The sequence below is a fragment of the Megalops cyprinoides genome, chromosome 22 (genome assembly GCF_013368585.1).
Source record: "Megalops cyprinoides isolate fMegCyp1 chromosome 22, fMegCyp1.pri, whole genome shotgun sequence".
Taxonomy (NCBI): domain Eukaryota; kingdom Metazoa; phylum Chordata; class Actinopteri; order Elopiformes; family Megalopidae; genus Megalops; species Megalops cyprinoides.
The window spans coordinates 12014961-12066410 of record NC_050604.1 but is presented as its reverse complement, the minus strand read 5'-3'; the positions used below and the strand labels follow the sequence as shown (position 1 = coordinate 12066410).

Genomic DNA, 51450 nt, shown 5'->3' with positions numbered 1-51450 from the left:
TGAAATAAAACACTGCCGTTTGTATATAAAAACTGTGTCCCCTGGTTTATTCCAAGCAAAGATCCTGAATCCACTGTGATTTGAGACTGGCAATTCCATATTACACTTGTAAATGTTGAATGACAGAGGAGGAAAAATTAGTATGACCATGTGTATTCTTTGTTTTTCCATCAGCACATTCTTTGTTTTTACAGTGCATTTCAGTAAAGCCACACTCCCATCAGTCATTGGTGGTTACCTGAAATGTCAGTGTAATGTTTACAATGCTTTGTATACGGTCTTTTATAGTAAATTACAGGTATAATGTACAACAATTACAACATTGTGGGTAATGTTGCACAACCAAACTTTTTTTTAATCCCTGAAATGAGCACACATTAAAGCACATAAGAAAAATGAAACATACCTCATAGCTTATGATCTGTAGACACAGAATCAATGATTCATGCACTGCAAATATGTAATTTTACTTTTTCCTATTGTGAACAAAATGTGATGTCAGTTAAAAATGTCTAGATTACTACAGTATTTAGGCAGCTAGTTGGGATGTTCTTAATGGAATACATGCATTAATACGTTCAATATTTAGTTTTCACCACTGACAGGTATTTGACAGATATAGCCTACTGCTGTATTTTAAACAACGTTTGACCTTTTTCATGATGAACACTTAATTTTCTTGGGTCTCCCGTTTCACTGAATACATTTTCCGTGCACACATCAACCCCTTGTCAAACTACAGAATCTATCAAGGTTAAAGATTTTCAAAGCCACAGTGGAAGTAGACTTGTCTCAGCTGTGTTGCAAGAGGATTCAATTAACCGGCTGCATATACCACTAACTTGTAAATGTTGATGTAGAGCCATATATACTTTCGTAGATAAAAAGCTAATCAATTTGAGATCGCGCCGTTGTTTTCAAAATTGTTGAATGCCCCTCCCTCCTATATGTAATCCTGCAATTACTCAGAACTATTCGGTGAACCATATTTCAAGTTTTCATTGGGCCATTTCTTACGTCGTATTTCCCCAGACGCCCAAATCATATGATTCCGGAGGCGGTTTGCGCTTAAGAAAAAAAGCGTGTAAACCCTTTCCCGTTGCTAAAGACGCTACAGGGTGATTATTGGGTACTACTCCTGTCAATCAAAATAAGCCCTCGTTTGAGTGGCTGCTACTGTCGGTTCTTCCCCTCAAGCTGTCAAAGCACTTAACAAGCTACTTCCTTGCGAAGCTCATGGGACGGACGGATGGATCAAAGATGGCTTACAGAATTGGATTTAACATCAGTTACGCTCCATTCATTTAACGAATTTTTTGCGAGAAAAATCAAGGACTCACAAGTGACAGCGGGGCAGGCGCGGGGTCAAAACGCCGTCGCTGGCTTTGTCACGCTCGACGCACTGTGCCCGCATACTTCCTTGTGTTTTCGCTTTTTTAACCCTGCTTGTGGTCTCAACTAGCTAGCTAGCTACCCAGCTAGCTATTTGTAAATATTATTCTTTATAAAATGGCCACCATGGAGAAATTGATGAAGGCCTTCGAGTCTCTCAAGTCATTCCAGCAACAGCAGGGACCACCGTCGGCTGAAGAGCTTGTGCAAAAACAGTAAGTACCCGATTGACAATGTGAGGAGCCAATAATGATGGGATACAGCTAGCTTTGCTCGTTAGGCAGCGCTGGTTAGCTAAGATGCACACAAATGTTAGCGAGCGGGTTGTCTGCTGGGCGATCGTGCAGCTTGAAAGCTTGCTAGCAAGCCATTTGCTCACTGTGGCAAAGCTTGGTACTCTAAACAAGATAGCGCACTAGCGGCAACTTGTCAGATAATTAGCTGATTGCTAGCAGCTAATTATCAGACGTGCGCTGGACTACGATGGTATAGGCTATTATATAGTATAGCTATCAAATTAACGTTAGCTGGTTAGGTAGGCAGCGATACCACAATAAGAGCATTAACAAACAGGAAAACGTGACCGTGATTGACAGTGGGACTTTCGCTAGCTAGCTTTACGGCATTGCAGGTGCAGTTCCCGAGGCTGAGCACACTTGAACTGATTTTGAGTTGCACAGCTGGGGGTGTGACTAACGATGACTTACATGTACCTCGCTGACTAGCTGTTTAGTTAATTAACTTAGTGAAGGACAAAGCGGGTATTTGTTATGCATCATTTTATAGCAGATTGCTAGCAAGAACACTAAATGCGTTTAGACAGCCAACCATCTAAAGTAGTTATCCTGCTAACTAGCTAGTTCTGTCTGTATTTTGACAGCACTTAGCAGCTCCAAGCTCCAAGTGCAGCTGGCTAATTACAAGGCGAATTACATGAATTTATACTAGCTAGATGGATTTGGGTTTGTTCTTGTTGCCCTTTGTAATTATGCCCTCCTCTAATGAGCCCGATAAACTGTCATGAAGTGTCATTGAACCACATGCGACAAGCTGGATGTTTACCTACATGCTAGGGTTCCTCTAAACTGTTTTTTGGCAAGAAGTGCTGCAGTTGTAAGAATCAAGGTCATTTGCAACGGAACATTGGGTCTCTGTCCGCAGTCGGTTTTCTGGGGTACAGTATCCTAGATTCTGTGAGTACTTCTTAAAATTACATTAATCAGGATAACAACGTAACTCGTTGCTCTGTAGCTTGGTTAAGTTTACAGTGTTTCAGGTCTGGAGAGGTCACGTTCGTATCTCCAGATGTGACCATTATAAAATCGCTACCTTTTCGTATGAGTCAACACTGAACTGGGACTGCTGATTAATGGGTATATATTGTGTAATGCCAACACCCCCATACCCCCCATTGGAGCATACCCCAAAAATCTGAAAATCATTGTCCCCAGTTGCCTTACGCACCTCATTATTAGTACAAGGTAATTCCTCAGGTGCAGAAGTCATGTCAGTATCTCAGGTAGTATACTTTGCTAAATACACTTTCTGCACTTTCCACTTTCTCTTCCTTATCAGGGCAGTTGTCTATTTTGTCATCTGTTTTGGAGATGTAATACTTTGAACCCTTGGGGATCAGTTAGGCAGTCTTAGATTGCTTTCTATTGTAACATTTTAGTATAATGTTAGTTAGTGATTAATTATGTTCTTTTTTGTTTTCAAACAAAAGATGTTGGTTGGCCGTTTTTAGTGCACCCTCTCATCTATTGGGATTTGGGGACAGGGCAGTGGGGTTGGTGTTGTGGTAAGAATGAGTAAGTATCTGTATTATCTGTGATTCGCTCCATCACAAGGCCGCGGAAAGCCTCAAATGTCAAAAGTTGAACCGAAGTTCACGGCACGCCAGACGTGACGCTACATTACGGATTCTACCGCCTGCCACAGTGGAGCGGTGGTTGTGTGCCGCACGATAAGCCTACAAGGATTTGCTTTGCGCTAACATGACTGGACTCCGCAATCAGCCAAGCCCCACTTTTTCCTTTCCTTTTCTCTGCTGTTAGTTGCAGTGTCCTGAGGCGGCCTTTCACTTTTTGGAAGACAGAATGCTGCTGTTTTCCACTGAAGCTGCACTTCAATTGTCCTGTCAGCTCCCCTCTGTCTGATCTTGTGAATACTGAAAGTAATATGAAGAGTCATATTTAGCGGGAGGCGATTCCAGGTCTGGAGAGTTAGAGTCTTGCTGTTGTCAAAAGTACCTCTTTGTATTGACTTTTGCACACCTGGAATGACAAGACTTTCTAATGAATGGCATCACTTGGCATTTTATAAAATGTAATTGGTAGACTGTATCCCAACCCTGGGTCTGTCTCTGTTATTGAATTACCATATCAGTGTTGGTTTGGATAGTGCTTGGATGGAACAACCTCAATATAATGCGGGGCAATACTTTAGCATAATGACCAGCCAGTTATTGATTGCATCCCAGAGGCGAAAGAACAGCAAGTATCTGGAATGATGATGGCGCTAAATTTGGCAGACCGGTCTTTTTTTAGGCATGTGATAGTTGGTTTGCCAATATTGCACAATGGTAAGGAATGAGGCCTGTGGGAACGAGACCGTCATGTGGCCTCCTCTGACCCGAAATGGCGGGGGCTCCAGAGATTCCTGTCCAATAGGACACAGCACCGGCAATGCCGTCAGTGCTGGCAGCCATAACTGGCTGGGAAAAGCCTAATTTCAGACACCTGGCACGTGCTGGCTGTAACTTTAAGACGGGCTGACATCAAGGACAATGACATCATCACATTTGCTGATTGCTGGCTGTCCTGATTCATTTCATCCGAAAACTGCACGCTGTGTATCCTCAATGAAACAAATGATTCAGTTTCTCTGTTTGCAAAGATTTCTGCGTGAATGTAGTCCTCTTCACTGTTTGATTTTTCTTTCTCTCGCAGGAAGAAAGATCTCGCCACTACCAAGAAGGACCGTGTGACTCACTGTCTCACTATATGTGAAAACATCGTGGCACAGTCCCTGAGGTAAGCCAGCCTCCCCCAAAACCGATTGTGCGTGTGCTACTAAATCGGTACCACAATACAGTAGGAGGTCCCAGCTTAGTGTTAATCAGATTTGGTGAGGTGAGACACGTCATTTGTAAACGCAGCGATGGCATGATCGATTATGATCCTGTTTTGATTACAAATTGCATCGCTATTCTGTGAGTCACCTTTTTAATTTGTCCTAGTTTTTTTTTGGTCGTTTTTCCCTCAGTAGTGGAAACTGTTGGTAGTTTTGTCCTGGTACCACACTTGGAATTTGTATTGAGAGAGATGAGAGCTATATTTATTGTCCTGGCACTGACCTGAGGTCTGTGTGGAGTGACGGGGGAACCCTTCTCTTGTTCCCTATGGTTCTGGGACAAGGACTTCCCCGGAGTTCCAGAAACTGCTGGGCATCGCCATGGAGATGTTCCTGCTGTGCAGTGATGACAGCGAGTCGGACGTCAGGATGGTGGCCGACGAGTGTCTCAACAAGATCATTAAAGTAAGACCGATGCCCGGTGGCGGGTGGCCTTCCTCTGCCTCACCTTCCTCCTCCTCGCCATTGGGCCTGTGGCCTTCCTGACCAGCTGTGTGCCAGGCCTAACAACGTGTCTGTTGACAGCCGTGCTCTAAACTGTGATAAGGCAGAGCAGTCAAGAGCACCCTATCAGTCAGAGATCTGTTGGCATTTGTCACAATAGGAGTAGAATTTGTAACAAGAAATGGCCCTTCCTGTTGCCCGTGCATATTTACCTCAGATAAGCAGACAGTTGTCACCAGATGTATCTGAAAGGCTGTCTGAACCAGGGAGACAAGTCATAAGATTGCCATAAATGTGCTGAGAGGCCATTGAACCAGTAGATATCAATATTAGCATTTCAGCAGGTGGTAAATGGCTTAAATGGTTCAGGATAGCCCACTGTACAGTTTTGAAGACTCATGTAGTTTAGACAAAATGATTTATTGCCGGCATTTCAAAATCAGGCTGCCATTCCCCGTTCATGCCTGAGAGAGGGGGCATGTCACACGCTGATGCCAAATGTGACATCGCTGTGGAAGGAAATGGAAATTTCTCTCACGGTGGTGTGCTTTTCCTACCTGTTACACCAGGCACTCATGGACTCCAACCTTCCTCGACTGCAGCTGGAGCTCTACAAGGAGATCAAGAAGGTATGCCGCTATGTACTATTAGCTGGTTTGGAATGAAGACCCTCTTTAACGTCTTTGCGAATGCGGGTTGGGGAGCCCTTGCAGGAGACGCAGAAGCCATTAAAAAACATGCACACGTGCTTGTCATAGTAACTGCGTGATGGCATATGATCGATGGATGAGTTTTAATGAACTTGTCTCCCACATAACTTCATCTGGATGTCAGTGGAAGTGACACATCAGCTCCTCTTTTTGCATGCTGATCAAGATACAGGGATTTTTCTTCTTAACATTGGCAGGTGGAATTGAGCCATCATGGAGCAATATGATCTAGAGTTAGGTTTACGATTGCAGCTTGTGTACTGTGAGTGTTCTCTGCAATTAGTTATGTGTCAGTGGTATTTGACAGTTATGAAGATGTGCTTTTTGGAATTTTCTGACAAGCTCTAGAATGCTGCACAGCTGGTTTACTGGGTTACCTTTTTCAGCTAAACAAATTCAGGTCCATGTGTTGTCCATTAATCCTTAAAGAAATGAAATGAGTGCACCTTATTAGATTCAGTATCTTTATAGCCTTTGTGCCTCTCCGTATGGGCTCAGAGCAGCAATGTTGCTGTTTATTGCTGTTCTGGGTCTGTTTATCAAGCGCTGTACAAACACAGCAGTGTCCTCTTACAGCTATAAACAACAGCTACAAACTACACCAGTGAAAAGGTTACAATCATATATTCATGTTCAAATACATCTGTAAGTTGATTTTATATATATATTATTATATACATAAGTATATATAAAAATATATGTGAATGTTTGTGTGTATGTGGCTTCTTCCAGGAGAGTGAATGTTTGCATTAGGTATTGCTCTGTATCAGCACACCTGTACACATGCTGCAGACTAAATGCCCTCATATGTGATTGGCCTCTCAGACTTGTCTCACATGTCAAACACCAATCAGAGGGCACGGTGCGCACAGTGAAAAGCAGCAGGGCTGAGTTTAAAGCAGGCCTTTCTCCCTTACAGAACGGTGCCTCCCGGAGCCTGCGGGCAGCCCTGTGGAGGTTCGCCGAGCTCTGCCACCTGGTGCGGCCCCAGAAATGCAGGTAAGCGTCCCCGGTCTCCTCCCCTTTCCCCGGGGTCTGCTCGGGAGATGGAGCCCGTTGCGATCGAACGCTTCATTATGCTGCAGGGGGTAAGGTATGGGAGTGATCCTTGCCTGCGTGAGGGCGGTCACCTGTTACTCCCTCTCTGTTGTCAGGCCCTACCTGGTGAACCTCCTGCCCTGCCTGACCCGGATCAGCAAGCGGCCGGAGGAGGCTGTGCAGGAGACCCTCGCCGTCGCCGTCCCCAAGATCATGGCGGCGCTTGGGCACTTTGCCAACGACAGCGAGATCAAGGTACCGACCGGAGCTGGCGGTAGACGCCGGCGCTATGCTTATGAGGTTCAATGTAAATGGCACAGCCTTAATGGGGATGGATTGGCGTTGTAAAGACTACACTACGTGCAGAGGGGAAAAAACCTTAGTCAGAGGTGGCTCTGCCCTGCACTGCTTTATGACATCGGTTATTAATCCACACGTGGGCACTGGCAGTCAAAAGGCATGACTCATCTGTAAGATACTGGCTTTATCTTTGAAGTCCAGATCATGATACCATACGTAGAACAAGTCGTTAGTTTAATATCTTGTAGATCCTCCTGTAGCTTAGTGATGGCTTTGCTCCTGTTTGGCTTGCTGTGAAATGAGCTCTGTTGGCAGTCCAGAGCATGTGCAGGTTCCCAGGGTTATGATCCTGGGCAGTGCCTTAGCAGGTAGCCGATGGCCAGTCCGTAACCTCAGCTATCTCCCTCCTAAACCATGCCTTCACAGTGCTGTTACAATGGTGTTATCCTTTAATCTTCTAAAAGTTTCTGCCTACACTAATTGCAGGGAAAGACGTTGGGTAAATTTGGCAGTTTGATTCAAAAGCGTGAGTCAGTATGGGTGTGCATTTCTGTGCATGTGATGAGTGGTTCTTCAACTGCCAATGTTTTTGTTGTTCTGCATTTAGACTTCTGTGGCTTTGCTTGAGTGACAGTTAGCTACAGGAAACTGTCTGTGTCCAGCTATCACAGAACAGTGCTCTCGGCACCTGCTACAAAAGATTTCAAGAAGGATTTTGAGGGAACGCCTCATCCAGCGTCGTTTCTCGTGAATGTGATGTCAGGATGTGTTTTGCGTCTCCTCTGATCGTAAGTGGGAATCCCACAGCGCGGGGGTTTGAAGCGGGCGGCTCATCCTGAAGCAGCCGCTAGGTTATTTCAAGTTAAAAAGCACTCCTCAAAGGCAGCTGATTCCTGTGTATTTGTGTGTGTAGCTGTGCTTTCAGGAAGATAAGGGCATCAATGACAGGAAGCTTTGTTTCCACGGGAACCCGCCGATTCTCACAGGAGGGAAACTGTTGGTGCAGGGAAGATCAGAAGCGTGCTGTCTCTGTTTTCCCCTTCCCCCAGCTGTGACCTGTGACCGTGCTATCGTCCTGGATCTCTCTCCTTCCTCTATGACCCCTGCACTGTGTACTTGGCACCCTGTACTTTGTGCTAAGCAAGGCGTCTGATCCATTCACACCGTCTCAGCATCATGAAAGAAAAGGTTGTTGCGGAGTATAAACAAACCCGTTGAGAGTTTGGTTGTTCCGAGCCTTTCTAAACCAGCTGTCAGAGGGCCATTAACGTGACGTGCGGCGGGTACATCTTCTCCCTCTTGCTCGCTTTTGAACGCTTGTTGACATGGCTCCAAAGGCTGATGGCTGTCAGGCTGCGGCTGGCTCTCCCGTGGGGCAGCGTCGGACGTCAGCCCCAGATGCGCCTTCCCGGGCCTCTGCTCTGCGGGACTTACATCATGCGCTAAATACAGGCTGTGACGCCACCTAATATAATTACCTCCGCCCCTCCTTTTGCCGTCTCCTTCCCTCTCCCTCTCCCTCTCCCTCTCTCCCCCTCTCCCCGTCCCTTCCCCATGCTCACTCACTCTCCCTCTTGGCTCCAGAGAGGTGCGGAGGCTCCTTGCAGGTGGTAGTAGCCCAGCAAGGGTTTTAAACCTGCCTGTCTGCTTACTGCCGAGTCAGCAGCTGTGTGATCGCCACGGCTGCTCCGAAAACGTGCACAAGCACCAGTAACCTAACCGGACAAAGCCGAATGCATCCCCGGGATTCTCATTATCCGGAACGACGCATAAAGATTTCACTTTTCCTCTGATGCATGTATAGGAGCGGCTTTTTACACTCATGAAATATGAATGTGTGACAAGCAGACATGCTGTGCGGTCGGACGCTGAATAATTTAATTAAATTGCAGAGGCTCGGGCTCATCGGACGAGAGTGAGAGCGCTGCATGAATCATATCATGTGTTATAACCTTAAAGTGGAATACTGATCAGAATCAGTCTGATGGTATGTGTGCATGTATGGATGGGTCTGTAGTCTGATGTGAGTACAGGAAAAGCGCTCTGTCAAAGGCCCGGTGAGGCTGTGTGAGAGAGAACACTTTGTTCCCAATTCTCTGTTTGCTTAGATACACAGGGAGTATGATGGACCTGCCTCTTCTGTTTAGACTATGAAAATTGTATATGGTTATGGTTTTAATATTTTGAAATAATGTAGCTTTTAACAATATTTCCATGCCTTTCTTTCTCAATAAAATGTTCCTGTACCCAAGACTCAAACATGCTGTAAGCTTGAGGGAGAAAGGGCCTGTAGGCATTGGTCCAAGATTAGCTTGTCTAGCCTAATTAACTTACCCATTATGGGGGTGATGATCAAACTGATCTTGGGTCAGTGCTAATGTAGTCCATTTAGCCACGTGTACAGTGCAACCATAGGGAACTTACCTCATAAACAGGCATATGATTCTAGTGAGGTATGAGCACATTATAGCTGACAAGTTTTGGGATGTATACTTAAGACTTTTAGTGTCCAACAGTACTCCAAGAATATCTATTTACTTTTCTAATTTTGTACCATGACGACAGCATTAAAGGCATGTGATGCCTCTCAGTCTCTTTATTTGACTTCAAAAGCTGGGAGTTTTTCTGTGGAAGGAATTGTAAAGTTCCCATTCCCATAAGCACCGATCCAAGAACTGTATATATTGGCTGTCACTCACACTGTACGTACTTTTGAACGTGCACTGCCATTTTAATATGCGCTGACACCATTTAATAGTCTTCAGTACAAAGTAAAATATTTAAGTGATTGTTTTACTACACCCTGTACAATACCCTGTGTAAGGCATTTGGTGTTCTGCCAGTTTGACTGTTATTAATTGATAGCCTTTCAGATGCTTGTATTGATTTCTCTCTAAGGGTTTCGTCTGGGTTTCGAATGTAAACGCTGCCTGCGTAGCTGCTGTAAGTCGGTGCTGTCGCACAAAGCCCCTGCACGTGAGTCATAGCCGGAGACTTACTCATTTGATTTGGTTTAAAGAAACTGGGAGGAATGTTCCACCTCCTGCAGCCCTCTGCTTTAATTAATATGCAGTGTGACATTCTTTTCCAGTTGCAATCACTTTCTGTAACACGGAGCACTGCCCACTAAAGACCTGGGATATCAACCTCAGTTTGGATAGGGGCAAACGAACCTCAACGCAGGTTGTGCATGGAGATGGAGAGCGCAATATTTCAGTGATTTTGATGCGCACTGAAGTCTCAGATCACCGCTTAAGGGAGCTGGACTCACGTTTAAGCACGTGGGACGTCTTTAATGCCCTAGCTGTTCTGCATTTCTCATGGTCCGTGGTGCATATTGTCAGCCATTGCCGCACCCTGTACGGTCATCTCAGTCGGCTGTTAGTTTCTGTTTCTGTTACCTGAGCTACCCACTCCTTTACCGCCTCTATAGCCTCTCCTCACGGTTAACTGCTCGCAGGCTCTGCTGTATGGCTGACTGTGCATTGCGTGAGTAATCCTGCATGGATACACATACATACCTCAGCGCATTCTTCCTGTATGCTCTGTTTTCAGGTGCTGCTGAGGGCGTTCGTGGCCAACCTGAAGCTGGCGTCGCCGACGATCCGCCGCACGGCGGCCAGCGCGGCGGTCAGCGTGTGCCAGCACTCGCGGCGGACGCAGTACTTCTACACCTGGCTGCTGAACGTGCTGCTCGGTGGGTCCCGCCAGCGTCCGCCCCCTGCGCTCCTCACAGTTCTCCTCTCTCATTGGCTGTCTGTGTTTGAGTACGCCTCCCAAAGGGTGCGCTTAAAGTCAAGATTTTTGTCTTTTAGGGTGTGTTTGACTCCTGTTTGAGAGCAGCACATCGTTCTATGAAATGCTACCATATTTTCTACCATAGTCCTACCATAGTTTCTACCATTTTCTACCATAATCTACCATAGATTAGTTTTTCAGTACATGTATGTAGGAGTCCTTTGCAAGTAGAATCCCTGATACATATGCGTGTGTCTTTGCTGGTCTCTCTGAATCTCTGTATGTGTGTTTCTGCATCTGTGTATGTATGTGGGGTGGCAGTGTAGCATAGTGGTAAAAAGCAGGATTCATAAAAAAGAGGTTGCTGGTTCCATTCCCCCATTGGGGCACTGCTGCTGTACCCTTGGGCAAGGTACTTAACCCAGAATTGCTTCAGTAAATATCCAGCTGTAAAAGTGGATAACATATAAAAAAAAAAGTCACCTATGTAAGTCACTCTGGATAAGAGTGTCTGCTAAATGATGATAATGTAATGTAATGTGTGTGTGTTTGTGTGTCTCTCAGGGCTCCTGGTGCCGGTGGATGAGGAGCACTCCAGCTCCCTGATCCTCGGGGTGCTGCTGACGCTGCGCTACCTGATGCCCCTGCTGCAGCAGCAGGTCAAAGACACCGGCCTAAAGGGCAGCTTCGGGGTGACGCATAAAGAGGCGGACATCTCCCCCACCTGCGAGCAGCTGATCCAGGTACAGCACCTGCACGTCTGCTTTACACTGCCTGCTCATTCCAAACAACACTGCACCGGGCAGGGGGACACAAGCTCAGGAGCAGTTTAACAACATCCTGCTTTGACTATGTGTTTGTGTATCTACAGTACCAGTCAAAGGGTTGGACACAACCTTTATTTTTATTTTTACTGTTTTCCATATTTTAGAATAATAGTACAGACATCAAAACTGTGAAATAACACAAATGGAAATATTCAGTGAAGTCAAGGTTATTTTATATTTTAGATTTTTCAAAGTAGCCAAAAATGTTTTAAAAGATAAAAATGTTTTTTGGAAAGAAATTCATACATAGACAAATGTAAAGAGTGAAGTTGATGCCTAAGAAACAAATTTCAAGCGTTTAAACGTAAGCATTTAGATCAAAATGTCTTTGAAGGCATGGTTGCCATTATTATAATCGGGCGTGTCCAAACTTTTGACTGGTACTGTGTGTCCTTAGGTGTGTGTGCTCTGAGAAGATGAAGCCTTTGTGTGACGTGTGTGTCCTCAGGTGTAAGAGTGAGGAGTTGTGATGTGTGTGTTCTGGTTTAGGAGCTCTGAGAAGATGAACCTTTTGTGACGTGTGTGTTCAGGTGTATGCGCTCTGAGGAGGTGACCCCTTAGCAATGTGTGTTCAGGTGTATGCGCTCTGAGGAGGTGACCCCTTAGCGATGTGTGTTCAGGTGTATGCGCTCTGAGGAGGTGACCCCTTAGCAATGTGTGTTCAGGTGTATGCGCTCTGAGGAGGTGACCCCTTAGCGATGTGTGTTCAGGTGTATGCGCTCTGAGAAGGTGACCCCTTAGCGATGTGTGTTCAGGTGTATGCGCTCTGAGGAGGTGACCCCTTAGCGATGTGTGTTCAGGTGTATGCACTCTGAGGAGGTGACCCCTTAGCGATGTGTGTTCAGGTGTATGCGCTCTGAGGAGGTGACCCCTTAGCGATGTGTGTTCAGGTGTATGCGCTCTGAGGAGGTGACCCCTTAGCGATGTGTGTTCAGGTGTATGCGCTCTGAGGAGGTGACCCCTTAGCGATGTGTGTTCAGGTGTATGCGCTCTGAGGAGGTGACCCCTTAGCGATGTGTGTTCAGGTGTATGCGCTCTGAGGAGGTTAACCCTTTGCTGTTATGCGTCTCCTCAGGTGTACGAGCTGACCCTGCACTACACGCAGCACTGCGACCACAACGTGGTGACGGCCGCGCTGGAGCTGCTGCAGCAGATCCTCCGGACGCCGCCGCCTGAGCTCCTCCACGCCCTCGTCACGCCCGGCGGCGTCGCCTCCGTCACCGTGTCCCGCGACGAGGCCGAGAGCCGCGCCCGCAGCGGCAGCATCCTGGAGCTCATCGGTAAACCCCTCCCCCCCCCGCCCAACCCACCAATGACACGCCGCGGACCGCTCAGGGTCCCGCCTCTCAGTGTTCACCTCACCAGCAGAGGGACGCCCGTTGGCTACTCAGCGTGTTACTCTGCCGTTCCGTTTGCTTCGGTCGGTCACGTGCTCGTCCCGTGTGCTGCCGTGGCAACCGCCGCCCCCTTCCCTCTTTTCCTTTTCCTCTTCCTTCGGCTCTCCTTCCTCTAACTTTCCTTCCCCTGCGGATGGGGGGCCTCCAGCCGCTTTCTGGTTTCCTTTATCTCCTCTCTCCTCTCGCCTGCAGCTGGAGGAGGGTCTTCATGCAGTCCGCTTCTCCTCAGGAAACAGAAAGGTGATTATGTCCAGCAGTGCCCACTGCAGTAGCCTCCCTCTGTGTCTCGTGTCTGGGTCTCCCCACTGCACTTTTTCTCTGTATTTTTTTGTTGGTCGATATCCAGTTCATGTCTGCTTCTCCAACATCAGTTGGTATGCCACAGGTAATATTGTAGGGCATGTATGGAGCAGGTAATATCACCATATAGGTAGGGAATCGGCAATATCGCCATGCAGGTAGGGAACAGGTAAGTGTTGCAGGGGCTGTTTTCAGAAATTTCTTCAACAGTTTTCCTTAAAGGCGGTGGAGTCTGACATGTTATCTTTGCTGTTTGGACTCAGATCCATTGCCAGCAGCAGAAGGGGTGGATACGCTTGAAATTTCTGGGATTGCCCCAGGGTGCTTACAGACTTGTTTTGGAATGATCAAAAAAACATGACCACTGCATGCTCCTCAGGGACCTTTCCGGAGAATTCTGTTATATTCTGTGAGACGAGCCTCATGTACAATTGGCAGTTCCAAACAGGGTTGTATAAAGAGGAAAGAATGTGTGGAAATTATGGTTTTTGATTACTAATGCAGATAAAGCGTGCCTGTTTCATGTAATCAGTGTCAACTCCTTTTTCCAGGCAAGATGCTCTCAGGAGAGGAGGAGGGGCTAGAGGACGACACAGAGACCAGGTCAGAGGTCAGCACTGGTGCCCTCACAGGTATGTGTGTGTGGGATGGCTGTGGCCTGGGCCCACAAAATAACAAAATGTGACTGTTTTTACGTTGCCCCTGAAAGTCAATGTTTTTCATTTAAAATGCATATATAAATGATAACTGGTGTGATTTTTTTTATGCTGCAACAAGAGCAAGAACAGGCATTGTTCAGGGCTGTGGCTTCTTTAGTGGGTACCCTAATTAAGGTCTTCCTTGCCAGCTTGCAGTAATGCTAAAATGCTCATGCTGATTTGAGAGAGCCCCTTGCTTGGTCACCCAGTTAATCTGTAACTGACAGAAAAACACTGTTATGTAGAGCTGCTCAGCCATAGCCAAAAATGATGGTCCGATAGCCAGCCATCCTTGGGTTTTCTGTTTTCCAAGAGAAACTGACCTGAAATTGCCTCTCTGTGGGGAATCTCTGGCCATCTTTCCCAGCAGCCTCGGTGGCCTCGTCGTCGTCGGGCGTGTCCACGCTGGCCTCGGTGGACATCATCACGGAGCAGCCGCGCTCCTCCCAGCGCGGACTGCAGCCGGCGGAGCCCGCCGACCTCAGCTCCTCCCCCCAGCAGGGCAGCGGCGCCGACACGCCCGAGGACGAGGACGAGGACACGCTGAGCCGCGGCTCCAGCCAGATCAACAGCGGCGGCACGCTCAGCACCAACCACCTGGCGCCCTCGCCGCCCAGCGACAGCTCGCACACCACCACCGAGGGGCCCGACATGGCCGTCACACCCTCCGACTGCGCCGAGCTCGTAAGTGTGGCCGCGGAGAGCAGCGCTGTAGCATAGCGGTCAGGAGCAGGACTTGAAACCAAAAGATTGCCAGTTTGATTCCCCGCCAACATGTAAAAAATTGTAACCTATGTATTTCTCTCTGGATTAGAGCGTCTCCCGAAAAATGCCAATAAAGTACTCGGGCCTAATTCTGCCGAGGGGTCCAACACCTCCAGCTTTGCCGCTTTTTCCTCCTCCTCCTACTCCAATGTCTCTTTCAATAGGAGTAGTGTTGAGGTCAGCTGCATCAGGGGAGGGGGTCATGCAGAACCCCATTCCCTTCCCTCCACCCCCAGCCCCTCGCACTCATTTCACATCCACGGGGGTGAATTCAGTATGCGAAACATCGTTCCACAGAGGGGCTTATGGGTAGTGAAATCCTGAGCATGAAAAAGCGCTCCACGACCTCCCTTTTCACCTTCCCTCAATAACATGGCAAAACACTGCACAGCATTTCCCTCTTGAACCGACTCCTCATATCAGCGATGTTTCATTTCCTACCCCCTTCCAGTCTTGTATTGCCTTATCTCTTCCAGTGCTCCCAGGCTGTGTGCATCTCCCTTTCCAAACTCCAAACACACAGCTGCAGAGATGCTGTCCTCCATAAGGCCACAGAAGGCGGCTGGTTTGCTGCAGACATATTCTTACTCTGCGGTTTTTATAAATCAGAACTCACAGGGAATTGGCATATAACCTCATTGTCTTATGAGATGGTATATTTGTCCTTGTGTGTGTCCTGTTCAGCTGATGTAGTTCTCACTACATCAGCTACACTACACACAGAGAGTCTACACTACACACAGAGAGTATACACTACACACAGAGAGTCCCTCTCTTGGTGCTTCACCTTGAGTGCATGCATTAAATACTGAAGTTGTAATGCACTGTCATGTATCATTTTATGTTTAACTGACAGTATCAAAGTAGTGATTTTCATAAGGATTTTGGCCATTCGGGGCAGAATGGCATTGTTAATCATTTAAAAAACTTTCACGTTCACCATTCACCTGAGACCCAGGCTTCTTGAAAGGATAGTGAACAGGTTTGACTTGCAAATCCAAACCAGACAGTGTGTTAGCTTCTAGGCTTTGTGGCGGAAGTGCAACATGAAAGCTGCGTTTTGTGAGATTCCCTTTGCTAGTTAAGGCACCTATTCAATGGCCATTGAATTTGTCTTCACAGTACAGTGTGTGAGAGGCTGTGGGATTGCACAGTTTCTGCATTTAAATTTCTGCATTTGGGATGACGCACCCTGAATGACTGTCTCTTAGATTTGGTCCATTCAGCACGGAGGGAGTCAGATCATCTCCTACATACTGGAATGAATGTTCCAACGCCCTGACAGTGACGCATGTCAGAGTGGGTGTGCTGTAGCATTGTTCTGCTCCATAGCTGTGCAGGACAGTAGTCATAAGTTGACATCCCAACAGGCTCTGTCTCCCTCCTCTGGATAAATTTAGGCCCTGACTCATTGCAGTAAGAGCATTCTGCACTCGCTGGAGTGTGCAGTGTTTTGGGGTTTGAAGTTCGTAGGTCCATATAGACTTGCAGCCTTTAAAATGTTGGCTAAGGTTATGTGTTACGGAATTTATACATACTCACTCACCTAATTCCTGTTGCGGATACTTTATGGATTTTCAGCTCCCGTGTTCCAAAGCCAACTTTGAAGTTGTGAACCTGCTGAAGTGCTTCAATCCCAGACTTTCTCTGCTGTCCTCACTTCAAAGACTGTAGCCTGAAGCCAGGTGTGGATGGCAGCAGGAGGGGCTGTGTGTTCTGTGTGTTGGGGCAGTTACCCAGCAGGCCTGTGTGTGTGTGTGTGTGTGTGTGTGTGTCAGGTGCTGGATGGCAGTGAGAGTCAGTACTCAGGGATGCAGATCGGGACGCTGCAGGACGAGGAAGAGGAGGAGGCAGGGACGAACACCGCCTCAGAGGAACCAGTGCAGCTCTTCTCCCAGTCCGCCCTGGGTAGGACCCTTATCAGCAACGAGCCATGATCCTTTCCTCAGCGGCGTCGCAGTGCTTATCTTCCCCTGCCTATTCGCTCACCCTGTGCTACACCCCCACTCTCTACACAAATCCAAAATACAACCCACATCATTTTATCAGTGAATTGTGTTCAGTGAGCTGGGAAATTTCCAATAAAAAAGTTCATTGTAATAGAATTTGTAGCTTTGGTGCTGAAGCTGTCAGACTTTAGACTTAAGATGAACTTAGTGTGTTGTGTGTGCCACGTCTTCTGCAGCCCTGAGCAAGCCTCACCTGGTGGAAGGCAAGGGCCACAGCCGGCAGTCCTCCGACAGCAGCGTGGACAGATTCATACCAAAGGAGGAAGTGGTAGAGTCAGCGGAACTGGAGAACAAGGTTACTGTGCATGCTTTCTGTTTGTGTGGGGAGAGAATCTGGGCCATTTCTCTGTCTTCACACAATATTGCATCTAAAATGTATTCTACGTACAATATAACATTCTAAAATATGATTAAGAAGTACATTCTCAGTGTTAATGTGGTAAAACAGAAGTGAGATGAATTTGGTATGGAATTCTGATTCTGAGTCTTATCTTTGTCTGCCATACAGCCGTCCAGAATTAAAGGAGAGATTGGGCACTACACTGACCAGAAAGCCGAGCCACTAGTCCACTGCATGCGGCTTCTCTCTGCCTCCTTTCTCCTAACTGGACAGAAGGATGGTAAGACCTCCTGGCATTTTTACTCTGATCTGTGAGTGAACATGATCACAGTCCTGTGGTGGTTTGTGTCATGTGTATGTGTATGTGTCAACAGCAGTGCTGGGGTTGTGGTTGAATGTGCTGTTGCACACCAGCACAGCTGAGGATGATTAAATCTGCATTGGTTGATAAGCAATGTGGCTGAGCTTATATTGATGGTGGGCTAATGGTTTTTTGTATGAGCTGAGGAGCTATGCGGTTCATGGGTGTTGCCTGTCTTGGGCAGGCCTGGTCCCGGACAAGGAGGTGCGCGTGAGCGTGAAGGCTTTGGCCGTGAGCTGTGTGGGGGCGGCCACTGCCCTGCACCCCGAGGCCTTCTTCAACAGACTGTACAGAGAGCCCCTGGAAGGCCTGCAGCCGGATGGTGAGAGCAGCAGGCATGACGGTCAGCAGTGAGAGATAACGTCAGTGGTTAGGGAATTGGATTGTAGGGCAGATCCAGGGTGCGGCACTGTAGCTTTTCCCTTGAGTGAGGTAGTTAACATGAACTGCTTCATTACAATGACCTTGTTTTTCTGGATAAAATGTGAAATGCAAGCTATGCATAAGGAAATCTGTTAAGCTAATATCCCAATTTCAAGTGATATGAAACAAACAAGGCTTTTGTGCATATATGTTTATGAACATGGTGTTTTGTTACTACTTTTACAGAACAGCAGTACATAAGTGACATATTAAAGTATATAGAGCACGGAGACCCTCAGATCCGTGGAGCAACTGCAGTCCTGTGTGGAACCATCGTTTACTCCATACTCAACAAGTCCCGGTTCAATGTTGAGCCCTGGCTCGCCAACGTCAAAAGCTCGACAGGTGAGTGCTGTGAATTTAAAAGGCTTTGAAAACCTGAAGTTGCCTGGAGCTCCAGGCCAGCGGTGCCCATCCACACTCCTCTCTGCACTCAGGAAACCCCGTCTCTCTGGTGGACTGTGTGCCTTTGCTGCAGAGGAGTCTGAAGGACGAGTCCTCCGTCACTTGCAAGATGGCGTGCCTGGCTGTCAGGGTGAGTGCGCCTACACACCTGTCCGTCTGGGGAGACTCTTACACACACTGCTCTGCAACACGTTGTAACCTATGTAAGTCACTTTGGATAAGACCGTCTGCTGAATGGCAATCGTAATGTAATATAAAACGACTTCTACAGCAATGCAAAAGCGAAAGGGAATTGGTCTTGATCAGGGTGACTGTTTCCATTCCAAGACTGAAGAAATAGTATCTGTATAAACGGCTTACTCAAGTGTCCAAAAAAATTACAGTGCCTACACGCATTGTGAAGTATGAATTAATACACCTGTTCTGTGTCTTTGCAGCACTGTATCATGGCCCTGTGTAACAGTAGCTTCGGTGAGCTGGGCCTTCAGCTGGTCATCGATCTCCTGGCCCTCAGGGACTGCTCCTATTGGCTGGTCCGGACGGAGCTGCTGGAGACGCTGGCTGAGATGGATTTTCGGTAACGGGATCACGGGTTTCAAGACTGAACCGCGCTTTCTCGCCATCACTGAAACTTTCCCTCACTCACACGCTGCCTTGTCCTCTGGCATACAGGTTGGTGAGTTTTCTGGAGAGGAAAACTGAAAGCTTGCACAAAGGAGAGCACCACTACACCAGGGTGAGTAATATAAGCAATGACTTTAATGTCCAATCATGTAGTGATATGAACTCTGCTTTAGTACTACAGCTAGCAGTTGTTGCTGGTCGGTGTGTTGATGGTCTCTGTCGTTGCCGCGCAGCTGCTGAAGCTGCAGGATCGAGTGCTGAATGACGTGGTCATCCACTTCCTGGGGGACGAGGACCCGCGTGTGCGCCACGCGGCAGCGGCGACCGTCAGCAGGTAACGCGTCTCAGGGAACGGGAGCCTCCACGCGCACTTTCGGCCCGTACCGGTTTTCCCGACTGCCTTTCGGACTGGAGCGGGCAGCCGTCCGCTAACTCGCACGCCCTCTTTCTCCTCGTCTCTCAGGCTGATCCCCAGGCTGTTCTACGACTGCGACCAGGGCCAGGCGGACCCCGTCGTGGCCATCGCCCGGGACCAGAGCAGCGTGCACCTGCAGCTGCTGATGCACGAGACCCAGCCCCCGTCCCACTTCACCGTCAGCACCATCACCAGGTGCGAAGCTTCGCGTGCAGCAGCACTGCTGCTTAGTGTCTTATCTGTGTGCTGGAGCTCTACCCACAGATTGTCTGTTATCTGGCTCTGAGCGCAGCTGTAGCCAACTGAGATTTAGGTGTGATTTTGGCAAATCCCATAATGATCTTTGTCAAGCAGTACTTGTTTTGAAATCAGCTGTGTAAGACGTGTCTGAAGTGGTTGCGCCCTCTATTTGACTGCCAAAGCAGTAGAAACATGCAAGCGTTCTGGTTACTGCAGTTTTTACAGTCCCCTGAAGGTGAACAAAATTTTCAGCGCCTCTGCCCAACACTGCAGCAGGTGTGAAGGTTACCGTGGCCTTGAGTGTTGCTGATGTGCGTGTCTCTCCGTCCCTCAGGACTTACAGAGGCTACAACATTCCCCAGAGCGCGTCAGATGTCACGGTGGAGAACAGCCTGTCCCGGGTGATCACGGCCGTGTCCCACGCGCTCGCCTCTTCCACCTCCAGAGCCCTCACGGTGAGCGCCTCCACGGCGGAGCTCTTCACCGTGCCACACTCACCTTGGCAGCACTGATCTGTGACCAGCGCTTACTGATCGAGCAGGTCACTGGCTGCTCCAGATCCTCTAGAGGATAGTTTATATAAAAGTTTACAACGCTTGTATCAAATGATGCTGGTGTATATTGCTATGGCAGTCACAGCCATTAGAAATATGCAGGGTCTTGTTTATCCTCAGGTTTTGTTTTGCAAAAACAAGCAGCCTGGCTTTTTATTTAAAATCAAGCTTAAGCAAGCTTTACATACCTATGAGGCGAAGTTCCTACTGTGTGTTAATTTCCTTAAGAGGTTCTTATTCAGTAGAGCAACTTCATAATCTTGAGTGAAGGAGCGACCTTCATCGCCACATTTTTGATATCTACCCAGCAAAGCACTTGTGGTTTCAGGGAGGGATCTAATAGGCTCATCCCACATTGTGATAATCTCTGAATCGCCCCAACAAGCATAAGCAGTGGTTATGAAATGAACACATTCAGTAGTTACAGTGGCTACGATATTTATAGCACCTTTACACCTGAGTAAACAGGAACAAAAAGCATACGTGCCTGTACATGTACATTCTTTCATAGCATATTTTCTCTTCATATACAGTCAGAGGTATGAATAAATATGGAGGTCACTGTATCTCTGTGAATCTTTTTTCTGCAGGACAGAAAGTGAATCACTTTTTCTAGTTTGATGTCTGTGAAACAGCAGCTGCGGATGGCATGGGAAAGTAGCTGGTGAGGTGGATACGGTGAATGTGTGGCAGATGTGTGTGATGCGTGTGGCCCCTCTCTTCCAGTTTGGCTGCTGCGAAGCCCTGTGCCTCCTGTCCTCCGCATTCCCAGTGTGCACCTGGAGTGTGGGCTGGCACTGCGGGTACGTCGGCTCCCTCGTCAGCCAGGCTCATCGCTCTAGCCTCTACAAGAACAGAGGCCGCTCTCTCAGGTACCCGCCAAGCCCAGATGTCCGGCTAGCTGTGGTGTTTGAAACCTTTCTGTGCATCTTTCAGTCTCTCTGGGCAGTTGAATATTTCTCTAACATGTTGTAGTCATGGTATCTGCAGCCTGCCTCTGCAATTTGAGGTCTTTGTGTTATCTATAGTGTTTATGGTGTATTATCTATGGTGTTTATCTGTCTGAGGGTTGTATCTATGGTGCCTGCAGCCTGTCTCAGCAGTTTGAGGTTTCTGTGTTTTAAGTGTAGTATCTATGGTGTCTGCAGCAGTGCACTCTCTAACACGGTATCTGTGGTGCTTGCAGTGTGCCCCAGTCAGGCTCTGGGGAGGAGGGGAGGAAGAGCTGCACGATGGGCATGGCCAGCATGGTGCTGTCGCTGCTGTCCTCGGCCTGGTTCCCGCTCGACCTGTCTGCACATCAGGACGCTCTGCTGCTCACCGGAAACCTCCTCGCAGGTACAGACCACGCTCATCCACATCGCAGCGCACAGTCCGGTGCTGTTACCACAGACATCCATCACCCTGGCATTACATCGGGGGCAAGAATCTTGGAAACACTTCAAAAGATACCTTTATTCAGTTATTTGTGTTTATATTTGTGCTCTTATGAAACAACTTATTTCATTCCTAAGAATCTGAGAATTAACTTCTTATTTCCTCACTAATAACTTAGTTAAATATTTATCTTAAAAGCTTCTTCAAATTTCTTTTACTGTGTGGTAATTTGGAACAAACAGTGCAATTACTGTCGTACTTGGGCTAAAATAATGCAGATCTTGTTTTGCCAACTTTGTAAGCTCCAAGATGCCTATCATTCACATTAATTTGATCATTCTTGGATTGTAGGTCATAATATTTTGTGCCTTACACCATACAGCCCTCATGCAGAATGCAGTGTTCCCAGCATTGAAACTGACCCCCTTCCTCCTGTCCCGACAGCCGTGGCCCCCAAATGCATGAGGAGCCCGCTGACTGGCGAGGAGGAGTCTGGCACAGGGGCGAAGCAGGAGGAGCCGTGGCCAGCGCTGAGCGACCGCTCCGCGGTCGCCATGGTGGAGCAGCTCTTCTCCCACCTCCTCAAGGTCCTCAATATCTGCGCCCACGTGCTGGACGACGTGTCCCCTGGCCTGGCCGCCAAGGTAACCGCGGAGGAGAGGCCTGTCAGCGTACCGCTTACAGCGCTCCGCTGTGTGGGCCAGTGGCCTCTCCCCAGCGATGTTGGCGGAGTCTGTTCTTCACCAGTGTCTTTTATTTTCTCCTAGGCCACACTGCCCTCCCTGTCCAATACCCCGTCCCTGAGTCCCATCCGCAGGAAGGGCAAAGAGAAGGAGCCCGCTGAGCCCAGCGCCGCCCCCATGAGCCCCAAAAAGAGCAGCGAGGGTAACCCAGGTAGGAAACCCAACACTGTTGGCTGTCAGTGGTGTTACTATAAACCACTTTGTAACTTGCTTTCGGGTACCTGCAGACCTTGAGCTCTGGAGTCCTTTTAGTTACCTTTGAAATAGAAACTGCTGTCCAACTGAGGCACCAGGGCACAGGAGCAAACTTTCAAAATGTTGAAGGTTAATTAAGCCACTGAGGGCTTGGGCCAAATAAAAGCCAATGCCCCATTATGGTCCTGTAGGACTGGTGCTGCTGAGTAGCCATTTAGTATAATTGAGCAGGGAAAAGAAACGCATGAGTTTCCTTATGGCCAGGCTGCAGTCATTTAAACAGGAGGCTCTGAGAGTCTTGTTGTTCTCTGTCTCAGCAGCCAGAGCTGCAGACAGTACAGGGACTACCACTGTCAACAAGTCCACCACACTGGGCAGCTTCTACCACCTACCCCCCTACCTGAAGCTGTATGACGTGCTGAAGGCCACTCACGCCAACTACAAGGTGATCTCTCTCTTTCTCACACACACACACACACACACACACACACACACACACACGCTCATAGAAGCAATGTGTGGGCATTGTCCATGCCTGAACGCATTGTTTTGAAGTGTGTCACACTTGCTGTGATGTTGATTACTCATCACTTTTCAGTAAACATTGCGATGTTGTCATGGTAGGAATATCTTCCTCTGTGTCGTCAAGGTAACACTAGACCTTCACAACGCCAACGAGAAGTTCGGCAGCTTCCTGAGGGCGGCGCTGGACGTCCTGTCCCAGCTGCTGGAGCTCGCCACCCTCCATGACATTGGAAAGGTGAGGCCCTTGCCTTTGATTGGCTCTTGGTCCCTGTGGGGCGTGTTCATGTAAATTAGCATCCTCATCATTATGTTCCTCTGTTTGTTCACAGTGTGTAGAGGAGATCCTGGGGTACCTGAAGTCCTGCTTCTCCAGAGAGCCCACCATGGCCACTGTCTGTGTTCAGCAGGTGAGGCACACCCACTCACCAGACAGTGCTAATGCAATAGGCCTGGTGTAAACTGTAGCAGGTATACGCTCATCTTGGAGTGAATGTCTGGACCCATGTCTTCAGTTTAGAACTGCCAATAATGCTGAAAGCCAGCGTAATAGCAGACATGATGGCGCAGTGTCTGAAGACATAGCAATATCTTTTTCTAATTTTATTTCTGACAGTGAAGCTTGTGTTCTTGGTTCTCAGCTGCTGAAAACCCTGTTTGGGACGAATCTGGTGGCTCAGTACGACGGCGTCTGGTCCAACCCCTGCAAGTCCCAGGGCAAGGCCCTGCGCCTGGGCTCGTCCAGCCTGCGGCCGGGGCTCTACCACTACTGCTTCATGGCCCCCTACACCCACTTCACCCAGGCGCTGGCCGACGCCAGCCTGCGCAACATGGTGCAGGCGGAGCAGGAGCAGGACGCCTCGGGGTGAGGCAGACGCGTGCATACGCACGCACGCAAGCACACACACACGCACGCACACGTGCACACGCGCACGCTCAGGCACACACACACATATACACACACACACACACACACACACACACACACATACATACGCAAACACACATATACACACACACACACACACACACACACACGCACACACATTTATACACACACACGCACTCACACACACTGAGTTAATCAGTTAAAATGACATTTGCTGAACATCTGCTTAACAGACCCACATATCACTGTGAATGCGGTTGAGTTTGATTCTGTGTGGCCTGCAGGTGGTTTGATGTGATGCAGAAGGTGTCCAGCCAGCTCAGGTCAAGCATCACCAACGTCACCCGTCACAAAGGGGACAAGGTAAAACCCTTATACCCAAGCCCTTTTCTGGCCAAGTCTGCTAATGAAATCATTTTTGTAATGGCTCCCAGTTCTCGGCCACGTCAGGGTTCCCACCCGAGCAGAACAGCGGCTTCTGTAGTGGGCTGCAGATGGAAATGCACCTGAAAGCTATCATCTCCAGCAAGGCTGTAATTCAAGCCGCGATTGATTTACGACTGTTGTTCAATTATTAAAGCATTCCACTGTACTCTGAAGCTGGAGCCAGCTATGATTAAACCGTTGCAGTTACGTCTTTTGCATCTTGTGAGTAGAAAAGACATTGTGATTTGTCTTGGAATTGAGAACTAGTGGTAAAATATTTTTTAGCATACAAATACAAGGGACACGTTTACTGTTTGGTCAAATATCAACCTATGGGTCTTCACAGATGATATTTTGCAACCTGGTATAGTGTTGTATATTTTAAAGTGCATGAGTTCCTTCTCATTGAACTGTTAGACTGAAACATGTTGTAGTGTACCACTCCATGCTGGTAAATGACAGTACCCTGTCCTTTGCTGTCTTGTCGCCTTCCCATGATCCTCTCTTCCGTGCACAGAATGCCATCCACACCCACATCCGGCTGTTTGAGCCGCTGGTGATCAAGGCCCTGAAGCAGTACACCACCAGCACCTCCGTCTCACTGCAGAGACAGGTCCTGGACCTGCTGGCCCAGCTGGTGCAGCTGCGGGTCAACTACTGCCTGCTGGACTCAGATCAGGTCAGCAGCTCATGACTATCGGCTTAGGGCATTCTGACTGGGGTCATTCTGCTGTAATGTTATGTGAAGCAGGTGGTTTAGAACATGTAATGACACTTATTATTGGGTTATTGTATAGTGGTTATTGTCTATGTATGCTTATCGGTAATAACTACATATTCTTAGAATAGGTCAAAAACTTTGTTCTTGTTTTATGTCAAATGCTAAAGCTTGGACCCTGTATCAATATTAATACTTTGGTTATTGTCTATATGTGTGTATCCTTAGAATAGACCTAACCTGTTCGTTTTATTTCATTGAGAAATGCTAAAGCTTCTGCTTCATGGAAATAACATATGACTGCTTTGTCTCAGGTCTTTATTGGATTTGTGCTGAAGCAGTTTGAGTACATAGAAGTGGGCCAGTTCAGGTAAGACCTCTCCTACATTCTCATCGATAACAAATGGTGAATTTAAGAGTTTTGATTTTGATTTCTATTTTAAATGAACAAATCTCAGCACATTAAGAACATGACAAGAGTTTACAAGAGTAAAATATATATCGTGTACTGTGAGTCTGACAAAAGTGTGAGTGATGAGGAGATGATTTGCTCTGTAAAAATGATTTATTAGAAAATATAAGGCAGAAAAAGTTTTTAGTTGGTCCTGCCAAGCATTGATAAATTAGCCTTGTAAGTGACTATTGACTCTATGCATTTGGTCCGACAAAACATTTTGCCTGGGTTTTGCTTTAACCCTTTCACGTGCACGGTCACACCGGTGTGATCATTTTTGCGTGTGCAGTCAAACCGGTGTGATTAGCCACTAGATTGGAAAAATTCTAGCTAAAATTAGTTTTGAGGAAACAGTAATTTAACGTTACAAAGTATAGCAAATGCGGTGGTCAAAACTATGAGAAGCTTAATAACGCTAACGAAAACATAATAAACCATGTAACATAACACACGTGCTACACAACATAAATTAAGTCACGTGCGAAAGGGTTAAAAAGCTTATTTACTTTCGTGCTGAAATAAAATTAAAATTAATATCCATTAGTTGGACATGTCAAACAGTAACCGTTCAACTGAATAACTGTGGCATGCTGAGTTTTTAAACTGAGTGAAAAAGCAATACTCACTCTTTCAGCAAGTCAGCCACAGTTCAGAGGATTTTTCAGCATCATCTCCAGTTCATTTCATAAAAAATGCAAACTGTCACCATGCCAAAACTGATAAACCCGCAGTAGGCTTTTACACACGATTATTTATCTGCTAAAGTGGTCAGAGAGCTATCTGTTTGATTGGGCTTTGTGCGCCTCTGTTCTCTGATGAAAAGCTCTGATTGCTAGTGAGGCAGTCTTGCGTCACTGACTGTGAGAGGAGGCTTGGGTTCCAGGCCTACAGGCTGCGCTTTGCGCTGCTCAACTGTAGCTTGATGCGTATCACAAAATGTATCAAACTTATTTATATATATATTTTTTAAAGCAGTGTGAGGGGATGTCAGACCGGTATCATTGTTCAATCTGCAGCTTAGATAAACCTGCTTAAGAGCTTTGTAGTACAGGAGCAAGGCATTTTTGACCCTGAACCGATGGGGGCCGTGTCACTGTGCAGGGACTCGGAAGCCATCGTCCCCAGCATCTTCTTCTTCCTGGTGCTGCTGTCCTACGAGCGCTACCACTCCAAGCAGATCATCAGCATCCCCAAAATCATCCAGCTGTGCGACGGCATCATGGCCAGCGGCAGGAAGGCTGTCACTCACGGTAGGCCCCGCCCCTGCCTCTGAGGCAGAGGTTTCATTATATTACATTACATTACATTCATTTAAGCAGACACTCTTATATCCAGAGCGACTTCCAGCACAGGAGACCAGAAGTGTGTCCATTCGAACTGAATGGGCAACACTGTCAGACCAGGTTTTGTTTGAACTTTGGTCGTGGTTCAGATTTAGTTCATGTTAGTTTAGTCTGAACTGTGTTGATGACTAGCATTACTGTTGTTCAGCTTGGTTGCGGGGTTCATTGAGTGTGAGGTTTGTGCATTTGGCTGCGTTTCCGTAGCGATACCGGCTCTGCAGCCCATAGTCCACGACCTGTTCGTGCTGCGCGGCTGCAACAAGGCGGACGCGGGCCGGGAGCTGGAGACGCAGAAGGAGGTGGTGGTGTCCATGCTGCTGCGCCTCATTCAGCACCACCAGGTACGCTTTCCAAGCAGGCCTTTCCCAGAATACCTCACTCACTTTTTATGGGAGGGTACCTGCACAAGCCCTGCTTGGGCTTCTTACCTTTGCCTTCTGCACTGTCACAAATTGAAATGAGTTTTGACATTCAGATAGCATTTGAGACTGTGGCACTTTGAGACTGTCCGGTTGCTGTGAGGTGTGTGACCTGTGAGTGCTCTCTCTGGTTGCTGTGAGGTGTGTGACCTGTGAGTGCTCTCTCTGGTTGCTGTGAGGTGTGTGACCTGTGAGTGCTCTCTCCGGTTGCTGTGAGGTGTGTGACCTGTGAGTGCTCTCTCTGGTTGCTGTGAGGTGTGTGACCTGTGAGTGCTGTCTCTGGTTGCTGTGAGGTGTGTGACCTGTGAGTGCTCTCTCTGGTTGCTGTGAGGTGTGTGACCTGTGAGTGCTCTCTCTGGTTGCTGTGAGGTGTGTGACCTGTGAGTGCTCTCTCTGGTTGCTGTGAGGTGTGTGACCTGTGCGTGCTCTCTCCGGTTGCTGTGAGGTGTGTGACCTGTGAGTGCTCTCTCCGGTTGCTGTGAGGTGTGTGACCTGTGAGTGCTCTCTCTGGTTGCTGTGAGGTGTGTGACCTGTGAGTGCTCTCTCTGGTTGCTGTGAGGTGTGTGACCTGTGAGTGCTGTCTCTGGTTGCTGTGAGGTGTGTGACCTGTGAGTGCTCTCTCTGGTTGCTGTGAGGTGTGTGACCTGTGAGTGCTCTCTCTGGTTGCTGTGAGGTGTGTGACCTGTGCGTGCTCTCTCCGGTTGCTGTGAGGTGTGTGACCTGTGAGTGCTCTCTCCGGTTGCTGTGAGGTGTGTGACCTGTGAGTGCTCTCTCCGGTTGCTGTGAGGTGTGTGACCTGTGAGTGCTCTCTCCGGTTGCTGTGAGGTGTGTGACCTGTGAGTGCTCTCTCCGGTTGCTGTGAGGTGTGTGACCTGTGCGTGCTCTCTCCGGTTGCTGTGAGGTGTGTGACCTGTGAGTGCTCTCTCTGGTTGCTGTGAGGTGTGTGACCTGTGAGTGCTCTCTCTGGTTGCTGTGAGGTGTGTGACCTGTGAGTCCTCTGGCTGCTCGGCAGGTGCTGCAGATGTTCATCCTGGTGCTGCAGCAGTGTCACAAGGAGAACGAGGACAAGTGGAAGAGGCTGTCGCGGCAGATCGCCGACATCATCCTGCCCATGATCGCCAAGCAGCAGGTGAGCAGGTCCCCCCGGGACAGCTCACACCTGTGCTCCTTTACCTGTACTTCTGCTCCCGCTTCCATGTTTCATTCATAAAAATAGCCACTACACTTACCTTTATATCCTGGGTCCTGATGTGTGTTTTCATTACTTCCGTTTTACTTTCATTTCTGTTTGATTTTTTAAAAATTTTCTGTTATTTTATTTCTTGTGCTTGCATCCTGTGGTCTATGAGAGAAACTTATGCCCTCACTTTGTTCTTAGTATGTAAGCATGAGTAATGTAAAGATACGAGGCAGAAGAGGAGTGGATTAGTTCCTGTCTGTTATAAGGTGCTGAGTGTTTAACATCAGGTTATGCTGCTGTGTGTTGCAGATGCTGCTGGACTCCCATGAGGCCCTGGGTGTGCTGAACACTCTGTTTGAGACGGTGGCGCCCTCCTCCTTGCGTCCTGTGGACATGCTGCTGAAGAGCATGTTCGTGACCCCCGCCACCATGGTGAGCCCCTCTCTCCGTGATGCCCTGTGAGCTTCGGGCCCCGTCCCCTCCGAGCGGGTTGGTTGGGTAACCCTGGTCCCCATGTCCCCCAAATCCCCCCCCCCCCCCCCCCGCAGGCGTCCGTGGGCACCGTGCAGCTGTGGGTCTCCGGCATCCTGGCAGTGCTCCGTGTCCTCATCTCCCAGTCCACCGAGGACATTGTGCTGTCCCGCGTGCAGGAGCTCTCCCTGTCCCCCTTCCTCCTCTCCTGCCACGTCGTCGAGAGGCTGCGGGCGGACGGCCACCAGACCCCGCCCTCCGAGGAGGAGCCCGACGGGGACTCCCCACGCCACCCCCCAGAAGAGGCCTTCTCTAGGTGTGCCCTCCGTCCACTGAGGTCACCAGTGGGGACCGGAATATTCCAGAGCAGATATGCGCAACCTCCTCATGTAATGCAGGAAAACGCACACAAGCCAGGCTAATGAAAAATGGGCCTTCGGGGTTACATTATAAACAGGTGCAAAGAAATGCATTGGTGAAGAAGACTTGTCCAACAAGTAGGTTTACAGTTTGGGGTGACTGAGTTTTAATTCCCCCAAACCCAGTAAATTAAATATCCCATTGCCTCACAGGGGTAAAAAGCCTTTTCATTTCATGTATTTATACATATTATATTATTCCCTCAGTCCTGCTGGTTTCACGGTTACCTATGAATTAGCAGCCAGTGACCTTTTGACATACCATATCCATCGCTTTCTTATCCAAGTAATGACTTTATCCGTTGAGAGCTGAGCTGGAACAAGATCCAGCCCGCCCCCCCGTTACCCTCCAGGCCAGTAGTTGGGTCCCTGTATTGAACGCGGTGCGCCCCCTTGTGGTTGAAGGTTCTCCGGTGATGCCGTGTGCCTGTTGTTCAGGTTCCTGCTGCAGCTGGTGGGGGTTCTGCTGGAGGAGATCTCCTGCAAGCGGGTGAAGCTGGACATGAGCGAGCAGCAGCACACCTTTTACTGCCAGCAGCTGGGCACTCTGCTCATGTGCCTCATCCACATCTTCAAGTCAGGTGAGAGAGGCACTGTGGGAAGTACCCCCACCACCACGGTCAAAATAGTCTTAGTCAAAGTCGTGGTCACCTCTGCAGTATCGGTACTGCTGTTAAGCTCTGGGTCTCACCTTTCGGTAGCATTTCTGTGGTAGTGTGTTGAGTAATCATGTCACTGAATTTTGATGTCACGGCTTTGCTGTGGAGCGCCCCAGACTAAAGAGTTCATGTCCCATTGCGAGCTCATAGGCAAACGGACGCAAGTTGTGGTCAGCCGTACAGGACATGCCAGACATTCCAGCTGAAGGCCACTTACTCAAATTCATATGCGATTCTTCATCTGTAATACGAACAGGCTCGGTCTTAGAACGTCAAGCATGTGGATAGTTATGAAAGGAATGTGACTGGCTTGCACAGTGCAGGCCCTGGTCCCGGGACTCCGTGTCTAAGCTGCTGTTTGCGCAGGCATGTTCCGGCGGATTACGGCGGCGGCCACCAAGCTGCTGAAGGTGGAGGGAGGCGAGGGCAGCTTCTACGCCCTGGGGGGCCTGAACGGCATGGTGCAGTCCCTCATCACCACCCACCCCTCCCTGGTGCTGCTCTGGTGCCAGGTCCTTCTTGTCATCGACTACACCAACTACACCTGGTGGTCCGAGGTGCACCAGACACCCAGGTACGGCTCACCCCCGCAGCTGCACAGAGAGCAGGGTGGACCACTGACCTCTGATCAGCGGGGAGGGAGGGCAGGGGGCATCCACCACTGCTTTTGCCCACTTTGAGCACTGATCAGAGGTCAGCGCAGCTGTAGGCGAGTGCAGATTGGAAGGCCATTGTGGGGTGAAACCAAGGTGAAGTATCCACTGATCCGTGGGTCTCTCTCTCTCAGAAGGCACAGTCTGTCCAGCACCAAGCTGCTGAGCCCCCACTCCTCCGGGGACGGGGAGGACGAGCGGCCGGACTGCAGGCTGGCCATGTGCAGCCGGGAGATCGTCCGCAGGGGCGCCCTCATCCTCTTCTGCGACTACGTGGTGAGCTCCCATGGCCAGCTGCTCAACATCCACGAGCGCACGCTCAAGAATTAATCATATCATCATTTCTAATCTTGTAAGGAGCGTGGCTGTTGGGGTGGTTCTCCGAGAAAACCAAACCTTGTGAAAGTGTTTGGTTGGACATACAGTTTGTTAGTCTGCTTTCAGGGATATTGACTTTATGCGCTTGGTATGTCCAAACGAACATTTTCCTTGGTTTTGTTTGTAGTACTTTTCCCACAGATAGAACGCTTTTGGCTGTTCTGTGATCAGTCATGCGGGTAAAATGAAGGCCCCCCCCCCCCCTTGCGCCTTTCAGTGCCAGAACCTCCATGACTCGGAGCACCTGACCTGGCTGATCGTGAACCACGTGCGGGACCTGATCAACCTGTCCCATGAGCCCCCTGTGCAGGACTTCATCAGCGCCGTCCACCGCAACTCTGCAGCCAGCGGCCTCTTCATCCAGGCCATACAGTCCCGCTGCGAGAACCTCTCCACCGTAAGGGTGATCCTGCTCTCTCTCTCTGTTTTCCTCTGTCTCTGTCTCTATCTCTCTCCCTCTCTCTCTGTTTCTCTCTGTCTCTGTCTCTATCTCTCTCCCTCTCTCTCTGTTTTCCTCTGTCTCTGTCTCTATCTCTCTCCCTCTCTCTCTGTTTCTCTCTGTCTCTGTCTCTATCTCTCTCCCTCTCTCTCTGTTTTCCTCTGTCTCTGTCTCTCTCTCTCTGGAGCAAAAAAAACTAAACTAAAGACTAAATGGAGCTTAAAATTATTCCTTTAAGTTTTTTTGGAGGAGAGTTGATAAGTATTTGAAGATGAGACCCAGAGAGAGTTTTGGATGAGTCTCACACACACAACAAGCAAATGGCCTATAGAGACACTCTCATTTAGACTTGGTTTGTCCAGCCAGCTCCATCTCCCTGGCTACATGTCCCCTCAGAAGGCAGTGTAGCATAGTGGTTAAGGAGCAGGACTCGCAACCGGTTCAATCCCTGCTGGGCCACTGCTGCTGTACCCTTGGGCAAGGTACTTAACCCACAATTGAAAAATACAGCAGTAAATATCCAGCTGTATAAATAGATAACATTGTAAAGAACTGTAACCTATGTGAGTCGCTTTGGGTAAAAGCGTCTGCCAAATGAATAAATGTAAATGTAAATGTCCCCCTGGAGCACCTGGGTGCTGTTTAACCGAGTTCCCCTGTGTGTGAGTGAGTCAGCCGTGTGTGAAGTAAGGCCAGCGTTGCGTGCTGAGGGGTCCCTGTGTGACTGTCCCCCCAGCCCACCATGCTGAAGAAGACCCTGCAGTGCCTGGAGGGCATCCACCTCAGCCAGTCGGGGGCGCTGCTCATGCTGTACGTGGACAAGCTGATGAGCACGCCGTTCCGCGTGCTGGCGCGCATGGTGGACACGCTGGCCTGCCGCCGTGTGGAGATGCTGCTGGCCGAGACGCTGCAGGTACGGAGCGCCGCGCCCGGGAACGCCTGTCTGCCCCTTTTAGGAAACGCCCTGCACCGCTGGGGGGATAGCCCTGTTCGTGGGAGGTCCTTAAATCAAGGCAGCGTAAACACCGCTTGAGGGAAAGCATCTGGTTTTTGAGGGGGGCTCTGTGTGCTACTGAAATCCAGTCACAGAGGGCTGCGTTCCTGCAGGTTTTCCGGGTTTTCTAGCTCTCTCTAAACCACTGAGTGAGAACTTTGAAGGGGAACCTACATTGATTTGTTTTTTTGTTTTTTTTAAAGTGCGTGGTGGGAGCAAAAGCCTGTAAACGCATGGCCTTCAAGTATCAGGGTTAACCAAGAATGAGTGACCTACTCTGTCTCTTCCAATAAGCCACTTAGAAAAGTCACTCACATCCTTTCCTTTCACATCTGTCCCTCCTACAGAACAGCATAGCCCAGCTACCCGTGGAAGAACTGGACAGAATTCAGGAATACCTCCAGAGCAGTGGCCTAGCTCAGAGGTACTTCTCACGGTTTGCTCTATATCCCCTACACATCCCCTGTGTACTTGGCTTCCCTTAGTTTCTAGTCTGCCTGGTCAGGTTGCACAAGTTAACTTGTGGCAGGGCTTGAACAGTGTTATACTCACACTCACTGGTCTGAGAGTGTTGTTAGCCTGGTCTGACACTGTTGCTTATTCAACTTGAATGGATACACTTCCGTTCTTTTGTGCTGGAAGTCACTCTGGATAAGAGTGTCTGCTAAATGAATGTAAACTAACGTAATGTACACACAAGGAAAGTAGGCTGGGGTGTGTTAGCTGTAGTGTTATTGACCTGAGGGACTGTGACGTGTATCCCCTTTCGTCCCCCCCAGGCACCAGAGGCTGTACTCCCTGCTGGACAGGTTCCGAGCCTCTGTGGCTGAAGACACGAGCAGCCCTCCCCCTCCCGTTACCTCACACCCGCTGGACGGGGACCCTCCCCCCGCCCCCGAAACGGTCACTGCCAATAAGGTAAGAGCTCGGCCCCTCTTGGTTTAATGGTTAAAACTTTCACATGGAAGAAAAATGAGTCATTTGAGTGTGGCTGGTAACCCTCACATCGAGTCCTCTCACTGATTATACACAGCTGCCACCTGTGCCTGACTCAGCAAATTACAGTCGTCATGTTTAGCAAGTGCGGCTTGATGAATGTTTTGGGGTTTTTGTCGATCAGTCACGCCTGATTATGAAAATTTAGCTACATTTGGATTAGCTTCAGTTTCTTCATCCCTGTGAGGGATCCCATGTGTTCCTCTTCCAGGACTGGTTCGTGGCTCTGGTGAAATCCCAGTGCTGCCTGAACAGTGACACAGCCCTTTTGGAAACCACTGACCTTCTGACCAAACTGCCCCAGGCTGACCTCTCCTCCATCATGTCCTGCAAGGTACCTTCCCTTCACTCTCCTCAGAGCAAGGGCTGTCCTGTCACTTTTCTGCTCTTAGTATTGCTGAAGGCTTTCTCTGACAGTGTGATGTGGTCCAGGCCAGCAGGTGGCGCTGTGTGTTAAGTTAGTGTGGAAAGCACAGCTAATTTTGCTATTTATGTCTCTGTGTGCTTAAGATTTAACCCTCAAGCAGACATTCAGAAGTGGAATGGGAAATGGGATTTATGCTTGTTAAAATCCACTCGCATGTTTGTAGGATTAATTAAGCACCGAGTCAGCTGGTTATGGTAAGACAATCAAATAGTAAAACAAACTCTCCTTTGTATTACCAGACTTTCCTGTGATACAGTGTAGCTCTGAACCTCAGAGTCAACATACAGCACAGTACTGTTCTTTCAGGGCACAGTTACCATGGCTGTTAGGTGGAGGTATGTTTTTACAGGTGGGATGCAAATCCACTCTGCTTATGAGCTGCGGTAAAGAATGGAGAATAGGAGGAGCTCTCTGTCTGTTGGCTGTGTCCATGGGAACGTTCCCTCAGCGTTGCGTCTCGCCCCCCCCGCAGGAGTTTAACGTGAACCTGCTGTCGCCGTGTCTGAGCGTGGGGGTGCAGCGGCTCTCCCGGGACCAGGGCGCCGTCCTGCTGGAGACGTCCCTGCGGGTCACCCTGGAGCGCCTCTCAGGCACCCTGCAGCCGCTGCCGGTCCCGCACCAGCCCTTCCTGCCCCCCTCCTACCCCACGCCGTCCGCCTACTGGGACAAGCTCGCCGACGTTTACGGTGAGCCGGGGGAAGCGATCAAGCACCTCAGTGCTCAGCAGATTGGAGTCATGCCTCATTCAAAACTGTGCCAGTCTGCTGATTATAAAGGCTAACGTGCTCTGGAAGTGCTTGTGTGGCATCTGAACCCTGTTGGGCCTGTAGAGAGGCTTCCATTAGCAGGAACTCCAAAGTGTGCTCTTCAAACCAAGATTCTTAACGTGCTCATCCCTAGTTTTCCTTTTGTGTTCTCAGCCTATGTGTATGTGTATGAGGGTGCATAGAGTAAAATGTGTGTGTGTGTGTGTGTGTGTGTGTGTGTGTGTGTGTGTAAGAGAGAGAGGGAGGATGCACAAAGTGAAGTAGAGGTGCATCTGTGAATGTTCCTATGTGCAGTGGAGCTGTATGTGTGTGTTTAGAAGTACATAGCTACAGGAAGGTATGTTCCCAAGCGTACATTTGATTATTTGATTGTGTGCATTGTTAAGCCTAGGTTTGCAGTGTATGCATTGGTGTGCAGATGTTCTGGAAGCTCTGTGCATGCTGAGGCAGGTGTATAATGCAGCTGTTTGTGCCGCAGGAGAGCCGTCTTTCTACCAGACGGTGGTGAGCCTGTGCAGAGCCCTGAGTCAGTACCTGCTGGCCCTGCCCACTCTCCCCGCGGCCTTCCACATCCCCAGCGATAAGGAGGCTCTCATCACCAAGTTCACCACAGTGGCCCTGGAGGTGAGCTCCGACACCGGTATCTCTCCACCTCTTCTGTCATTCTGCCTTCCCACACAGTTAAGGAGAGGAAGCTTCTTTCTTCCTTTGCTGGATTACGTCATACACTACTGTTAATCGATCGTATTCACCGAGTGTTCAGCCTCACGCTCATTTTCCACCGTTTCCATCATTTAAGTGGTTCTGGCGTTTGAATCAATAGCGAGTCAGTTTCTCTGGGCAGCCCGGTCGGTGCGCCGTGGATTGTGGGTAACGCCCTCCCTCTCCCTTGCCTCAGGTGGTGTCGTGGTGCGTGCTGCAGGACCAGGTGCCCCTGAGCTTGGACCTGCAGGCGGTCCTATCCTGCTGCTGCCTGGCCCTGCAGCGGCCGGCCATCTGGACCCTGCTGGCCTCCGCCGCCTACGTCAGCCGCACCTGCTCCGTCATCCAGTGCGTCCGGCTGCTCGTCCTCGCAGGTCAGCGGAACGCGGGCCTTCCTCCGTATGAGCGACGGCACCGCTTAGCTCTGGGTGTTTGTTAGCTGCTTGCTACGCAAAGCTTTGGGGTAATGTGCATGCGACAGAGTGCTGTCACTATGGTTGAATATGAGCTCTGACTGCCATACCAACGAGCCAGGCTCTTTGGCGTTGCGGTCAAGTTGCATGTTTGGTACCCCGTAGACCCGGGTTCGAGGCCGGGTGGGGTGACTGCTCTCGCCCTTCGCTACGGTGCAGCTGTAATGTTTATATTATGGATCCAAATTTCTTGATTGAACTCGTCAAAACCTTGAAAACCTGGCGTGTATTTCCAGCGTGGGAGTTCTCCCGGTCTGTCGTTACGGTTAATCTGTGTGATAAATGAATTGTGGCAATGAATGTGCTGCTGAGTTTTCCGCGCTGAAGGGTTGATGAAATTTGGTATGGTGGATTTCACGGCAGTGTACAACACTAGCACGTCTCTCCTGTACGTCAGAGGCCATGCCTTCTCTGAGAAATGAACAGCAGCCAGTCTGATAATAACCATGTCATTGAATGGACACTCGAAATTTGTTGTAATTTTTCTGGCAAAATTTTGAATAGCATTTCAGTTGGAGTCCTAGGGAAGACTTTTCATTGGCAACAACAAGCGTAACTGGATAAACAGCCAATGGATGACAGATTAATGAATACAAAAACATAAGAACATTATGATTACCAAACTAGCTATTTGGTCTGTTTTAACTCCTCCATTTTCCCTTTATCTCAAGTGACGATGGTGAACAGTGCTTCTCACGCGTGAAGCCCAACCACGATGCGTCCAACCAAACACTTTCCCTGGGTTTCATGTCTTCGTACCCTAACCCCCAGGCGCCCTTTAGCATGTTGTGGCTCTGGTGTCCCTCTCTGTTCTGACTGGAATGTGTGTCCCCTCAGTGGCCGTGGAGCCGGGAGACCAGCTGCTTCGGCGGGGACAGAAGAGGACGTCCTCGGAGAGAGGGGCGGAGGACGACCAGGTGGACGCCCCTTCCAAAGACAGTGAGTGGAGCCTGTTGCTCTCGGGGGGAAGAGCTCCTCTCCCCCTTATCTCCATGAACATCACATTCCACTGGTGCATTTCATCAGCAGGATCGCTTATCCAGCGTGACTTGCTTGTCATCCATTAATGCTGCTGTGTCTGTCTTAAGCAATTCGGGTAGTTTCTCATTCAAAGATGTGACGGCTTTGCCCCTGTAGGATCTGGGCCTGCAACCCGTCACAGTACACCATGCTGCCACCCCTTGCATAACCAACCCAAACTGGTTTTCAGGGCCTCTAAATCAGAGATGGCAGTTGTGGGTCATTTCGACGGTACCTGGCTCCTCACGCTAGTCTCTGTTCTTCTGTGTGTGCGTGTGTGTGTGCGTGTGTGTGTGCGTGTGTGTGTGCGTGTGTGCGTGCGTGTGTGTGTGCGTGTGTGTGTGTGTGCGTGTGTGTGTGCGTGTGTGTGCGTGTGTGTGTGTGTGTGCGTGCGTGTGCGTGTGCTCCTGCTCAGGTGCGTGTGTGAAGCGGGCCTGTGAGGTGATGGCGGAGCTGGTGGAGGCCCTGCAGAGCATCCTGGCCGCGGGGCACCCCAGGAACAGTAGGATCCCGGCCTTCCTCACCCCGACTCTGCGCAACGTCATCATCAGCCTGGCCAGGCTGCCGCTGGTCAACAGCTACACCAGAGTGCCCCCGCTGGTGAGAGTGGGAACTGCGCTCATCCCTCCGCTGTGACAGGTTCATGTGTATAGAGTGTGGAGCTGACTGGGAGCTCTGGGAGTTTGGGTTACACAGCAATGAGAGTTATGAATTTTGCCTCTGTGTTAATACAAAGACACTGCTTGACAGTACCTGAACCTGACTTTGAACAGCCAAATTGCTGATCATAACACATAAACCACTCTGGAAATTTTTCTTAAGCATCTTAGCTACATTAGACACTTGGCAGGGAAACACACAATTATATTGTGTGTTTCCCTGCCAATTTTATGGTTTTCAGCCTGTGTGTGATGATGCACAGTAAGGATGAAGTGTGGATATGTGTGATATCCCCTGTACGTGCCTGCAGGTCTGGAAGCTGGGCTGGTCCCCCAGGCCTGGTGGAGAGCTAGGCACAGCGCTGCCGGAGATCCCTGTGGAGTTCCTGCAGGAGAAGGACGTCTTCAGGGAGTTCCTGTATCGCATAAACACCCTGGGTAAGGGAGAACAGGAAGAGCGCTCAGAAATGTAAAAGTATATTATCATGTGAAGTCATCCCTATCATCCTATCATAGCTGATAAAATGAAACCATCACCGACAGCTCATACTGTGCCTTGCTGAATGTTTAGTACCCTGGGGGCTGTCACAGCTACTTTGTTGTATTTGGAGCAGTATGACGTTAGTGCTGACTAGTGGAGCCTGGAATGATGTGTGTAGCATGAGGTGGAGTGTCTGTGGGTTCTTGTTACTTACTGCTTATCTGAGGGGCAGCATGAAGCATCAGTGTGTAAATAGGATGCTGTGCTCTTTGTTGGGAGTGAAGGGTAAGGTAGGGGTAGGGTTGGGGAGTGGCTTCAGAGACATTTAAGAGTGTTTCTTATTCTGTGGGGTGTGGTGGAGTAAGTGTTGGGGAGCCGTAGCGGGTAATCAGTAAATGAATACGGTGCTGTATTCTGTGTGTGTGGGGTTGCAGGGTGGAGCAGCAGGACTCAGTTTGAGGAGACCTGGGCCGCTCTGCTGGGGGTGCTGGTGACACAGCCCATCGCCATGGACCAGGAGGAGGAGAACCAGCAGGAGGTGAGGTCACACCCTGAGAATGGCAGGCCCATGTCTAGCCACACCCAGACTTCCTGTCAGGAAATGACCGAACATTGCACAACCTTTACGTTACATTACATTATTGTCTGTTACCAGACGCTCCTCAGAGTGACTTACATGCATACAGCAGGTTACAGAGTTATCCATTTATACAGTTGGATACTTTCTGAGGCAACAGATTAAGCACCTTTCCCAAGGGTACGGCAGCAGTGGCTTAATGGGGAATCGAACTGGCAACCATTTTGGTTGCGAGCCCTGCTCCTTACCACTACACCACGCTGTTGACTTTACAATGTACAGACAGGCAGGGGACAGTAGTAAGATCACAGATCAGATTTTTCTCTTTTGATATGCGGACTGCTGCCACTGACTCTGCATTCCTTGAGGCCTTTCAGGTTAAATACTTTGCTCAAGGGCTCAACAGCAGTGCCTCACTCAGAACTCAAACCTATAACCTCCCAGTCCCAACTCCAGTTGCCTAACCAGAATACGACACTGCTACCCGGGGTGGTCACACTTCCCTGTATGCCGTATTCTGCATTTCGTCCGCACACTGCAAATGCGTACTGCTGTACAAATTGCCCTGGTTAAATGTGTCTACAAAGAAATGAACAATAATTGCTACCTGTACAGTTCCATTACTGTGGTGATATTAGATGCGCATGGAGCTGTGCGTTTTGTAATGGGAGGGCCTGTGTGCTGGGAGCTGCAGGAGGACCTGGAGCGGACGCAGATCAACGTGCTTGCGGTGCAGGCCATCACGTCTCTGGTGCTGAGCGCCATGACCGTCCCCGTGGCCGGGAACCCCGCGGTCAGCTGCCCGGAGCAGCAGCCCCGCAACAAGACCCTGAAAGCCCTGGACACCCGGTGAGCTGGCACTGCTAATGCGTGAAATAACCTGCCACACTGCTACACTGCTACACGCTCAGATCCTTTGGGCTGTAAGCCTTTATCCTGTTATTCTGATTAGATAAGCTGTGGAATTACATCGCCTGGCAATTCCGCAGTACGTGGCATTGTAAAATCTACCTGTTCTCTTATTCAGTAAATACCCAAAGTGTTACCTCCTGATTGGCCCAAGCCTGCACTGTCTGAGCCAATGAGAGTGGAATGTGCTTACTGTCTGTGTGTGACTCCCAGGTTCGGGAGGAAGCTGAGCGTGATCCGGGGTATCGTGGAGCAGGAGATCCAGGCTATGGTGTCCAAGAGGGACAACATCGCCACGCACTTTCCCTACCAGGCCTGGGACCCCGTGCCGTCCCTGTCCTCCGCCCCTGCTGCAGGTGACTCTCCAAAATATTTGGGCACCTCTTCTACTCACAAGAAACTGCGTCGCACGTTTCTGTAGCTTTGGGTTTCTGTGTACTGTTTCCAGCTTCTGTGACGTTAGCACTGACGTGGTGAAGGTAATTGTTGCTGATATTGTAGCAGTCCTCACAGTAGAGGAAATATATGTTAGCACAGATGTTCCGGTGCTAGCGGGTGAGAGTATAATGTGGTGCACTGATGTGGAGTCCGGTTGTGTCTTCCAGGTACCCTAATCAGCCATGAGAAGCTGCTCCTTCAGATCAACACAGAGAGAGAGCTGGGCAATATGGACTACAAATTGGGCCAGGTACGAGCGTGGCACAGGGACTGCACTCTCTCTCTGGGGTCACATGTTTGAAAGAACAGCCCTCTTTAATCCTCACTTACCTATATGCTGAGATATGAATGTCCTCTTCTACGTGATTTCTCCCTTAGTCTTGCCAATGCGTTTTCGAAATAAATCATATCACATTCTGGGTGTACGTAACCTTTGCTAAAATAATATCAGAAGTGGCTTATTTCCTGATCTGTCAAGCGGCTCAGGTCCGAAAAGAGGCTTTGTTCGGAGCTGAATCCAATTTTCGGACGGTTAAGTCTGATTTACGGAGGGGTAAACCGCTTTTGTTCAGTCACTGTTCCGTGAGCTGACAGTTTGAGGCTCAGGAGGGATTTACAAAGGCAGTGGCTGTGAAGTGGTCATTGTTTCACTCATCCTCTCAGCTGCAGCAGGTCCAAACTCATATTGAGATTATGATTCACGGCTTTGTCACAGGGGAGCATTTTTTTACTGTCTTTAAGCTGAAGTTACATTGGGCATTGACAAATGTTAATGTCCCCTTGTGGAGTTCTGAGTGTTACTTTCGATTGGCCCCGTTTTTGCCCTGCTACCGCAGAGCTACACAATGTGTAATCCCCTCCTGTTGTGGTTTGTTCCCGCGTTATTAAACGTGGTGTGCAGCCAGCCCCACTTGGTTATGTTTGGGAATGTTTCATATTTTCATTTCTGCTAGAAGACAAGGCCTACCTCTGTGCTGAAAATGCTGATGCAGTGCTTTGGCACGCATCTAGGGGACAGTCTAATGTTAGCATTAGCATTAGTGTGACTTTAAGCTGATCAGATGGTTTTAGCAGGTATGCTACTGTTACCAGGGTGGTCTGAGTTGGACAGGAGATGAATTATGGCCCACGCGGCCCAATGGCATAACTCCAGGCTAGAGACACACGTCCACACATGTGGGGATGTAACTTTCTGTATGTACTGTGGCTCATGTAATACTATTAGATGTAGCCTTGCTTTATGATTAGCTCTGAATAAGAGCATTTTCTTCGTGGTACAGTGTAAAAGTGCCTGTTTCAGACCCAGATCCCCAGTTAAGGGCACCAAAGATCCTCATTCCCTGCCCCTAAATGATGGGGTGATCTTCTCTAGCAGAGGAGCAGACTCTGGTGTTTTTGTGAACTACTGCTGGAGAAAGTTTGAAACTGCTGCAGATGTTCCTGTAAGAGTGTGAATGTGACCTGGGGCTACAGAACCGGACTGTGACATCTCATGGTCCGCCTGGCTGTGACAGATGACCTTTGTCTCCCTGCGACAGGTGTCCATCCACTCGGTGTGGCTGGCCAACAACATCACGCCCCTGAGGGAGGAGGAGTGGGGCGAGGATGAGGAGGATGAGACGGACGCCCCCGCCCCCACGTCGCCCCCCACGTCCCCGGTGAACTCCAGGTGAGGCCGCCGTGCGCGCTCGCGGTTGGTGGCGGTTACGGCGGGAGGGTTGACGCACCCCTGGGACTGAGCCGATGATATGACCTCCCCTCAGGAAGCACCGCGCCGGCGTGGACATCCATTCCTGCTCCCAGTTCCTGCTGGAGCTCTACACCCAGTGGATCCTGCCCGGCAGCCCCAACAGCAGGAAGAGCCCGGTCATCCTGATCAGCGAGGTGGTGCGCTCGGTGAGTCAGTGTGTTTCTCTAATAATGTTCCCCCCTTCTACAAACAGGAACCAGAGTCGATGTGCCTCTAATAATGTTACCCCCTTCAACAAACAGGAACCAGAGTCAGTGTATCTCTAATAATGTTCCCCCCTTCTACAAACAGGAACCAGAGTCGATGTGCCTCTAATAATGTTCCCCCCTTCAACAAACAGGAACCAGAGTCAGTATATCTCTAATAATGTTCCCCCCTTCAACAAACAGGAACCAGAGCTAGTGCCTCTCTCATGATGCTTCCCCCCCTTCTACAAACAGGAACCATAGTCAGTGTGTGTCTCATAATGTTCCCCCCATCCACAAAGAGGAACCAGAGTCAGTGTGTCTCTTATTGTGGTCCCTTGCTCACACTTAGATGAACCAATGTCATTGTTTGTCTCTCATGGGTTCCACTTTGTGGACTGTGGGAATGAAATGTGACAGAGCCACTGACCCTTGTCCCTCTGTGTGCGGAGGGAAACGGAGTGAGAGACAAACTCACTGTATTTCACTGTATTCCATTTTGTTTAACTGTATTCCTTTTGGTTTAAGTAGGGAACATATGGTCTGTCTCTCCTGTTGCGTTGCTCTTTATTGAGGGACCAGTGTCAATGTCACTCATTACTCTCACCTACTCGCAAAGAGGGCCGGGTGTGGGGGTGCTTCTCACCGATCCCCCCGTGTCTTGCAGCTGCTGGCTGTGTCCGACCTGTTCACCGAGAGGAACCAGTTTGAGATGATGTTCAACACGCTGACCGAGCTCCAGAAGGTCCACCCCCCCGAGGACGAGATCCTCAACCAGTACCTGGTGCCAGCCATCTGCAAGGCTGCGGCCGTCCTTGGCATGGTGAGAGGACTTTGCCCAGTGTCCGATTCCCTACTCTGAAATATGTATGAATGGCCTGTTACAGTCCACAGTAAAATGTTAGACTGCCAAAGAGATAAACCAGAGCAGCCTTTGTAGTAGAATCGTGAGGGCCAGCAGTTAAGAACCTCAAAAAAGGTGTGAAATTAATTGCTTTGCAGAGAAAACAAGAGAAGCTGGTATATTATTCAAGTACAAAAATTCATTTCCTGTAACGTTTCAGGGTGAGCCAGCAGTATTTTCTTTGAACAGTACAGGGTGTGGAGTCTGCACACCTTGGTGTCTTGCTAAAATTATACGATGACAGGACTACTTCAACAGCCCTAAAGCTTCCACTCTAGTCCTGTGAGTGCCGTGCCCCAGCTCAGGGGAGGCTGTGTTAAGAGTGATTGATTGGTTTATTGGTGGATTGGGTGGATGGTCATTGGACACCCGTATCCGGGGCGAGTGGCATTGCTTCCATTGGGTGGATGGTCATTGGACACCCGTGTCCGGGGTGATTGGCATTGCTTCCATTGGGTGGATGGTCATTGGACACCCGTGTCCGGGGTGATTGGCATTGCTCGCACTGGCACAGCTGTGTGTTGGCTGAGCGGCGTTCCTCCCTCAGGATAAGCGGCTGGCGGAGCCGGTGTGCCGGCTGCTGGAGGCTACACTGCGCAGCACGCACCTCCCCAGCCGCATGGGCGCGCTGCACGGCGTGCTGTACGTGCTGGAGTGCGACCTGCTGGACGACACCGCCAGGCAGCTCGTCCCCGCCGTCTGCGACTACCTGCTGTCCAACCTGCGCGCCGTCGCACAGTGAGTCGCTCCGCGGACTCCGCACCATCGGGCTCACACACAGGCCCACACACACACACACACACACACACACACTCTCAACCTGTGCTCCATCAGTCACTCAGTCATATTGTGTAATGTGGTACTGACCAATAACACACACGCACGTGCATTCACATACACACACACATATTCACACATACATGCGCACACACACACACATACACGCACATTCATACGCTCAACCTGTGCTCCATCAGTCACTCAGTCATATTGTGTAATGTGGTACTGACCAATAACACACACGCACATGCATTCACATACACACACACATATTCAAACATACATGCACACACTTTACATACATTCAAACACTAACCCTATGCTCCATCAGTCACTCAGTCACATTGTTAAATATAGTACCGACCAATCCTGTGCGCGCACTCACACACACTCACACACACACACACTCACACACACACACACTCACACACACACACGCGCGCACGCACATACTCTGCCCAACATGTGCTCCGTCAGTCAGCAGTAGCGTGTTAAACAATATCCCAGCATCCACTCAGACACATTCTGCCTCTCCAGTCTGTTTGCCCTTGCTCAGTGTCAGGCTGTCACAGTCACTCAGCATCCGGTGCCCACTTTCCGCACGCAGTCGCTCATGGTCGTGCCGGCCGTAGCGATTCTGTCTGACTGCCGGTGTACGAGCGAGAGAAGGGGGGGAAAAAGCCCCGCTCCTGTTGATGTCATCAGCCTGCCTGTGCTGGAGGAGCCTGCCCTCCGCACATGCTAATGCCAAGAGAGAGGAGTGGGAGCAGCATCAAGTGTCAGTCACCGTTTCCCCTGCTGGCAGCGTCGCCCCAAAATAAACATTTGACTGTGATTAAAATGGGCAGGTACTGCCTATTGTTTCAGGATTAGCCACAAAGGTCAGCCGCTTAATGAGATCCCCACACCTTTTTAACTGCCGTCAGCTTGACAGTGTCTTTCCGCCTGGCCCACTGGGGGCTGGAATCTTAACGTGCGTGTGTGTGTGCGTGCACGTATGTGTGTGTGTGTGTGTGTGTGTGTGTGTGTGTGTGTGTGTGTGTGTGTGTGTGTGTGTGTGTGTGTGTGTCTCTGTTCTTCCTCTGTGGCAGCTGTGTCAGCCTACACAACCAGCAGCATGTCCTGGTGATGTGCGCGGCCGCCTTCTACATGATGGAGAACTACCCGCTGGACGTGGGATCAGAGTTCACCGCCGGCATCATCCAGGTGAGCTCCGGTCTACGCCTGTCTCTCTCAAACAGGGGACAGGGGGACCTCTCTAGGTGACAGAAATGCATGCACCTCAATCCGTCCGGCTCAGCACAAAGCAACGTGGAGCTCCGGGGATATGTGGGAAGCTGTGAGTAGGACACTGCAGCATGACACTTGCGTCACGCTGCCTGCGTCATGCTGACCCTCAGGCTGTGTCGCACCGCGGCCACGGCAGACTGAGTCAGCCCAGATCAGCTCAGGCGGACGGAGGTGTTTAACTCACCCTGACAGCTTCTGCAACATAAACACGCTCAGGCGTCCCTTTACCGAGAGCTGTAGGTAGCTAGTTCCGACTGTCTACAGTGCTTACAGTTCTGAATCTTAAGTAGACCTCTTTAAATCCAGATGGATATTTAGCACACTAGGCAGGAGCGTGTCTCCCTCCTGGGCTACAGAATGTGGGCGCTCAGCAGAATGTCCTGCTGCATTTGGTGGTGGGTTGGCAGTGTGAGCCTCCTATGTGTTTGTGAATGATGGCCCTCAGCACCATGTCTGTACAGATTGTGCCATGACTGTACCCTGTCTGTCTTTGTTTCTCTCTCCCTTTGTCTCTGTGTGTTTCTCTCTCTCTTTCTCTCTTTCTCCTTTTCTTTCTCTCTCTTCCTGTCTCTCTCTTCCTCTCTTATCTCTCCTTCTGTCTCTCTCTCTCCCTTTCTCTTTGTGTTTCTCCCTCTGTCTCTCTCCCCCTCTCATCTGTCCTTCTCTATCTCTCTTTCTCCCTTTCTGTCTTTCTGTCTCCTCCTCTGTCTCTCTCCCGCTCTTCTTCTCTGTCTCTCTCTCTCCCTTTCTCTCTTCTCCACTGTCTCTCCTGTTTCTCTCTCCTTCTCTCTGTTTCTGTCTCTGTCTCTTTCTCTCTCTCTCTCCCCCCTCCCCCTTTCCCTTCTGCAGATGTGCGGCGTGATGGTGTCAGCCAGCGAGGAGGCCACGCCCTCGGCGGTGTACCACTGCGTCCTGCGGGGCCTGGAGCGCCTCCTGCTGTCCGAGCAGCTGTCACGGCTGGACGCGGAGGCGCTGGTCAAGCTGAGTGTGGACCGGGTCAACATGCCCAGCCCCCACCGCGCCATGGCTGCTCTGGGCCTAATGCTCACCTGCATGTACACAGGTAGCCCAGGACATGAAGCAGGCAGGGTGACATTTTGGTTCATTCCTCTTTGGTTTCCTACTTTTCTCCTTTTCAAGTTCCCTTCATATCCATGCTTGGCCACAGTGCTGCCCAGTTCCACTGAATGTGGGATTCAACCAGCAACTTGTGTGTGAGATACTTTGAGATATACTGTTAGCTGTATGCATTGTTCCATGGCTTTTTCATATTGAATACCTTGTTCCTGAATCAATTCATTCATTTAAAAAAAGTCTCATTGTTGTACTACATATGGTTACTAGTGATGTCATCTGTGCCTACTTATTACATGATCAGTATTCACACAGCACCCTGTGTGTTTCATAGTCATACCTAATTTCAGGTTAAGTCAGTGCTATCCTGTGTTTTTTCATGTGTATGTAATACGGCTGCTTCAAGACCTGCTAAGCCTTCTGTCCCATTCAGTACATGCTTCTGAGCATTTACTGGCAGGGGTGTGACTCTGTCCCACGTCATTGTGTCCCCTCCAGGGAAGGAGAAATGCAGCCCAGGGCACACGGCCGACACTGACCCCACCGCACCGGACAGCGAGTCGGTCATCGTCGCCATGGAGCGCGTCTCGGTGCTCTTTGACAGGTAGGCGTAGCGCTCGTCTCTCCTGAAACAGGCCCTGGCAGTGCTGCGCTGGTATCAGTTTACCTCTCACAGCATACAGAGTGCTTTGGGCCCCTCAGGCTACATGAACCACTTCAGACAGCAGTTTATTTCAATCTCTGCTGTCAGTTTGGCGTATAAGTCTTGTTTTTCACCCAAAGGGTTACCTTGGCTTTGTTGGTCTGATTTGGCTAATTAGCTGTATATATGCTGGTTTGTTTCCCAGAATGCACTGCAGTAGAACATTTGATCTGATCTGCACAGCTGAATATCTGGTTGGCACATGTGTATTTTTACCTGTAAACTATATACTGACTCAAAAAAAAGAGTCTATTGTATAAGTCATTATGTACAGTCTGTTTTCAATCAGTGATGTACTTGAATGTTTGACTGTATCAATGGTTCGTCCTGTCTGTCCTTTGTGTCTCAGGATTAGGAAAGGCTTCCCTTTCGAGGCCCGGGTGGTGGCACGGATCCTACCCCAGTTCCTGGATGACTTCTTCCCGCCCCAGGATGTCATGAACAAGGTCATCGGGGAGTTCCTGTCCAATCAGCAGCCCTACCCCCAGTTTATGGCCACCGTGGTCTACAAGGTCAGTGGGCGGTTAGCCAATGAGGAAGCGTTACTGAAATCGACATTCAGTGATCATTGGCTGTCGCTGTCAACCGGCACCAGGGTTGAATAGCCCTTGGCGTTGAGGTTATAAGTCTACTGTAGCTGTAAAGTGCTTGTGTGTGTTGGTGACGTGTGTCTCTTCTCTCGCCTCAGGTTTTCCAGACGCTGCATGCCACGGGCCAGTCCTCCATGGTGCGGGACTGGGTCCTGCTGTCCCTCTCCAACTTCACCCAGAGGACCCCGGTGGCCATGGCCATGTGGAGTTTGTCCTGCTTCTTCGTCAGCGCCTCCACAAGCCAGTGGATCTCCGCTCTGTATCCTCCACCTCACCCTGTTACAGTTCAGGTTAAAGAGCTGCCAGGGCTGCTCTAAGACCGTATGGTAGCTTACCTTAGAGGTATTCTTCAACATTTGCTGATGGTGATCTGATCAAAGAATTTGAAAATGAGTTGGATGTGCGAAGCACAAACCAAGACAGTGTCCTGTGAAGTGAGATGTGAGATATCCCTGTGTTTGTCTTACAGAAGCACCACTTGTGCTTTGATTGCATAGCTGTTAATGCTTGGTTTTAAAGGGTCTGCAGCGCTTTCAGCTGGTGCGTTTCCTTGACGCAGTCCCTTCCCAGCCTGCCCCACGTCATCAGCCGCATGGGCAAGTCGGACGTGGTTGACGTCAACCTCTTCTGCCTGGTGGCCATGGACTTCTACAGGCACCAGATCGACGAGGAGCTGGACCGCCGGGCCTTCCAGTCCGTCTTCGAGGTGGTGGCCACGCCGGGCAGCCCCTACCACCAGCTGCTCGCCTGTCTGCAGAGCATCCACCAGGTCACCTCGTTCTGAGCTGACCCCAGACCTGTGCACAGACTGACAAAACAGAGAGAGAGAGAAAGAAGCAGCCGTACTGACAGAGAGAGAAGGGCACGTCAGACAGCCAGAAAGCAATACAGTAAAGACAGATACAGACATGCTGACAGAGAAAGAAAAGAGTTTCTGACACACAGATATACAACAAGAAGGGGTGGGGGAGGGGATAGGTTTGGAGAGGCGCGGTGGGAGGTTCTGATGCCTCTGCATCTGGGCCAGCACTGCGAGTTACCTGGAAAAGCATCCACAGACCCCACTTCCTGTGAAACTCTTCCTCACCCCCATACCTGAGGGAAGGTATACCTTTTGACACCACAGTGACAACACATTGTCTCTCAGGCTTGTATGAGTTCTGCTTGTACCACTGTCTCACAGCTCTTTCCCTGCACGGACTGAACACTTCTCTATACTGTACATATGAGCCCCTCCTGCACTTGAAAGAATATGAAATGGATGAATATGAAATGAATCCACACGCGTGTCCCTGGCGGGAACGCTCAAGCCATGACACAAAGACAAAGTACATTCTATATTTGAAGAGTTGAGGAAAATAATTCTATTTTTCAGGTGCATTTTTGTTACAGAATATTGAAAAGATTATTAACCGGCAAAGGGCTGTCATTGGAAGGACTATAAGCCTGTTTGATATAGATGATGTGAAGTTTTTAGTCCATCATACCCTTTAACATTGAGAGTGAGAGAAAGAGGAGAGCAGAAATGAAAAGGTTTGTATGGAAGCAGCGAAATGCGTCTTAAAGGCGGAGATTGGGATGGCATCCACCGCAGATGACACAACAGATCACCATCTCCCTTTCACAGGTTTTCCGTTCCCTGTTTGACATAAAGTGTATTTATAAAGAAGCAAGTATAAGACGCATACCCAACCCCTCTTTGGTTCTCAGGATGTAAGGTGGTGATACAGACTGGAAAGTGTCTTTTCAGTGAAAATTTAGATACTGTGTAAAATATGTACAAATGTAAAGCCTGTGTGCCGCATGATCTTCTGTGTTTAAAAGAAGACAGAGGAGCCCTGAAAATGAGCAAGGCCACCGTTTTTGATTGTCTCTCTGTTCCTGCACACGATGAACGCCGGGAGCGTGCACCTTCTCTGTGTTGTGTGAAATGTATGCGTTTTTAAGCGTCTTTTTTTCCCCCCCCTCTCCCTCATTTGAATCAAAATCGTCCACGGCAAGCAGTAATTGAACTACTGAATTAGTACAGCGTAATTTGTACTATAAATCATAGGCTGTGTGTCTCTGTTACTTTCTTGCATTTTTTTAAACTGATGTTTTAATGTGTGAAGGGTGGTTGTGAACAGAGTAGGTGCTTAACTGTAAATACAGATCTTACGCAAAGACTGAATGTGTCGCACATGTTAAAGCTGAAGCATGCGATATTCCGCTTTTAAATGACAATTATTTTCCTACGTTGCGTCGGGCTGCCTTGTGAGTGGGTGCTGCTCGGGTGAGTGTGATTGCAAAGGGGACGCGGTTCTGGCAGCACAGCGACGTCATGAAGAGGGGTCAGCCGTCCGTTAGCGTCTCAGACCTTTGAACAGCGTTCACTCCTTTCAGACTTCTAACGGGCTCCCATGCTTTCTCCGTGACCATACTCAGCCTCTTAGCACTTAGACTTGAAGCGTACGCATATAGATTGTCTTAATACAGCTTTGTTCTTTGTCGTTGGGACTGTCCAGTTGCTCACTGTTGAAGGCAAAGCCATTAACAGGGCTTCACAGGCATAGTTAATTTTACAGCAAAGGGTAATGTTACAGGTTTGTTTTATTTGCAGTATGAATCAATGTGATGTATTTGTACTATGAGTAGGTAGCTGAGCACCCTGGGTTGGTAGCTGTTTTCAAGAATCATGTGGTTTAATATAAGAGAGAGGCTTTTTTAGACACTGTTTGATCCTCGTGATAAGTCATATTCATGTGATGGTGAGGATATAATGAAACCCTTATTAGTTTTTCTCCATTTACAATGTCCTGAAACAGAATTTTCCCTGAGTACAAACTACATTTTAATCCCCTCCACCTCCCCACACTTACTAGATTTGCTACTTCGGGATTATTTGTTCGATTTCAGCATTATCACTGCCCTCTCTCCTCTCGTTCACTCACTCTGTGTATTTTCAGTTGAAAGTTTGCAGATGTGGAGCGAAAGCATCGGTCCCATGTGACAATAAAGAGCATCAGGATGTTCCCACAATGTCTTTCTTCAGGGAAGTTTGATGGATTTAGCAAAGCTCAGGTTAAGATGGTACTGATCTGTTTTTTTTTTGGTATATACGTTATTTTTATTTGTCAGACTCTCCGTATGTAAGTTCTGTTGTATGTGATCAAAGCAGGCAGGAAGGTGAGCGGGATCATGCCGAGCAGCAGCAGCGGCACACCTCCTTCCACGCTCACGCCATTTTCCCTTTGTTGAGGCCATGAGAGGACTTGTCTGGAGCCTCTACAGGAATATGTCGCCATTTTGTTTTCTTACAGCAAGAAAAGATTGTATTTGATTTTACGTCATACTTAAATGCTGTACTGTGACTGGAAACAACAAAAAAAAAAAATCACGTCAGAACAATAAAATGTTTTGAACTGGACCCATCCTTTTCCCAACCTCTTTGACTTTACACACATTTCTGGGGTCATGTTCTTTGTGATCCAGTGTTGTTTTGTTCATTGACACTGCACACCTGCAGGGCACTGAGGTGTCATGGCACAGTGAGTTAACACAGGTTTAACTTGCATTTCTCCATCTCAATCTGATAAAACTGAATGTAAATGTTTATGCTTGTTGGGTGATCACTTTACGCACTTGCGAAACTGTTGGGCAAATCCTCTCAAAACTTAATGCAGTGTTTAGCCTGGGGAGATTATAACGGAATTTAAGGGCATGGGCTGCTGCCTTTAACGTGTGTAAGTAACCCTCTGTCAGTGAGCACACGTACAACAGGAGAGACATGTTTATGTGTTGTGCAGTGGGGAAGAAAGGCGGTGTTAATCCACTGCTATAAACTGGTGTTCTCCCAAAGACATTTTTATAGGCTTCCTAACAGGATATTCTCTTTGCCCTTGAAGAAAGCGCTGGTATTGTTAAAGTTGTTAAACTGTATTGTAAAAACGGCCCCCGATTTTTGAAGAAATGGATTAAAGAGGATCTGAAAAGCAAATAAATCCAGTAAAAGGTAGAAGAATTACAGGTGGGAAATTGATTCCACTGCTCTTCGATAGTGTGTTCTAAAGACAAAACTTTGCAGTATTTCTCTTTTTTTCATCATCCTATGGGAGAGGCGTTTCGAAATGCCACCCTCACGCTACTTCGGAAAAGCGTTTCAGGGCAATATTTTAAAGTGACAAATGGCAGTGATGAAAAGTGTGAATCATATTCACCCCTAAACAAATTTGTGTTGATGTCCGATTGTCACCTAATGCTGTTGTATGTAGAGGAGAGTATTGATTTTGTCGGAGGGTGTTTGAGGCTCAGAGGGACTTCACCCTGTGTCACCCCACGTTTGTGCTCCTTCT

The 51450-nt window shown here is 49.1% G+C and overlaps 1 protein-coding gene across 1 annotated transcript; it reads left to right on the top strand.

The window, feature by feature from the left end:
• The first annotated feature begins 1238 nt into the window (after window positions 1-1238).
• Window positions 1239-50296, top strand: htt (huntingtin). The gene is made up of 67 exons (XM_036516554.1): window positions 1239-1607; window positions 4344-4427; window positions 4812-4932; window positions 5541-5600; window positions 6601-6680; window positions 6836-6974; window positions 10575-10716; window positions 11322-11500; window positions 12660-12864; window positions 13174-13221; window positions 13833-13913; window positions 14350-14663; window positions 16523-16652; window positions 16930-17048; window positions 17262-17373; window positions 17639-17776; window positions 18064-18222; window positions 18315-18412; window positions 18720-18859; window positions 18955-19018; window positions 19140-19240; window positions 19370-19516; window positions 19896-20016; window positions 20842-20987; window positions 21302-21453; window positions 21937-22136; window positions 22260-22386; window positions 22748-22875; window positions 23080-23190; window positions 23285-23362; window positions 23594-23817; window positions 24126-24204; window positions 24785-24946; window positions 25300-25355; window positions 26541-26689; window positions 26987-27123; window positions 28214-28330; window positions 28691-28813; window positions 28930-29168; window positions 29710-29852; window positions 30297-30504; window positions 30718-30859; window positions 31179-31358; window positions 32137-32313; window positions 32742-32818; window positions 33174-33312; window positions 33602-33724; window positions 34290-34503; window positions 35063-35208; window positions 35483-35660; window positions 36597-36698; window positions 37195-37379; window positions 37750-37876; window positions 38354-38457; window positions 39191-39345; window positions 39619-39761; window positions 40011-40093; window positions 41382-41512; window positions 41607-41739; window positions 42446-42601; window positions 43230-43420; window positions 44554-44668; window positions 45602-45815; window positions 46325-46430; window positions 46879-47041; window positions 47218-47378; window positions 47690-50296. The coding sequence occupies exons 1-67, from the start codon at window positions 1510-1512 to the stop codon at window positions 47901-47903; spliced, it is 9318 nt and encodes a 3105-aa protein (XP_036372447.1). The 5' UTR covers window positions 1239-1509; the 3' UTR covers window positions 47904-50296.
• The last annotated feature ends 1154 nt before the right edge of the window (window positions 50297-51450 follow it).

Coding starts and splice junctions, on each gene's coding strand:
- htt (XM_036516554.1), top strand. CDS start 1,510: ATGGCCACCATGGAGAAATTGATGAAGGCCTTCGAGTCTCTCAAGTCA. Junction 13,914..14,349: donor CAGCACTGGTGCCCTCACAG/GTATGTGTGTGT, acceptor CTTTCCCAGCAG/CCTCGGTGGCCTCGTCGTCG. Junction 39,346..39,618: donor CTGAAAGCCCTGGACACCCG/GTGAGCTGGCAC, acceptor TGTGACTCCCAG/GTTCGGGAGGAAGCTGAGCG.